Below are 71,811 nucleotides of genomic sequence, written 5' to 3'. Positions count from 1 at the left end.
CGCTGCAGGCTCCGTGCCATGGATCGTCACTACAGGCTCCGTGCCATAGATCGTCACTTGAGGCTTCGTGCCCTGGATCATTACTGGAGGCTCCGGGCCATGGATCATCACTGGAGGCTTCGTGCCATGGATCATCACTGGAGGCTTCGGACCATGGATTATCACTGGAGGCTTCGTGCCATGGATCATCACTACAGGCTCCGGGCCATGGATCATCACTGGCGGCTTCGTGCCATGGATCATCACTGGAGGCTTCGTACGTGGAGCCGGAACCGGTCTCACTGGACTGGGGAGACACACTGGAGGCCGGGTGCGTGGAGCAGGCACAGGGCGTACCAGGCTGGAGAGACACACTGGAGACCAGGTGCGCGGAGCTGGCACAGGATATACTGGGCCGTGGAGGCACACTGGAGGTCTGGAGCGTAGGGCTGGCACAACCCGCCCTGGCTGGATGCTCACTTTAGCCCTGCAAGTGCGGGGCGCTGGCACAGGACGCACTGGGCTGTGAAGGCGCACTGGCGACACAGTGCGTAGAGCTGGCGCAGGATATCCTGGACCAAGGAGGCGTACTGGAGACCAGGAGCGCTGAGCCGGCACAACCCGTCCTGGCTGAATGCTCACTTTAGCCCGGCAAACGCGGGAAGTCGGCAACGAGCGCACCGGGCTGTGAATGCGCACTGGAGATATGGTGCGCATCACCGCATAACACGGTGCCTGACTGGTCACACGCTCCCCACGGTAAGCACGGGGAGTTGGCTCAGGTCTACACCCTGACTCCGCCAATCTCCCCGTGTGCACCCCCCCCAAAAAAAATGTGTAGGTGCCTCTTGGGCTTACGTCGCTGCCGTGCTAGTTCCTCGTATCATCGCCGTTCATCTCTTGCTGCCTCCATCTGCTCCCTTGAACGGCGATACACCCCAATCCGCGTCCAGAGTCCTGCTCCCCTCATGATCTCCTCCCATGTCCAACTATCCTGGCCACGCTGCTTGGTCCGTTTTTGGTGGGATGTTCTGTAACACTCGTCGTTGGTAGTAGAAGTGGACTTAGGCGCAGCGTGGTAAGTGTTCATGATACTTTATTTCTAGAAACACTCAAACAAGAACAACCAAAAGCAACAAAACGAAAGCGAACAGTTCCGTCAGGCACAGACATTAAACAGAAAATAACATCCCACAAACACAGGTGGAAAACAGGCTGCCTAAGTATGATTCCCAGTCAGAGACAACGATAAACAGCTGCCTCTGATTGGGAACCAAGTCCGCCCAAAAACAAAGAAACAGAAAACATAGACTTCCCCACCCGAGTCACACCCTGACCTAACCAAACATAGAGAATAATAAGGATCTCTACGGTCAGGGCGTGACACATAGTAATAAAGCTTAAAATGATCAGTCTTTTCTGGGACTGGGGCATTTCTTAATATGGAATGAACATCACTTCTAAGAAAAGTTGGAACGGAACATCATGTTCTGGGAGCTGTAACGTTATAGCTTTCACATTGACAGGGCCAAATGTATTAACACACACACACACACATACACACCAATAACATGTAAGAATAATGAGCTGATTTAATGATCTAGTAAAAAATAATTACAAATTAAACCTAAAATATGAGTGGCTCTGTGCGGGGGAATGCATGTATGCCTATGTGTGCCAGTGTGTCAGTCAGTCTGTCTGACTCTGTCTCTGTCCACCTCTGTGTCTGCCTCTGTCCATCTCTGTCTGTGTTCATTTGCGCAGTAGTGTGTATGCGTGTGTATGCGTGTGTCCATCTGGGGTGTGTGTGTGTCCGTCTATGTGTGTGTGTCTGTGTAGTGTGTTTGTAAGACTGTGTGTGTGTGTGTGTGTGTGTGTGTGTGTCTGCGCAGAGTGTGTGTGTGTGTGTGTGTAGAGTGTGTGGGGGGGGAACACGATGTTCCTTCTGTTCTGAGTTCCTGGCACAATCTGATGGTGTTCACCAATCTGAAACCTACTCAGTCAGAACACAGCATCTGCTTCAGATGGCAATACCCAAGTAGGCTACCCTCAACACAAATAGAGACTAACGCACATTACATCATTTTTTAATTGGGGAAATGCTGGGACTGACGCAGAAAAAATATATATATAATTCGTTTAAATTATTGCTGAAATGTCCAATCTGACTTTGGAGGGGGGAAAGTAAAAATTCTAAATATTAGAAGTACTCTGTAAAAAAATAAAAATAACACAGGCTATGGTACTCTAATAACTGAATGTATAATGTAACTGTTAGTAATTATGTACCACAGTATTTAATCCAATCACCAGTCATTCAGAATGCTTGTGCATGTGTCTTTAACTTCATCTTTATGATGAAGAAATGTAAGCCATCAGGGGATATAGAATTATCCATATAAGTTACAGCTGTGGTAGAGCCAGCAGCGCGTCTCTTAGTCAGAGGTAGCGTGGAACTCAGAGACCCTGTGGAGAAATGCAGGGACGGAACATAACAAAGCCGAGAACATTCAGTCCTGAGAGCTCCAGCAGCACAGTCACTTCACAGATACACATTGTGCCTCAAAGCACTTTATCACAAGTCAATGCTTCACGCTAATCCACATATAAAGAGCAGCGGTAGACAAACTGGACACACTGTCTGGCTGTCCTGGGTGACAAAGACTGACGTGGTTACAGAGTGGGATACTGTCTGAAAGAACAGGACATTGTCTACAAGAACAGGACATTTTCTGTCATTGTGGATATTGTCTAACATAGGCTAAGTAGACATTTTCGGTCCTGGGGTGAGGAACACTGTCTGCCATGGTTCAAAGAAGGAGTTATGTGAAAAATATTCATAAAATATTGGAGGACAAAGGAAGTTGACAAGAAAAAACATTTACTATTAAATCAAAATGAATTGGAAATATAGCCCTCATCAGGGTGTTCTACGGAAGTGCTTGGGTCTTTAGAAAGCCATTCCTGATGGTTTCAGTTGAATTTCTCTGATTTAATAGGACACAATAAGAAGAGTGTTGGTTTTAATTATACACACTTTTTTTGTGTCAACTTCCATTGTCCTCGAAGACTTGCTGAAATGTACACATTTCCAAGTTGATCTTTTATTAAGCACCTTGGTTGGAAAGAAAGCCAGGTAGCAGCAGAATACCCTTTCATCTAGAAGCAGGGAATGGGGTCTGATATGTAATGACATGGGCATTATATGACCCGAGGTAAGAGGTATCTGTGCTGCTAAGTCAATACTGTCTGGACTCGTTTCATTCAGGGCGATCGCTGGATGCCATTTCTTGGAAATGCTCTCTTTTTCTCTCTCAGACTCTCTCTCTCCAACACTCTCTCTCCGATTTATTTCCACAGGGTCACGTCGTCACATCTATCCGTACCGTACCACTCTTGGCCCCTTAATCATAGAGCGTCTAGGAGTAGAAGTGCTGATAAAGGATTAGTTTACCCTTAATAATGAATACAATTAAATGGACAGGTTGGTGGGACCTAATCCTAGATCAGTACTCATACTCCGAGACTTTATGAATATGGGCCAAGTCCTCCCTCTGACTGCCAGCTTTACCACCTTAAAATACTAAAGACGTGTACCCAATGCCATGTACTCTACCACAGAACCAACCTACCTGCCCCCACAACATTGGCAGATAGATAGGAAGGCTGAAATGCAGTAAACCATTATGTGGCCAAGCAGACCTTGGGAGGAAACCTTGGTCTGATAATACTGAGGGTACTGTATGTCCACGTAAACCCCCACACATAACAAGCCTTGAACATGTGCTGCAATAAATGCCTTGGTTGCCTTCCAACATGCAACCTGTAAATTATATACATGTATTGTGGTGCAAAGAAAATTACAGATACATGTATTTCTAACAGTGTTCTAGGTAATTTCTCTTCTGCTCAGTCTTCCAGTTAATAACTAGACTGAAACAAGAAATGTATAAAATCATGTTTGTTTTTTTCAAAGGAGAGTCACACCTATATGCTATGATTCATTCACTGCATCGCCACTGGTTCTGGAGATACATGTTGAGTAAATGTCACATAAACGTTAATTGCAATTTCTTAATTACCTGTAATAAGAAGACATGGGGCTACATTTTCATTTTAGGTCAATTTGATTTACCTTTAATGAAATTGAAAATATTAATTGAGAGTAAGACATTAGATACATTATTCACAGTGTGTGTGTGTGTGTGTGTGTGTGTGTGTGTGTGCGTGTGTGTGCGTGCGTGCGTGCGCGTGTGTGTGTGTGCGTGCGCTTCTTTGTGTTTCTGACTATGTGTGCATGTGTGTAAGAGAGAGAGCGAAAGAAAGAACCGAAAATTATAATGAGTTATCCTTTATAATAGCATTTGACTAAAACCTTCAATGGATGTAAATTCATTCCACTCTCATTAAAAACATTGACAAGTGATAAGTAGAGGAATAGAAGTGAGCATGATATCCACATGTATCTGGAAAATAAGCCTAGAACACAACTTAATAGAGCTGAACAATGATTCTAGATAAGACAAATAAGCTGAATCATAAGTATATAAAATGAAAACTTTTATGTATTTTATTATCTATTTATTCTGTGGCACCTTAAATGTCTAACCGGGTACAATTGGATACAATTTAACTCGATTCCTACTCGGTCATGCTGGTTAAAATATGCCCAATAAATCAAACCAATTACACTTTTTCGATAAAATAATAAGAAATAGGCTACAGCTGTAACTTACCTATTTATATTTTTTATTTTCTCTTCTTCTATTGCCCGTGTGCTATAACTTCAGCCGGTGTATCACTACACTGACTCTGCAACGCACGTAAGCACGGTGATTTCAAACCCGCCCTCTCATAACCAACCAGGGTACTTAATGTTCTGTCGGCAGTTTTTTACAGTCGAAACCCCCCGGCACTAGTGACGATCAACACGCGAGTTTGAGCCACATGGAGAAGAGAATTGAAATGACACTGTGAAGAAGGTGGAGGGAACTGGGGGTTGGAGGGGGGGGGTGGCATTTAGTGTACAAATTAAGGGCAGGTCTTGGAAAGTGGCCACAAAGTAACACAATGTTCCGGCTGTACTGTAGCTGCGCTCTGGTGAGGACACAGTGTTCTAGTAGACACCCTGACCCTTTAACCAGTTCTGTGCCGAGCGCCGCCGCAACTCGCGCAGCTCAGCGCAACTACCGGGAACAGTCTGTACAGCAGCAGTGTACTCATGGACTGTCCTCGATTACGAACGGAACATTTCACAGATTTCAGAATGGTTCCATGCTTTATTGGAGGACAGATAGGATAGGTGCGCCATCTGGATTGGAATAATTTCTCAAGCGCGCGACATTCTGGCTGCCGAGGTTATTATTGGGATGTGGAAAGAAATGTCGTTCAATTTGTTATGTAGGTTAAATTAAAAGTCAGTGAGTTAGATTTTTCCCTTAGAATAATATTTACATGATCATTTACACATCTCGATCACCATAACAACTAACAGGCTATTAGGAGTGTTGATTGCCAGCAACAATTAATTAGGTTAATCAAGCACATGAGACATTTTATATAAGCTTCAACAGATTGAAGAGTGATTTGGGAGGTTTCTTGCCTACAGTTGTTGTTTAACAAAGCAGAATCCAGTCACTGATTTAGGCCAAATAGAAGTGGCCTCTGTGCAGAACCATCTTTTTGAACTAATACAAATGAAATATACCAACATATAAATCATATGAACAATATTTAACGTTTTTAGTTTACCTTAGTGCTCTAATCATATAGTTATATATTTTTTCATTAACCTAGATAGACAGTTTTACCAAGTGTGGTGTAGCCTAATGCAGTAGTTCTCAAACCTCTTCTCGTGGATCCATAGCGTTCCATGTTTTTGACATATTCAAAGCTAGCACACCTTATTCAACTACTCATCAAGCCCTTTAGGTACATCAATTGAGATAGTTCAGGGCTACAACAAAGTTGTGAAATGTCCGGGGGTACCTGAGGAGAGTTTTGAGAACCACTGGCCAAATGCATAATACGCTACATGACCAAACGTATGTGGAGACCTGCTTGTCGAACATCTCATTCCAAAATCATTGGCATTAAAATGGAGTTAGTCCCCCCTTTGCTGCTATAAAAGCCTCCACTCTTCTGGGAAGGCTTTCCACTAGATATTGAAACATTGCTGCGGGGACTTGCTTCCATTCAGCCACAAGAGCATTAGTGAGGTCGGGCACTGATGTTGGGTAATTAGGCCTGGCTCACATTCCAATTAATTCCAAAGCTGTTTGATTGGGTTGATGCCAGGGCTCTGTGCAGGCCAGTCAAGTTCTTCCACACCGATCTCAACAAACCATTTCTTTATGGACCTTGCTTTGTGCACAGGGGCATTGTCATGCTGAAACGTGAAAGGGCCTTCTCTAAACTGTTGCCACAAAGTTGGAAGCGCGTTATCATCTAAAATGTAATTGTATGATGTAGCATTAAGATTTCCATTCACTAGAACTAAGGGGTCTAGCCCGAACCATGAAAAACAGCCCTGACCATTATTCCACCTTCACCAAACTTTACAGTCGGCACTATGCATTCGGGCAGGTAGCGTTCTCCTGGCAAACTGCCAGATGGTGAAGCGTGATTCATCACTCCAGCGAACGCGTTACCACTGTTAAAGAGTCTAGTGGCGGCGAGCTTTACACCCCTCCAGGTGACGCTTGGCATCGCGTATGGTGATCTTAGGCATGTATGCGGCTGCTCGGCCATGGAAACCCATTTCATGAAGCTCCCAACAAACAGTTCTTGTGCTGACGTTGCAACCGAAGACAGACGATTTTTACGCGCTACGCGCTTGTGTGGCCTACCACTTCGCGACTGAGCCGTTGTTGCTCCTAGACGTTTCCACTTCCCAATAACAGCACTTACAGTTGACCGGGGCAGCTCTAGCAGGGCAGAAATTTGATGAACTGATTTGTTCGAAAGGTGGCATCCTATGACAATGCCACGTTGAAAGTCACTGAGCTCTTCAGCATGGGCCATTCTACAGCCAATTTCTATGGAGATTGCATGGCTGTGTGCTCAATTTTATACACCTGTCAGCAACGGGTGTAGCTGAAATAGCCAAATCCACTAATTTGAAAGCATGTCCACATACTTTTGGCGATGCAATTATAGGCCAGGGATCATCAACTAGATTCAGCAGCGGGACAATTTTTTCGGGGGGCCGGAACAAAATTACAAATCATTTGACTGCAAATTGACTGCAAGAATCCCAACCAGATATAATATTTTACTGAAACATAATCATTTCAAACCTTGCTTACACTTGTATACAATCACGTGTCTCTCTATTATGCGTGGGAATACTTGGGAACAGATATCTCAAATAAAAGTCATTTGGAGTTGATCTACAGGTGTTTTTACAGTATTTTATGTCCAACAATAAAAAGTACAAATAAAAAATATTTTATTCTTTTTTTTTGCTCATAAAATATGTGGGGCCAAATAAAACCCCCTGCGGGCTCCACTACAGCCCCGTTGATGTTAATGGGGGCCTGTTCGGCCCGCCTTTTCCTGTAGTCCACGATCAGCTCCTTTGTCTTACTCACATTGAGGGAGAGGTTGTTGTCCTGGCACCACACTGCCAGCTCTCTGACCTCCCTATAGGCTGTCTCATCGTTGTCGGTGATCAGGCCTACCACTGTTGTGTCGTCAGCAAACTTAATGATGGTGTTGGAGTCATGTTTGGCCACGCAGTCATGGGTGAAGAGGGAGTACAGTTGGGGACTAAGTACACACCCATGAGGGGCCTCAGTGTTGAGGATCAGCTTGGTAGGAGTGTTGTTGCCTACCCTTACCACCTGGGGGCGGCCCGTCAGGAAGTCCAGGATCCAGTTGCAGAGGGAGGTGTTTAGTCCCAGGGTCCTTAGCTTAGTGATGAGCTTCGTGGGCACTATGGTGTTGAACACTGAGCTGTAGTCAATGAACAACATTCTCACATAGGTGTTCCTTTTGTCCAGGTGGGAAAGGGCAGTGTGGAGTGCGATTGAGATTGCGTCATCTGTGGATCTGGGCAGCTCGCGTCTGGGTTTCCCTTTGAAGTCCGCAATAGTTTTCAAGCCCTGCCACATCCGACGAGCATCAGAGCCACTGTAGTAGGATTCAATCTTAATCCTGTATTGACGCTTTGCTTGTTTGATGGTTCATCTGAGGGCATAGCAGGATTTTTTTATAGGCGTCCGGATGTCACGCCCTGACCTGAGAGAGCCTTTTTATGTCTCTATTTAGGTTTGGTCAGGGTGTGATTTGGGTGGGCATTCTATGTCTGTATTTCTATGTTGGGGATTGCTTTGTTTCGGCCGGGTATGACTCCAAATCAGGAACTGCTGTACATCGTTGTTGCTGATTGGGAGTCATACTTAGGCAGCATGTTTTTCCTTTGGGTTTTGTGGGTAGATATTTTCTGTTTAGTGTTTTGCACCTGACAGAACTGTTTGGCTGTCGGTTTCTTGTTTTTTGTGTTTAAGGTGTTCGATCTTTAATAAATTCATGATGAGCACTAACCACGCTGCGCCTTGGTCCACTCTCTCCAAAGACAGCAGTTAGTGACCGGATTAGTGTCCCGTTCCTTGAAAGCGGCAGCTCTAGCCTTTAGTTCGATGCGGATGTTACCTTGTTGGATTCTGGTTGGAATATGTACGTACGGTCACTGTGGGGACTACGTCGTCAATGCACTTATTGATGAAGCTAGTGACTGAGGTGGTATACTCCTCAATGCCATTGGATGAATCCCGGAACATATTCCAGTCTGTGCTAGCAAAACAGTCCTGTAGCGTAGTATCCGCATCATCTGACCACTTCCGTATTGAGCAAGTCACTGGTACATCCTGCTTTAGTTTTTGCTTGTAAGCAGGAATCAGGAGGATAGCATTATGGTCAAATTTGCCAAATGGAGGGCAGGGGAGAGCTTTGTATGCATCTCTGTGTGTGGAGTAAAGGTGGTCTACAGTTTTTTACCTCTTTTACCTCTGGTTGCACATGTGACATGCTGGTAAAAATTTGGTAAAACTAATTTAAGTTTGCCTGCATTAAAGTCCCCGGCCACTAGGAGCGCCGCTTCTGAGTGAGCATTTTCTTGTTTGCTTATGGCCTTATAGAGTTGGTTGAGTGTGGTCTTAGTGCCAGCATCGGTTTGTGGTGGTAAATGGATGGCTACGAATAATATAGATGAGAAGTCTCTTGGTAGATAGTGTGGTCTACAGCTTAGCATAAGGTACTCTACCTCAGGCGAGAAATACCTTGAGACTTCTTTAATATTAGACATCGCGCACCAGCTGTTATTGACAAAAAGACACACCCCCACCCGTCGTCTTACCAGACGTAGCTTCTCTGTTCTGCCGGTGCATTGAAAATCACTCCAGCTCTCTATTATCCATGTTGTCGTTCTGCCACGACTCGGTGAAACGTAAGATATTACAGTTCTTAATGTCTCGTTGGTAGGATAATCGTAACAGTAGGTCATCAATTTTATTTTCCAATGATTGCATGTTAGCAAGTAGAATTGATGGCAGTGGGAGCTTACTCGCTCACCTACGGATTCTCAAAAGGCAGCCTGATCTGCGTCCTCTTTTCCTCTGTCTTTTCTTCATGCAAATGAAAGGGATCTGGGCCTGTTCCCGGGAGAGCAGTATATCTTTATCATCGGACTCGTTAAAGGAAAAAAGACGAGCGACCCAGGGATGTGTGTGCTTTGGGGACCTTTAACAGAATGTGACTGGCAGAACGGGTGTTGTATGTGGAGAATGAGGGCTGCAGTAGATGTCTCGGATAGGGGGGAGTGAGGCCTAAAAGGGTTTTATAAATTAACATCAACCAGTTTGTCTTGCGACGGGTATACAGAGATGACCAGTTTACAGAAGTGTATAGAGTGCAGTGATGTGTCCTATATAGATTTGGTGGCAAATCTGATGGCCGAATGGTAAAGAACATCTAGCCGCTCGATAGCACCCTTACCTGCCGATCTATAAATGATGTCTCCGTAATCTAATATGGGTAGGATGGTCATCTGAATTAGGGTTAGTTTGGCAGCTGGGGTGAAAGAGGAGTGATTACGATAAAGGAAACCAAGTGAAGATTTTACTTTAGTCTGCAGCTTTGATATGTGCTGAGAGAAGGACAGTGTACCGTCTAGCCATACTCCCAAGTACTTGTATGAGGTGACTACCTCAAGCTCTAAACCCTCAGAAGTAGTAATCACACCTGTGGGGAGAGGGGCATTCTTCTTACCAAACCAAATTACCTTTGTTTTGGAGGTGTTCAGAACAAGGTTAAGGGTAAGGAAAGCTTGTTGGACACTAGGAAAGCTTTGTTGTAGAGCGTTTAACACAGAATCCGGGGAGGGGCCAGCTGAGTATAAGACTGTATCATCTACATATAAATCAATGAGAGAGCTTCCTACTGCCTGAGCTATATGGTTGATGTAAATTGAGAAGAGCGTGGGGCCTAGGATCGAGCCTTGAGGTACTCCCTTGGTGACAGGCAGTGGCTGAGACAGCAGATATTCTGACTTTATACACTGCACTCTTTCAGAGAGGTAGTTAGCAAACCAGGACAAAGACGACACCAATACTCCTTAGCCGGCCCACAAGAATAGAATGGTCTACCGTATCAAAAGCTTTGACCAAGTCAATAAAAATAGCAGCACAACATTGCTTAGAAGCAAGTGCAATGGTGATGTCATTGAGGACCTTTAAGGTTGCAGTGACACATCCATAACTTGAGCGGAAACCAGATTGCATACCAGAGAGAAAAATATATACGTAAAGAAAGCCAGTCAGTTGATTATTGACAAGTTTTTCCATCACTTTTGATAAACAGGGCAAAATAGAAATAGGCCTATAACAGTTAAGATCTTAATCTCCCCCTTTAAATAAAGGACGAACCGTGGCTGCCTTCCAAGCAATGGGAACCGCCCCAGAAAGGAGAGACAGCTTAAAAAGGTCGGAGATAGGCTTGGCAATGATAGGGGCAGCAACCTTAAAGAAGAAAGGGTCTAAACCATCTGACCCAGATGTTTTTTGGGGATCAAGTTTCAGAAGATCCTTCAGCACCTCAGACTCGGTGACTGCCTGCAGGGAGAAACTTTGTAGCAGGGCAGGGGAAAAAGAGGGAGACGCGTCGGTGCTAGTCGCATTAGAAGGGGTGTTTGATGAGGAAATGTTGGACGGGCAAGGAGGCATGGCTGAGTCAAATAGGAATCCTGACTTATTGAAGTGGTGATTAAAGAGCTCAGCCATGTACTTCTTGTCAGTAACAACCACATCATCAACATTAAGGGACATGGGCAGCTGTGAGGAGGAGGGTTTATTCTCCAGGTCATTAACCATTTTCCAGGACTTCTTCAGGTTAGACCCACAGAGAGAGAACTACTCCAGTTATTAACATACTGTATATTTAGCCTTTATATTTAACATATATTTAGGCCAAGGTTTACATGTATTAGGCCTAGGCCATAGACTAAACTTATGTGATGGGCTAACCTTGTGTAGCTTTAAAACATTTATCAAATGTTGCCCAAATGACCTCTTAAGGATCAGACCCCTTTTTCAATTTCCGCCTAAAATGACATTCCCAAATCTAACTGCCTGTAGCTCAGGACCTGAAGCAAGGATATGCATATTCTTGATACCATTTGAAAGGAAACACTTTGAAGTTTGTAGAAATGTGAAACTAATGTAGGAGAACATGACATTTTAGATACGGTAAAAGATAATACAAACAAAAAAATATGCATTTTCAAAAAATGTTTTTGTTCCATCATCTTTGAAATGCAAGAGAAAGGCCATACATTGAGATAGGACTTTAGATGTAATTTAGATGTTGTCCACAAGATGGCAGCAGTGTGTGTTCAAAGTTTCAGACTGATCCACCGAAGAATTACATCACTACACAATATTTTCTGTGAAGCCAGAGACAGCAGTGGGTTCAAACTGTAGAATCCAGTTCCTACATTTGAATTTAAAAATGGATTTTATCTATCAAAACTATGCTACATTTTATCTGGGACCCTCAGGATGACAAATCAGAGCAATATTACTGAACGTAAGTACATTATTTACATTCAGAGGTGAATGTATCAAACCAGTTGCTGAGATAAAAGTGTTTTGTTGTTGTGCACTATCCTCAATCAATAGCATGTTATTTTTATGCTGTAATAGCCACTGTAAATTGGACAGTGCAGTTAGATTAACAAGAATTTAAGCTTTCTGCCCGTATAAGACATGTCTATGTCCTAGAAAGTTCTAGTCACATTCCCGCACATTAGCAACAACTATCCCAGTTTAGGGACACCGATCCCGTAGAGGTTCATTTCTATGTAGTATTTTACTCATGTTTAATCTAAGTATTGTTTTAAATATCTGTCTATATATACGTATATATATACATATCTAGTCAAACATTTTGACACACCTACTCATTCAAAGGTTTTTTTTTTGCTTATTTGAGTTGTTCTTGCCATAATTCGGACTTGGTCTTTTACCAAATAGGGCTATCTTCTGTATACCACCCCTACCTTGTCACAACACTACTGATTGGCTCAAACGCATTAAGAAGGAAAGAAATTCCACAAATTAATGTTTAACAAGGCACACCTGTTAATTCATATGCATTCCAGGTGACTAAATCATGAAACTGGTTGAGAGAATGCCAAGAGTATGCAAAGCTGTAATCAAGACAAAGGTTGGCAACTTTGAAGAATCTCAAATATAAAATATATTTTGATTTGTTTTTTTGGTTACTACATGATTCCATATGTGTTATTTCATAGTTTTGATGTCTTCACTATTATTCTACAATGTATAAAATAGTAAAAATAAAGAAAAACCCTTCAATGAGTAGGTGTGTCCAAACTTTTGACTGGTACTGTACACACAGTGCCTTCAGAAAGTATTCACATCCCTTTACTTTTTCCACATTTTATTGTGTTACAGCCTGATGTCACAGGCGTCGAAATGAGTAGACCAAGGTGCAGCGTGGAATATGTTCATCTTGATGTTTAATGAAAGAATGTTCCGTCAGGTACTCACAACTAAACGGAAAACAACTACCCACAAAAAAACAAAGGAAAAACAGGCTGCCTAAGTATGGCTTCCAATCAGAGACAACGATAGACACCTGCCTCTGATTGGAAAGCATACCCAGCCAAATCATAGAAAACAAAACATAGAATTTCAACCCACCTATCACACCCCGGCCTAGCTAAACAGATAAAACACAGCTCTCCTAGGTCAGAGCGTGACACCTGAATTTAAAATTGATTAAATGTATATTTTTTTGTCACTGGCCCACACACAATACCCCATAATGTCAAAGATGTTTACAGATTAATAAAAAAGGAAAAGCTGAAATGTCTTGCATCAATACATTTTCAACCACTTTGTTATGGCCAGCCTAAATAAGTTCAGGAGTAAACATTTGCTTAACAACTCACATAATAAGTTGCATGGACTCACTCTGTGTGCAATGATAGGGTTTAACATATATGCTAATTAGCAGACACTTTTATCCAAAGCAATTTCCAATCATGCATGCATGCATTTTACATATTGGTGATCCCGGGAATCAAACCGACATTCCTGGCATTGCAAGCTCCATGCTCTACCAACTGAGCCATACATGACCACATGATGGTTTAATGACTACCTCCTCTCTCTATCACACACATACAATTATTTGTAAGGTCCCTCAGTCGAGTAGTGAATTTCAAACACAGATTCAACCACAAAGACCAAGGAGGGTTTCCAGTGCCTCGCAAAGAAGGGCACCTATTGGTATATGGGTAAAAAATAAAAAAGCAGAAATTGAATATTCCTTTGAGCATGGTGAAGTTATTAATTACACTTTGGATGGTGTATCAATACACCCAGTCAATAGAAAGATACTCAGTTGCCGAAGAGGAAGGAAACAGCTCAGGGATTTCACCATAAGGCCAATGTTGACTTTAAAATAGTTACAGAGTCTAATGGCTGTGATAGGATAAAATTGAAGATGGATCAACAACATTACAGTTACTTCACAATACTAACCTAATTGACAGAGTGAAAATAAGGAAGCTTGTACAGAAAACAAATATTCCAAAACAGGAACTAAAGTAAAACTGCAAAAAATGTGGCAAAGCAATTTACTTTTTGTCCTGAATACAAAGTGGAATGTTTGGGGAAAATCCAATACAACACATTACTGAGTACCACTCTCCATATTTTCAAGCATAGGGGTGGCTGCATCATGTTATGGGTTTGCTTGAAGACAGTGATTGTTCCTGAATGGCAGAGTTACAGTTTTGACTTAAATCTACTTGAAAATCTATGACAAGACCTGAAAATGGTTGTCAAGCAATGATGAACAACCAATTTGACAGAGGGTGAAGAATTTTAAAAGATTAATGTGCAAATGTTGCACAATCCAGGTGTGGAAAGCTCTTAGAGATTTACCCAGAAAGACTCACGGCTGTAATCACTGCCAAAGGTGCTTCTACAAATGATTGACTCAGGGGTGTGAATACTTATGTAAACAAGATATTTATGTATTTCATTTTCAGTTAATTTGCTACAATTTCTAAAAACATGTTTTCACTTTGTCATTATGGGGTATTGTGTGTAGATGAGTGAGAGAAAAAAAATGACAAAAAGTGCAATAAGTTAAGGGGTATACTGTATATATGTTGTATAGGTGAATCACAGCCCTTTTGAATGTTTACCAATTATGTGTGCCCTGTTAAATCTATTTATTTCTGATCATGACTGGTCTTTGTTTTAATTTGCCTAAATAATGGTAAGCAGGACTCGAGGGATTAACAAAGTATCAGCCTAATATATAAAAAAAAAGAGAATCAATCACTGTGTTGCTCAAGCATTATAACAACATAGTAAGGCCAATGTTTTATAAACTAATGTCTAAATGATATATCCCATCACACCATATTTTAGGAGAAGCCACAAAATAAAGTAGCCCATTACCAGAGAAACCACCAAGGCATTTTTAGAAGTGAAATCTGTAACTGACATAATTTATTTGTAGCTTATTTATACTGTTTGTAATTCATGTGGGTAAGTTGCAGTATATATATCATGTCATGTTTCCCCTAATTTAACATTAGGCTACTCATTTCAGGTGGCATTTAAATGTATATTTCACCTACATTTCATCATTTGTGTCTTTGGGAGTAATGATGATCTATAGGCCACGGTGGACTATAACAATATGGGTCCGTCAGTCCTGCCCGTCTAGCAATATTTAGTGTGCCAAAATCAACTTGGTTTCTCAGCGACATAGGAAGTTGAGGATGTGTATTCCAGTTGCTACAAACCACAGACACAGTTCTTTGTTTGCCTCTGGGCAGTCTGTGAACAGGAATGTTACCAATGTTGCCAATTGACATCAGCAGTTATTGAAAAAGAAAATGGCACCTCCGTATACTATACATTGATATGGCTATAGTTAAAATAACATGCCTCCGTGCTGTCAAGAAACATTTGCGCAACTTCCTCTGGGATTGGTTTGATGTCACTTGAGAGGGAAATTCTTGCATGAGATCATGCTATAAGGCCTCCCCCCTCTGACATAGCCTAAGGTCAATGATCTGCTACTCTGCTGCTCAAAGTCTAGCCTGCATTCACATCGCTTCCCATATCAGATTCAATCAATGTCCTGGGAATTGTAGAACATACTTAACACACAGTAATTGACAAGAGCTTTGTTCTGTTTCACTTTGTAGCCATTGTCCAGTTAATTCCATTATGTTGTCATTTAAATGTAGTTAGTTACTGTGTTAGTAATGTTAATAGTGTTATTTATCCTCAATACACAATTCAGTGGAGGGGGTTTGATTTAATTCTAGACTGAGAAGTAGCGGGGATGGTGACCAAAGATGTCTGTCGGACTAAAAGCCTGGTCTGGCAGAGAGCCACGAGTTATTGGATGGAACATTATGTTCTTGTTAATTATAACAGTGACATAGCACAGGTGGAAATGACTAGGCTGACCAAACCCACAGGGATGTAACCAACACTGTGTACTGTGTTGGGGATGGAGTTTTCTTACAAGAATATATAACGCAATAACCTATTGCGTTAGGTTCAGATTAACTTTCTTATTTGATACTTCACGTGTGGCATTTTTACATCCTCAGTCATAATCTCATTGCTTAACCCATTTGAAGTTGTCATCACTTTTGTGATTACCAAAAGCAGCTAGGACAGAGTGCTACTCAATATAATTGGTTTACATTGTATCACTAAGCTACATGTCATTCTGTAATTAGTGCATTTAGGTTTCTGAAAATGACATGTATGGTATCATGTGATAGCTATGACTATTACTCATAATCCTCTGGCACTATTCCTATTACCCCATCCATCACAGTCAATGTCACTTAATATGTTGGAAAGTAAGTTAAATCAGCATGGTCATATTCTGTTGCTCTCCTAGAAAAATTCATAAGGACTTACATTTCGAATAAGTCATTTGTGTCTATTTCACAATATCGTGACTGGACTAGGTAAGATGCATAGACAATCAGCCTAATTCTATAATTTGTTTGTTTTATATCCCTCGGCTAAAAGCAGTCAAGCCAATGGATAGTCAGTCCAATGAAGTAAGTTCTTTATTGGCCCTGTCCGGGTTCTGTTTCAGCTATGCAATGCCTACTGCTGGTTTGGTTACCCAGTTGGAATGAAACTACGCCTATACACAAATGTTGACATTGCACATTGCTCACCAGAATTCATTCCAAAAAAGAACTGTCATGCTCAGATAGTTTTGGGGGGTTTTGGTTGAATTTTTTTTTTCCCCAACACAGCAGAAATGTATTTTTGAGTATGTGAAATTGTGAATCTAGATGTATTTATACAACAGTTATTACAGTGAGCTCATTTAACTTTAGTTGTCCATTCAATGTACACTACATTACCAAAAGTATTTGGACACCTGCTCATCGAACATCTCATTACAAAATCACGGGCATTAATATGGAGTTGGTCCCCCGTTTAATGCTATAACAGCCTCCACTCTTCTGGGAAGGCTTTACACTACATGTTGAAACATTGCTGAAGGGACTTGCTTCCATTCAGCCACAAGAGCATTAGTGAGGTCGGGCACTGATGTTGGGTGATTAGGCCTGGCTCACATTCCAATTAATTCTAAAGCTGTTCGATTGGGTTGATGCCAGGGCTCTGTGCAGGCCAGTCAAGTTCTTCCACACCAATCTCAACAAGCCATTTCTTTATGGACCTTGCTTTGTGCACAGGGGCATTGTCATGCTGAAACAGGAAAGGGCCTTCTCAAAACTGTTGCCACAAAGTTGGAAGCACTTTATCATCTAAAATGTAAGTGTATGCTGTAGAGTTAAGATTTCTCTTCACTTAACTAAGGGGACTAGCCCGAACCATAAAAACAGCCCCAGACCATTATTCTTCAACCACCAAACTTTACAGTTCACACTATGCATTCGTGCAGGTAGTGTTTTTCTGGCATCCGCCAAACCCAGATTCGTCCGTCGGACTGCCAGATGGCAGATGAATAGTGATTCATCACTCCAGAGAACACGTTTCCACTGCTCCAGAATCCAATGGCGATGAGCTTTACACCATTCCAGCCGACATTTGGCATTGCGCATGGTGATCTTAGGCTTGTGTGTGGCTGCTCAGCCATGGAAACCCATTTTATGATGCTCCTGACGTCTTGTGCTGACATTGCTTCCAAAGGCAGTTTGGAACTCAGTAGTGAGTTTTGCAACTGAGGACAGACGAATTTTACCCGCTACGCGCTTCTGCACTCGGCTGTCCCATTCTGTGAGCTTGTTTGGCCTACCACTTGGCAGCTGAGCCGTTGTTGCTCCTAGACATTTCCACTTCACAACAACAGCACTTACAGTTGAACAGGGCAGCTTTAGCAAGGCGGAAATTTGACAAGCTGATTTGTTGGAAAGGTGGCATCCTATGACGGTGCCATGTTGAAAGTCACTGAGATCTTCAGTAAGGCCATTCTACTGCCAATGTTTGTCTATGAAGATTGTATGGCTGTGTGCTCGATTTTATACACCTGTCAGCAATGGGTGCGTCTGAAATAGCCAAATCCTCTAATTTGAAGGGGTGTCCACATACATTTGTATATATAGTGTATGTTTGTGTTGACGTTTTTAGGAATTCTTGTTATTACGGTATTCTTGCTGAACTATTCCTTTGTTATCGTCAGCAACAACAGATGTTTAGAAAATAATATAGCCTACGTATTCTTCTCCAGAATTCAATGCCAATATTATCAGAAAGTGTGTGTGTGTGTGTGTGTGTGTGTGTGTGTGTGTGAGAGAGAGAGAGAGAGTGTGTGAGAGTACAGTAACTGTAAGCACGAGGACGGGTTCATGCAAGGATACCAAGTCATCAGGAAGTGAAACAGAACAGAATGTGCTGTACTAATCTGATTGAAAAACACTGTGCCCTGAGTGGTCGGAAGAAAAAAATGTGTTTTATTTCAGCAGGCTAAAAGAGAATACTGTGTCACAGGGGAAGAAGAGAAACAACAATAACAAAACAAAAAAGTTTAACCACAGACACAGTGGGTTTGCCCATAGGTGAGAGAAAAGCTGCCTAGTACACTCAAACATGCACACAGAAGGAAAATAAAGCTGAGCAACATCATGCTCTTTATTTGTTGAAGAGCCATCTGTGCTACAGAACCTCATCAGTTTAATTTCCTGTCCTAATCCTTTTTAGCTGTGGACTTTTGTCCTACAGAGGTCAGAGGGGGTGATAGCTGAGGAACATGGAAGTCGTCTGGCTGAACCGTACTGCACTCTAATTCATACATTCCGTTAGCTATTGTGTCAGAGCTTAGAACTGTAGGCCAGAGTCAATGTCTAAGCCCTGTTTTTTGAATGAATAGGTCAAGGCCAAGCACAGTGTGGTATAAATAGGGTAGATGGAAGGAGCTGGCTGTGGGAGGAGGATGAGTCAAAATAAGAAAATAAGGGATATATGTTAATTGCATTTGGAAAGTATTCAGACCCCTTGACTTTTTCCACATTTTGTTACATTACAGAATTACTCTAAAATAGATTTTAAAAAAAAAGATGTATCATCAAGCTACACACAATACCCCATGACAAAGAAACATTTTACCTTATTTAGTACATAAGATTTCAGACCCTTTGCTATGAGACTCGAAATTCAGCTCAGGTGCATCCTGTTTCCATTGATCATCCTTGAGATGTTTCTACAACTTTATTGGAGTCCACCTGTGGTAAATTCAATTGATTGAACATGATTTGGAAAGGCACACACCTGCCTATCTAAGGTCCCACAGTTGGCAGTGCGCTCAGAGCAAAAACCAAACCAAGAGCTCCGAGACAGGATTGTGTCGAGGCCCTTATCTGGGGAAGGGTACCAAAACATTTCTTCAGCATTGAAGGTCCCCAAGAACACAGTGGCCTCCATCATTCTTAAATGGAAGAGGTTTGGAACCACCAAGACTCTCCCTAGAGCTGGCCGCCAGGCCAAACTGAGCAATCGGGGAAGCAGGGCCTTGGTCAGGGAGAACCTTCCAGAAGGACAAACGTCTCTGCTGCACTCCACCAATCAGACCTTTATGGTAGAGTGGCCAGACGGAAGCCACTCCTCAGTAAAAGGCACATGACAGCCCGCTTGGAGTTTTCCAAAAGGCACCTAAAGGACTCTCAGACCATGAAAAACAAGATGCTCTGGTCTGATGGAACCAAGACTGAACTCTTTGGCCTGAATGCCAAGAGTCACATCTGGAGGAAACCTGGCACCATCCCTAAGGTGAAGCATGGTGGTGGCAGCATCATGCTGTGGGTATGTTTTTCAGTGGCAGGGACTGGGAGATTCATTAGGATGGAGCAAAATGTATTTTACATTATTTTAATTTAACCTTTATTTAGGGAAAGTACAGAGAGATCCTTGATGAAAACCTGCTCCAGAGCACTCAGGACCTCAGGCTGGGGGCAAAGGTTAACCTTCCAACAGGACAATGACCCTAAGCACGCAGCCAAGACAACGCAGGAGTGGCTTCCGGACAAGTCTCTGAATGTCCTTGAGTGGCCCAGCCAGAGCCCAGACTTGAACCCGATCCAACATCTCTGGAGAGACCTGAAAATAGCTATGCAGCAACGTTCCCCATCCAACCTGACAGGGCTTGAGAGGATCTGCAGAGAAGAATGTGAGAAAGTCCCCAAATACATGTGTGCCAAGCTGGTAGCGTCATACCCAAGAAGACTTGAGGATGTAATCGCTGGCACAGGTGCTTCAACAAAGTACTGGGTAAAGCGTCTGAATACTTGTGTCAACGTGATATTTAAAAAATATATATTTGGAATACATTTGCAAAAATGTTTAAAAAAAGAAAGTTTTTGCTTTGTCATTATGGGGTATTGAGTGTAGATTGATTAGGATTTTTTTTACATCCATTTTAGAATAAGGCTGTAACGTAACAAAATGTGGAAAAAGTCAAGGGGTCTGAATACTTTCCAAAAGCACTGTAGATATTGATATTGGTACCTACCTATCCACCACTGGTTAGCACTTCATGCTACACTGTAAAAATGAAGTGTTTTCGAACACTAAACTAGTGGCAACTGAGCTGCATACCTTAAAGGAGACGAAACCTTTACTTTGCTGGAGTTTTGAAATACATGGTTGTGAGGGCATTGTGACAGATTTAAACATTCATCCTGAGGTGTTCTGAAACATGTCATGGTGTGTTGTAACATCACATAAGAGTTGTGGAACACCTTGCCAGAAGCTGGGAACCCTGACCCAGAAAAGGTTGAAAACACTGGTGTTTGGATTCCTGTGTAGTGCAGAATTAGATCCCTTCTCTTTTGGTGTTGTTTCCCCGCTCTAAAGCTTGAAAACACTGATGGTGTTTCGAATCCCGTCTAGTGTATAATTAAATCCCTTCTTCTGGAGTTTCCAAATACTGTAAATGAGAGTCTCTCGTCTTATTGTGTATTCGCTGCTCTTATATGGTGTTTATAAACTCCTTATCAGTAATTCCAAAATGTCAAATGGACAGCATTATGCTCAAACAAAGGATCCAATAATTTTGTTGTTGTGAAAATACAAATTACTAAGTTTGTCCAGGATAATAATTAATGAGTACAAAATTACTTTTTCAAATACTTGATCTTTTATTATCAAATTATCAAATGACAAAACATTAAAAGGTCTTAAACATTTTTAGATTGATAAAGACAGTTCAAAGATCTGTAAGGCATTTATCATATTCTTCAAGATCAATAGAAATGTGGCATTATATTTCACATTCATGGGAAAAATGCAGGCAATGACTGCTAATGTTAGAAGTAGCACTCATGCAAAACGTGTAAAAAAACTTCAGCCCAGGGCTCAATACGACCCACCAGTCATCCATTGTGCTAATGACCTGACCTGAGTCTTTATATTCTGATGGTACACAGCATGGAAGATTGCTTAGATCAGTTGAATAACAGACAGTACAGTTGCGCCGTGACCGGGAGACCCATGGGGCGGCGCACAATTTGGCCCATCGTCGTCCGGGTTAGGGCAGGGTTTGGCCTGCAGGGATGTCCTTGTCCCATCGCGCACTAACGACTCCTTTGGCGGGCCGGGCGCAGTGCATGCTAACACGGTCGCCAGGTGTACGGTGTTTCCTCCGACACATTGGTGCGGCTGGCTTTTGGGTTAAGTGGGCATTGTGTCAAGAAGCAGTGCGGCTTGGTTGGGTTGTGTTTCGGAGGACACACGGCTCTCGACCTTCGCCTCTCCCGAGTCCGGACGGGAGTTGCAGCGATGAGACAAGACTGTAATTACTAATTAGATACCACGAAATTGGGGAGAAAAAGGGGTTTAAAAAAATAAACAATAAAACCTACTCATCTCAAGTCTGCATCGGGCCCAATGTGATCAGTGTAACAAGGGTAGTTCTGCACAATGGTTTACTCCTGAAGACTGGGAGTGTTTTGAAAAGCAACAGACCTAGGTTCACATCCACCTTCTCACATGAATACCAGTCACCTTATACATGTTACCTCTGCTATAATTTACATAGCCCTAAACATTTTGATTGTAACATTATTTATAATCTCACAAAGTTGCCTGGCAACAGCAGGTCTATAATTACTGCCAAAGTCTCCCTTAGGAAAAGTATTCATTTCCCAGTGTCTTCTTAAAATGTTAATTAAAATCTTACCAGGAAATTCAATGTATATTTATAATCAATATTTATGCTGTAAACTCTTTGCAATTTAGAAACATTTGATTATATGAGAGACACAGTCTGCAAAAACATTTTGTGTTTGGATGCTACCTTTTACATGCACTGAAACACAAAAAGGTGTGTTTACATCACTCTGTTAAAAACACAACTATTCAGATTGAAGAACCGCTTTGGGTGGCTCAGAATACTTCCATTCTGTTTTGAAATACATTCACTATATAATAGCACTTACGTTGGGTTTACATTCAAACACCCTCCAAACACCAGATCTCAGCTTAGGTGCCCTACTTTTCATGGTTTTTCTACACAGTGATGGTGTTTTGAGTCTTTCTATTTTAACAGTGTAGGTCTACCAGGGTGTTTGAAGTTTGAAGTTTTTATTGTCACGGGCACAAGTACAAGTACAATGCCTTTCTTGCTTGCTCTTTCCCAACAATGCAGTAATCAATATCAGTGGTACTATAAAAAATAAATACAAAAGTCAAGTAGAACAAAAACACACGAGAAAAAAAAACAAGTGCCAATACCATATTTATAATGTGCAGGGATACTGGAGTGGTAGGTTTAGATATGTATAGGGGTAAGCTGACTAAGCATTAGGATACTGTATATGATAAACAGAGTAGCAGCAGAGTATTTGATGATTGTATGTGAGTGTGTGTGCATGTGTGTAGAGCCAGTATGAATGTGTGTGCGTGATGTGTGTGTGTGAGCAAATTAAGTGTGTGTGTGCGAGTGTGAGTGTGTTGGAGTGTCAGTACGAGTGAGTCTAATTGAGTGTGTAGAGTGTGCATAGAGTCAGTGCAAAAAAAAAAATTTTTTTTATAGAAGGATAAGTGCAGATTGTCTGTGTAGCCATTTTGTTGGCTTTTTAAGAGTCTTATGGCTTGGGTATACAAGCTGTTGAAGAACATGTTGGTGTCAGGCTTGGAGCTCCGGTTCCGCTTGCCGTGCAGAAACAGAGAGAACAGTCAATGGCCTGGGTGGCTAAAGTCTTCAACAATTTCCCGGGCCTGATATAGAGGTCCTGGATGGCAGGGAGCTCGGCCCAAGTGATGTACTGGGCTGTCCGCACCACCCTCTGTAGCGCCATGCAATCGAGGGCAATGCAGTTGCCATACCAAGCAGTGATGCAGCCAGTCAAAATGCTCTCAATGGCGCAGCTGTAGAACTCTTTTCAACCTCCAGAGGGGAAGATGTTGTGCCATCTTCACGAATGTTTGCGTGTGTGTGGACCATTTTATGTCCTTAGTGATTTGGACACTGAGGAACATGAAGCTCTTCATACACTCCACTGCAGCTCTGTCGATGGACAGGGCTGCAGTGGTCCACAATCAGCTCCTTGGTCTGAGGGAGACGTTGTTGTCCTGGCACCACACTGCCAGGTCCCTGTAGGCGGTGCCATCGTCACCGGTGATCAGGCCTACCACCGTTGCATCGTCAGCAAACTTGAAGATGGTGTTGGAGTCGTGCGTGGCCACGCAGTCTTGGGGGAACAGGGAGTACAGGATGGGACTAAGCACACACCCCTGTGGGGCACCCGTGTTGAGGGTCAGCATGGCAGAGATGATGCTGCCTACCCTCACCACCTGGGGTCCGCCAGTCAGGAAGTCCAGGATCCAGTTGCAGAGGGAGGTGTTCAGTCCAGGGTCCCAAGCTTGTTGACGTGTTGAACACTGAGCTGTAGTCAATGAACAGCATTCTCACATAGGTATTCCTCTTATCTAGGTGGGTGAGGACAGAGTAGAGTGCAATTGAGATTGTGTCATCTAGGGATCTGTTGGGGTGGTATGCAAATTGTAATGGGTCTAGCGTGTCTGGGATGATGGAGTTGATGTGTGCCATAACCAGCCTTTCAAAGCAAATCAAATCCATTTTTATTGGTCACATACACATATTTAGCAGATGTTACTGTGGGTGTAGCGAAATGCTTGTAAAAGTTGCTTAGGAGTTAGAAGTAGAGCTGCCATATCTGTCGGCTCCATTTTACTTGATGATTACAGATGTGAGTGCTACAGGGCAGTAGTCATTGTGGCAGGTGGCCTTAGGAAGGATGGTGGTCATCTTGAAACATGTGGGGATTACAGACTGGGACAAGGAGAGGATGCAAATGACCGTGAATATGCCTGCCAGCTGTTCTGCACCTGCTCTGAGAACGCGCCCTGGAATTCCGTCCAGCCCGCAGCGTTACGAGTGTTGACCTGATTAAAAACCTTAGTCACGTCGGCCTCAGAGAGCAAGATCACGCAGTCCCCTGGGTCAGCGGGGTCGCTCATGCACAGCTAGGTGTTGTTTTTGTCAAAGTGTACATAAAATGCATTGAGTTCGTCTGGTAGAGAGGCATCGTTGGGCAGATCATGGCTGGGCCTTCCTTAGTAATCGGTAATGGACTGGACTCCACCTTGTTCCTATATTGTCCCTTTACTTGTTTGATGGCTCTGCAGACTTCGTAGCAGGACTTCTTGTTCGTGTCCTCAGCCGTTACTTCAGGGTTGACTACGATAGCACTGTGAGTGGTAGCCCTGTCCTTTTGTTTAGTGCTAATCCTAAATTTTAATCCAGGGCTTTTGATTGGGGAAGCAGCGAATCTTCACTGTGGAGATAATGTCTGCGATGTATTTTGTAATGAAGCCGGTGACACAGAGGTGGTTAGCGAAGTTCTATCTAATACCACACCCCCTCGGGCCTTATTGATTAATTATAGACTTGGTGGTTAGAGTCCTGAATGCTGATTGGCTGGCAACGTTGGTAAACAATTTATTATAGCAATAAGGCACCTCGGGGGTTTGTGATATATGGAAAATATACCATGGCTAAGGGCTGTGTCCAGGCACTCCGCGTTGCGTGGTACATAAGAACAGCCCTTAGCCGTGGTACAGTATATTGGCCATATACCACACCTCCTCTTCCCGTTTTGCTTAATTATACACCCTGCTGGATAAACTATATATTACGTACCCTGCAATGTATGCTTAAGAAGAACCATTGTATAAATAAATACATGTTATTTAGGTATCTGGTCTCGACACAGCTCTTTTTTTTTAAAGAAAAACATACTTGGTCAGGTAGTCGTAATACTCCAGTCCAGTAGATGGCGATAGGCCACCGGTAAAGCACTTTACTGACCCCAAACTGGCTAGATTATTTATTTCATTTCAACGCCATTTTCGAACACGGTGTGAAGACTGCTGCTCGCTGGTAAGATTCGTCTGAGCCGTGTTGGGAGACTTTGGCGCAGAAATAACGGGTACAATTGTGATTAATGGATGTGGGAATGAAAGCCGTTTACGATTTAACAACATCATGCACTGTAAAATTGTTTCGCTTTAGTCGAATAGTTCGATTGAACCGTCAACAAAAGCCAGCATCTTGCTAAGCTAACCGCGATGCTCCTCCACGGCTAATATTAGCTAATGGAAGCTAACAATGAGCAGCACTGCCAGATTAATACAATACATGTTTTTGCTGTCTAATTTATGAATGCATTTATTCATGCACTTGTTACTTAAATATGTTACTAACTAGCGAACGTATTAAGCTCCATTTAAACAATCGCGTTGTTGGTAGCTAACTAAGCACGTTAACTTGCTAGCTAACAATATAGTTAACTAATCAATGCTAATCAAGTCTCCCTCCTTTCTTCCAGATTGATATTTTTTTGTCAACCCTTCAACGGAAACAAGGATCATTCGAGATGGGAGGTAATTACCTAACGTGATATGCACCCAGCGTCTTTTCCGGTCTCATTTCTTATATGTAAAAAAGAAAAAACTATTAGCTTGGTTAGGGCGTTTGGCCACATAACACAGCGTTGTCACAAATTACGTCGATAGGAGTGATGTGATTTGTGTAATTCTAATGAATGTAATTGTGAATGACTGGATGTGATGCTTATGGTATCATATTTTCCTCTTTCCTTTCACTCTTAGAACCTGCTCATCTCAGAGATTGTCCTCTTGATTGTAAGGTATATGTTGGGAACTTGGGCAACAGTGGAAACAAGACTGAGTTGGAGAGGGCGTTTGGGTACTATGGCCCTCTGCGTAGTGTGTGGGTGGCGAGGAACCCCCCAGGCTTTGCCTTTGTTGAGTTTGAGGACCCCAGAGATGCAACTGATGCTGTGAGAGAATTGGATGGGCGGTAAGCCACTACTTAAATACATTGTCCACCAAGAATGGGAAATTCAGTTCATCACTTGAGCAAAACAGTAAGTCATATGCCATATTCCAGTCTAACTAGTATGCTTCTGCAATTACTTTATGTGAACAGGACTCTGTCTGGCTGCAGAGTGAGAGTTGAGTTGTCCAATGGTGAGAAACGCACGAGGAGCCGCGGACCTCCCCCCTCCTGGAGCCGTCGCCCTGGACGTGATGACTACAGCAGCAGGCGCCGTGGGAGCCCGCCTGTCAGACGCCGGTATGATACATCACCTTTCACCTAGATTTATTCTCACTTATCTTTAACATGTAGGCCAACAAGTGTTTATAACCTACCTACCTTGCCAGTCAACCCCACACCCTCCCTTCCATCCCTTCCAACTGTATCATATGTCCTATCATTTCAATTTAGTGGGCTGGATTTGGCAGGTAGACACACACACACACACCTGCACTGTCTGTAGGTTGGTTAGTGCTGTGATACATTATAACATTTTTACTATGGACACAATCAGAGCTGGGAAAGGATCATTTACTCATCTGAGGGATTGGGTCCTTTTTTCAGGTCAAAATTTAGGTGATTTCGAAAGGTTTAATTCAGGCATCATTTCTTGATCTGGGCAATACATTTTTTTAAGGTAAATTCTTTAAGATAATAAACATTTATCACCCATCAAATTTCGGAAAAAGGGGGCACTTGTTTGATCATTTAATTGCTATCTGGATGTCAGTTTTGTTTCATTTTCTCAGTTTCGTTTTTTGCCATCGATCTATATTAATAAAAATGAACCCCGTTGCAGAGTCATCACCATGCCTCTTCTCACCACCCTCTGAGACAGTCAGTCAACTAGTCCTCTTACAGCATCATGTGACCACTGACCAGCGCCAGCACTGTGCCCCACCCAATCAGCTTCGCTGGTGCCGTGTCACATGACCCAGGCATGGCCAGTCGTCATGTTCCGCTCCAGCCTATTGGTTCCTGAGCATGCAGCTCTCAGCTTCCTCCTCCTCCTCCAACCTTAACCCAATCGTCAGCGTCGCAGCCCACCTCACAATTCTGACCTGTCAGCGATTTAACTACTTTCCCCAATTATCAACACAACTACCTACAAGCAGCACAGCAGGCCCCGGCTAACCACACAAAGACAGGGAAAATCTACATCTACTGTACCCCCTCCAGCCAACCAACTCCATAACTCCAACATTTGCAACATGTGGCAAATCCTCTCTGCAAATTCTACCTCCCTCGCCATCAGTCTGGCTTCCTTGCGTCATTTCTATCTTGTGTCCAAACCCCCAAAAATAGTAAGTTGCTTTTCTCCTGCTTTTTGTAGTGTCATGCTTACCACAGGTTTGGTTTAACAGCTGCTTGACAATATGCAATTGGCAGTCATAGAAATTGTGGCCTGAATTTAGTTTCAAACATCAACTTGAGAGTACAATTATTATCATTTAGGATCTCCCTCTCATAGATTACAAATAAAAAGCTTTTGTCCTGAAACTCAAAAGTTGTGGGGTCTTGGAGCTGCCCTGGTTAGCATTTAACTGTGTATTACGATTTTATGAGGTCCAATATTGGTAGTGATTTTAGAAATGTGCCCTTTCTACGTTTGTACAACAAACAGTACAGGTATGTAGCTTTTAAGTCTGCATACTTGTATTTTATAGCTTCTAATTCATTGTCTCACTTTGTTTATATGCTTGTGTTCGTTTAAACTTCCCCGTTCTCCTGAGTTTATAAGAGGTCTCATTTTGACCTTAGTTGGTTGTCCAGGCATCCTGTCCTCTAGCAGGGGTGCAGAGGATCCCCTGATCTGTTCTGTCTGCAGAAAGGAAGGCTGTGTGTGGTATTGTGTACTGATTGGAATGATGCTTCTTCAGGAATAAGGAATGTCATGTTTGACAGGTGTTATTGATGCAATAATACCCTGTATTAAAACGTTTTTTCCTTCTCCGTCCAGCTCTCCTAGGAGGAGGAGCTTCAGCCGCAGTCGCAGCAGGTGAGCCTAAATGCCTCTACTACGTTCTCCATAGTGTGCCTCTTTGCCCAGCCTCCACACCTTAACAGTTCTGTGGTAGCTATCTAACTAGTAGGGATGTAAAGATTCACCAATCTGCATTGGTCCCTGGTTTTTAAAAAGTTTAAAATACAAGTTCATATTACATTCTTTCTACCTTCCGAAAATACCTCATCTTTTGTAACTGACCACTAACGCGCCCTCTCCTTTAGTGGCAAACTGCATGTAACTGTTGCCAGTCATTTATATTTTTTTTATTTTTCACCTTTATTTAGCCAGGTAGGCTAGTTGAGAACAAGTTCTCATTTGCAACTGCGACCTGGCCAAGGTAAACGCATAGCAATTCGACACATACAACAACAGTTACACATGGAATAATCAAAACATAGTCAATAATACAGTAGAACAAAAGAAAACAGTCTATATACAGTGAGTGCAAATGAGGTAAGTTAAGGCAATAAATAGGCCATGGTGGCGAAGTAATTACAATATAACAATTAATCACTGGAATGGTATATGTGCAGAAGATGAATGTGCAAGTAGAGATACTGGGGTAAAACGGAGCAAGATAAATAAATACAGTATGGGGATGAGGTAGATAGATGGGCTGTTTACAGATGGGCTATGTGCAGTGATATGTGAGCTGCTCTAACAGCTGGTGCTTAAAGCTAGTGAGGGAGATATGAGTCTCCAGCTTCAGAGTTTTTGCAGTTCGTTCCAGTCATTGGCAGCAGAGAACTGGAAGGAAAGGCAACCAAATGAGGAATTTTGCATGTCATTTTGCATGCCGAACAACCCCAGGCAATATTAGTAGCCTAGTCAAACTGCACTGTGCCCAGTTTTGCGTGCTGACCAACATGAGTTAATCGGCCTGTTCCTGATCGTGCACATCTGCTCGGCACCTTCAGCATTCAAATGCTAAAATGGCTTGCGTGATATTAGGCTTTATTAGTTGAGTGAGAACCTCTGCAGTTTGCTAGGTTATCTCTGCAAATGTTAAATGGTGGTTTACTGGAATAAACACTTATCTGGCTATACCTGCTGAACAGGGCTTACTATACATTTTGATTGTTCAAGTTCACCAACAGCAATGGTTTTGGTTTAAAAATATTTTTACATCTTAACATTAAGTTCCCTATTTGGGGGACTTTGAGCGCTTCTGGGCTGGGCGTTTTGGTGTTACAAAGCGCTTTATGAATGTTGTCGGGTCCCGTGTCTTATAGTGCAAGAAAGCCCCATCTCTCCCACTCCTGCTCTACCAGCGGGGCTGACCTGAAGTGTCAGGTTTCAGAAGCTACATTTGCTGAGTGACTTGTCACATTTCTGTGCCTATCTAGACAAAGGAATTATTTCCTGTCTAATAGTGTTGCACAGTATACCAGTTATATCACGGTATCAAAACAACATGATACTTATGATACCAACATTTTACAATACCGTAGTACCGTTTCATATGTTACTACAAAAATGTTCGTCCCCACAAATCTAAAGAACCCACTGCCCGCCTGTTTATAAAATGTTTATACATGGTTCAGACGTTGTCGATACTAATTGATGCTCTATAGTTTTAAGTGACCATTGTTCAAATGTAATATTTCTGATAGTCTGAATACACGTGAGTACATTGGAAACGCGCTCTAATTCACTTGTTCTTCTCTAGGTCTCTGTCACGAGACCGAAGAAGAGATAGGTCTATCTCCAGAGACAGGAACCATAAACCTTCAAGATCCTTCTCAAGGTCCCGGAGGTAAGTGTGTGTTCATGATGTTAATAGCATCTGTTTCTTGTCTTTGTGTATGCACAGGCGTCTTCCTATATGGACATGTACAGTGGGGTTATTGACACCCTTGATGAAGATGCACAAAAATGACTGTATAAAATACATAATTTTGAAACGCTATGCGCTAACATTGTTGTAAATTATATTAATACAATTGTGCATAAGTAGATTTTATTTAACAATTAAGAAAAAAAGATATGGGTCAATTATCGACACCCCTGTGAGGATGATGCCACTGAGCCTTTTTCAGAAATGTTTTATGAGTTGGTAAACACATTAGAAGGAATCTTAGACCATTCCTACATACAGAGTCCTTCCAGATCGTTTGTCAGCTCTTATGGATTGCACTCTGCAATTCAAACTACAGGTTTTCAATGGGTTTCAAGTCCGGAGACCGAGATGGCCATTCAAGAACATCATGAACTTTACCCAGTACCAGGACATTTTAGCCAAAAACCCAATGTGTTTGAATAAAATGATCTATATGCACTGAGCTTGTCTGAATGCTTAAAGTGCACTGTTGGATGAAATAATTAAGACTCACAATTACTTGAGGGAGCCCAATGGTCACGCGGTGTAAAAAAAATATTCAAATAACAGTGAGTGTCTGTGACTGGCGAACGTCACAGGCACTCAAACAGGTAGCACAGTGTTGTCCGTGCTGAAGCTGCAACATAGAGTAAGTTCGTTTCTTTCTTGTTTCTGACCGAAAAGTTCTGTTACCCAAATAGCTCATTTGTTTATGAAAAATATTCCATATTCCCTTGCTCGCTTTACATGAAATATGTATGCGTTGCATGCACGTCACCAACAGGGCCTCGCCTATAGCATATCATCACATCAATAAATTAGTTATAACAAAGTCCGAACGCCGTAACATGTAACAGCAAAATGGATGCGGAGGACACGGGAAACTAGAAACGTGAATGTTTACTGGTTGCTCAGGAGGGAAAGAGGAAGTTGGAGGTAGGAAAGACATTTGACTTAGTTGTAGAAACTACTGGAAATCAAGAAAGAATTGGGTATAGGAGCAAGTGCTGCGTGTGTATTGTTTGCCAAACAGGTGCTGTTAGATTAATCTGTTTTTTTTCAGACCGTTTGTAAACGTGGTAACAACATTAAATGAATGATAAATGTACCAGTCTGTTCTAACAAGAAAATAAAATGTAAGAAGTGTATGTGTGTATATATTTATTATTATATATATATTTTTTAAAGCCTTTAGTACAGCAGTGACTAAAAACAGTTGCGTGAATTGCGGTTTATTTATTGTTTAGGCTAATTATCCAAAGCTCCCTTTTTATTTCATTTTAAAGCAAATGCTTGATTGCATTTCAAAGCATGAATGGCTCGTGATGAAATTAAAGAATAAATTATTGCTATATAGGCCTATATATCGAAATATAGGCCTAAGTACGTTATGGTATTAAGACTAAACTGGACGCGCTCTTAGGCCTACAACTCGATGGTGGTTATACAGGGCCACTACTATAAGAAGCCTGCTAACAGTTAGGCTGTTGATTATGGACCTAATTAAGTTGGTGTCTTCTCTCCTCAATTTTCTTAGACAATTAAGGCACGGGTTGTTTCCTTGTCTTTTTACTCCGCTGCTGCCTCCGCCGCATTGTTCAACACCAACGTGCTGGTTAACCTCGCTATTTTGCACATAGCAACAAAAAATCTATTTGACTGCTCGACTACAGAAATCTCAGTCGACCAGCAGTTTTTGACCAAACAATCGCCAAGTCGACTAAATTGGGTCAGCCCTAGTATGCACACTACTGGACATCGCTCTGGATAAGAGAATCTAAATGTCTTTACGCAGTCATTTTTGCTCGTCTTTATCAAGGGTGTCAATAATTTTGCACCCCACTGTATTTGTAGGGCAATGGTCATTGGATTGTAGTGCAAGTTATCATTGTTTCTGACAGATCCTCGTTTTTCCCCCAGCCGCTCTAGGACCGCGGAGAGAAAGTGAGTGACAGTCTGAAGTCTAAGTCCAACCCCGAGGATGTCTCTTGTATTGAATCAGGTTTTGGATGAGTGCGTTTCCTTTTTAAATAATCTTTTAGATTTGTTTTTTCTTTCTTCCTTTTTATGAAGTGAAACGACCGTGTCTGTCAATCTTTGAAACAATTCCGTCTTTGCAAACTGTATCATTCACAAATTACTGTCTTTATTTTACCAAATGTGTCCTGTTTTAATTTGTTTAAATTTAAAGTTAAAGGATTGATTTAGAAAATGTTTTCAGTCCACTTGGCAATTATTTCCCCCATAAATTCTGAAGTAAATACTTCATACAGGAAGTAGCTGTCACACTGCATGTTGAATAGAATGTGGTAACTCAACTACTTTGTATTTGTTTCTGTTAAACTGTTTGAAGTGATTGAATTAAACATTTGGTAACAGGTTTCCCTGGGCATAACTTTTTGGATTGTTTTGAGTTATGTTTCATTTACTTTTGATTGTGACTCACTGAATGCTAGATTCTTGGATGGGAGATGGAAGGATAGATGTGTGAATCAAAGCTTAGTCATTCAATTGTTCTTAGGATGGAAATTTGTGTGACGCAGGTTGAAAATCTGAGTCACAGATTGAATGATTTGGGTAACTCCGTCTGCATTGCAAATGTATACCTTTTCGATTTATTCTAAGTTGGATAACTTGCAATCCCTTAAGTCTTAGTGAAATAGGGCTGGGAAACAATGACCACTGCTAATTCAGAGCTGTATTTGGTTAAACAGAATCTGACTGATATTCCCTTTCACCCATCCAGGATTTACTGTAATCATAACGCCAGTTAAACCATGAAGGGTAATAGGCCCCTGTGTGTGATGTTGTGTAAATACATCACTATTGGTTGGTAACAGTAAGAAATGGTCATGTTTTTTTAACTTTGCCATAATGTATTCACAGTGAAGTTCTCATGACCAGAACTGCCTCAAAGCTATTAGTTTAGCAGTTTCAGGAAGGATCCTTTTTGTACAAGGATGTTTGCGCAGTACAGTTTGTTTCGACATAAGTGCTAGTCTCAATTGCACAGGAAGTCTTTGGTCACAGTTGCTGAAATCGGAAACGGTTTCAACAGAAGAGTTAAACCTGGCATGCTGTACTAGCTAGGACATGACACCATAGTGTTTTTGTAGGTGTTTTTTTATAAAGGATTTCCTGAACATCTCATCTGAAGGTAGTGGATTCTGGAGGTGAGTACATAAAGTATTATGGTTGTCGGAGGAAGGTGTATGTCAGGGGTTAATTTGCATTGGAATTTTTCAAAGATTAGGTTTTACACTAATGACTACAATTCTTTAAACACATTTGTGATGACATGGTTTCAGCAATGAAAACACCAGCATCTACATTTACTGATGTCTGCAAAACTCCTTTTAAAAAGGACATTTGAATTTGAGAATTATGAGTAGGCAGTTTGATCTGCGTTTTTTAAAAATGTTTTCCTCAAACCAGATCCTGGGCAATAAGCCGGAGCAGTTGAGAGGCAATGCGGATGTCTTGAGAGACTTCTGTGTGAGACTGTTGTGTTGTTGACACTGGAAACAGGAAACTATTCATCATACAGTATTTAAAATGGGGGGTAGTTGCAAACCTATTGTTTGCATAACTTACATGTAATTGATAACCCCGCTGTGATTATTAGTTGGTGCATTTAATGTAAATGTGTATTTGCCTTAGCTTTTGTGACTATCGTGTCTAATCTTGGCCTTGAGTTAAATTAATTTTCAGCCAACCATTTGTGCGTTAGTTATGCATTAGTTACATAACTGGGAGTGTCGGCTTAAACATCTTAGTGCCTAAACTTTTTTGTGGTACCTTCACAATAAGTAATTGTATTGTGTAAAAGATGCAAAGGGCATGTAACTGGAAGCCTTTTTAATTCCAGCAAGGTTTAAGGATTAACAACCTACTGTCTGTGTGGTGGTATAGGAAGAACCATGTCTGACAAGAAATCAAGAAAAGTGAAAATGGGGTCATCACGAAGACGCCCTCGGAACCAAGATGAAAATGAGACTAAGAACGATGAGTCCGAAATGTCCTCAGGGCAAAGGAAAGGAGTTGGGGCTGATTCAGTTTCATTAACCATACAAACAGACCTTTACTCATCGAAGGGCTTATATTCAATAACACCACAATTCGTGGAAGATGTTGATCCATCACTAAATGACCTTGCAGAGTCACAGCTGTCTCAACCTGAAAACCCAGATCTACTACAATCACCTGACACCGCAGGGAAGAGGAAGAAAATGGGGTCTACTCGTAGGAATAAAGGCAAACGAGAAGAGACAGACTTTGGGGAGAAACAACATGACGAAACTGGAGACACAGAAGCGTCCTTAGAACTTCAGGCATCCGTTGTGGAATATGAGTCCCACAGCAACACTGAAGGGCTCCTGGGACCAAACAAAATTGACATGGACACTAAGAGCAGAAGTCAAAGTGAGTTTCTTTTGTTTGCTTCCAACACACCCGACCAATCAGATGACAGATGTAAAGAGGAAGTTGGTGAGGATACTGAACCTAGTAGTGAAGCTGTGGCTAGTTATAGCAGTGAATTGCTTCAAGATACTCCTGGAACTGACTCACTCCCCCATCTGTCTCTTGACCTTGCATTGCAAGCTGTTCAAGGATTCACTGCTGAACCCATAGCAGAGGATTGGAAGAAACAGGAAGAGGGGAGGCAGGAAAGTGAGCATGCGGAGTCCTCCACATTAAACAGCTCTATGCATTCATCAGATCAATTCCTTGAGTCAGATGCTTCAACCATCACAGAAGATTTTGAGTCATTCAATAACACAACAGTCCTCCAAAGTGGAGAAGGCGAAGAGAAACTTCAACCTGATCTAAATGAGTCAGAAGTCCAAGATGATATTAACTCTATTGGACCAGGCAATCAGGAAGCATTGCACCAAAGAGATGAAGCAGAGGATTTTGTTGATCTGATAGTTGAAGAAAATATAGTACTGGCATATAGACCTCATTTAAGACAACTAGACAATGTAGAAAGCTGTCAACCTGAGCGAAGTGAAGATATCGCCTCCTTTTTAAAATCAACCCCCTTAGACAGCTCTTTGGGTCATGACGAACATGCTCACACAGGATCCAACTTTCCAGGGAGAAGAAGAAAGATGGGTTCCACTCGCAGGGTGGAAGAACATGGAGAGAGTAAGATACGTAAATATCGCTATCTTTATGGTGAGGGTGAAGAGGTCATCATGGGAAAAGAACAAGTGTGTGGCATCGAAGAGACTGAGCGTGAAATGTCTATGGAGCCTAAAGGCAGCGCCAGTGGAGACGAGAAGGAAGGCGAGCAGATGGAAAAGGAGAATTTCCAAACAGAGGAAGACACAGAAAACATAGGAGAGCAGTTAGAGTGGGACATGGGAACAGTGGAAGGATTCGGTGTTAAAACATTGGAAAAGTCCCTGATGTTATTGGAACCGGAGCATAGAGCAGATGGTGAGAAAGGAGAGGATGTTCTGATTGAACCAACCCCTTTTGACCATGCCATCTATTCATTTGGTATTGAGGATCAATTGTATAACAAAGACAACAGAGCCACTGTATTTATAGAAACTGGCAATATAGAAACTGAGAGCAACAGTGAAACAAGCATGGCCCACATAGTTGATCCATTGGAGGTCTTCAGTGTTGGACTGGAACAATCAGGAGACCCTTTTCCCAGCGAGGAGGAAGTTGGTGATTATACGTTGCTTGTGAATGATTCTGAAGTGAGTGACAGCAGCCAAATAATATATAATCATGCTCTTACAATAGAGTCAGATGACACCCCGAGCACTGATCCCAATATCTCTCCCAGTCAACTCATCCATACTCCATGTGTGGAAATCACTAACCCCTTTCTCATTCTCAACCCACTATTACTGCAGAGTATTCAAGGGAATGAGGAGGATGCAAACACTGACTCCAATACCATAGGCGGACTGGACACATCAGTCATTTTACTCAGCGAGGGGGAAGTTAGTGATCACGTGTTGCTTGTAAATGAAGTGAGTGTTGGCAGCCAAATGACGTATGATGGCGCAACTCTCACAACAGAGCCCTGCCAAACAGATGAGCCTTTGAGCACTGATCCTAATATCTCTGCTAGTCAACTCGTCCAAGCTTCATACTCGGATGAAAGCACCAACACCTTTCTCAAACCACCCTTACTGCAGAGTGTTCAGGACCAAGGTGATAATGCCGCAAACACAGACTCCAATCAGAGTTCCTCTCCAAGCAGGAGGAGAAAGATGGGGTCGACTCGCAGGCATCCTGCACAAAGAGAAGAGGGCACAGAGGAAAAACAAGAAATAAAAAAAACGGAGGTGACAGAAGACAAGGGAGAGGACGTGGAGTTTGAAATGTTGATGGAATCAAAAGATGGCGCTGGTAAAGAGAAGAACGAAGGAGAAAAAAGAGATGAGAATGTCCTGACTGACCTCAGCTGTTCTGTCAGTACTTTAAATCAAAAGGGAAGAATGGATGGTAACAAAATAGATAGTAAGAGACAGTCAATCATAAATGATGAATCCATGCCAACACAACTCATTCTTCAAAGTGAATCCGAGTTGACTGATAGTAGCCAAACTCTTCGCAACCCTGATTTTCCCACTGTAGAGTCCTACCTGACCAATGACACACTGAACTCAAATCCTTACGTCTCTGGTTTGCAACACGAAGAAACATCATTGGAGGTAACACTCTGTGAATCAAGAGAAAACACTGACACCCCTCCAGATCCCCCCTCACTGCAGAGTTCTCTTAGTCCGAAAGAAACGGCTGGCCCTCCACAGAGGAAAAGGAAGATGGGTTCCACTCGCAGGACTCTTCGAGATAGACAAGGAGAGGAGAGAAAGGAGGATGAGAAAGAAAAAAAGACAGAGGTTATAGAAGATGTAGGAGCGGTCGTGATGGCAGTAGAAATTGAGTCTAGCATAGAAAAGACTGAGCTTGAGGAACTTCTAGAAACGGTGACAGTGGAGCAGGTGACAGAGACAAAGACCTTAGTAGTAGAAGGAGAATCTGCCTTAAAGTCTGAGCTTGTAGAAACTAACGAAGTTAGAGAGGCGGAGGAGGTAGAAGTGAAAATAGCCACTGAGAGCGAAAGCAACCGAACGCCCTGTGGTTTAGCAGCCCAAGAGTCAGGTGATATGGTTTGTATAGATTCTCATAGACTCGCCCAAACTGCTTACATGGAACAACACCTTTCAACACCAAGCCCCAGTCTTCCTTCGGAATTCTCTCTCTCTCTGAGTTCCCAATCTCACAAGGATGTTGGTCAATCCAAAGCTACAGGGAAGAGAAGAAAGATGGGCTCTACCCGTCGGACACCAGGTGGACTCCACTCAGAGGAAGAAAAGCAGGAGACAGGGGAAGAGGTTCGAGGGGAAGTCATTGGAGATCCGGACGTCAATGTTATTTCGGAAAGATTTCAAGAGGAGCGCAGGGCTAAAGCTGTCAGTCTGGAGGACCAACAGGAGAGGAAGAGCACAGAGAAGGAGACAATATTCATAGAGGTACTGTGGCATTCCTTACAAATGATTCTCATAGCCTTCTTGACGTATGTAAAAATTTTATAATAAAGAAAAGACAATTGTCACAACTAGGAATTTGATGTGTTTATCGGTAGGCTCATTGGATTTATTTATTTTTTAACCTGGCAAGTCAGTTAAGAACAAATTCTTATTTACAATGATGGCCTACAGTGGGTTAACTGCCTGGTTCAGGGGTAGAACGACAGATTTTTACCTTGTCAGCTCGGGGATTCGATCCAGCAGCGTTTCGGTTACTGGCTCAATGCTCTAACCACTGGGCTACCTGCCTACCTGCCGCCCCAGAAAGAGGAACTTGTTTGAACTTCTACCTTTTGTCTAATCTGTTTTTTATATATATATACTAGGAAATTGTTCATAGGCTGTAAGTCTGACCTCGGCCCTAACCTTTCAAAATACAGTGCCTTCAGAAAGAATTCATACCCCTTGACTTTTTCCACGTTACAGCCTGAATTAAAAATTGATAAAATAGGTATTTTTTTCCTCACCCATCTACATTCAAGACCCCATAATGACAAAGTGAAAACATGTTTTAAGATTTTTAGATTTTGTTTTTACATTTGAAATACAGAAATATCTAATTTACATAAGTATTCACATCCCTGAGTCAATACATTTTAGAATCACCTTTGGTAATGATTACAGCTGTGATTCCTTCTGGTTGCTTACCAGACCGCTCGCAGGACTTGCATCACGTCAAGCGTCACAAATAGAACCAAGTTCTATATTAGCGCCTGGCTACGGTGATTGAATAACATATGTGTACATTTATATTGCAGCGCACGCGTTGCAAAATAAATGTACACATACATGTTATTCAATCACCGCACGCGTCTGCTTTGCCAGGCGCTAATATAGAACTTGGTTCTATTTGTGAGTCTTGATGCACTGCAAGTCCTGCCTCTCCCATCTCCTCATTGGTTTTGAGGAGCATTTACTCACCTGGGTGATTGAAATATGAACTGAGGTCCACAGTCCAGTTGGTGGTGGTAATGCACCTTAAAGTTGGTCGCCAACCATCATATAAAGTCCACTGAAATGTGTCCAACCCATCCGAAAGAAGCCTAAAGGAGGAGAGATTACTAGAAACAAACTCGGCTTACCATTTTATCAGGTAAAATAACAACCCAATGTTTATCCCAGGACAAATTAGCTGGAAACGGCAGGCTAGCTAGCTAAATTGCAATAAATGTTTAATGCTTTTCGACCTGTCCCCAAATGAATATAGTTGGTTCAGAGTTCATTTTGATATTTCAACCTGTGTGTCCTGATCGCGTTTGGTGTGGGTGGACAAATCAACATGTGCGTGATGGCACACGCAGACGTTCTGGTCAGCATGAACTTTGCACACCTGGATTGTACAATATTTGCACATTATTCTTTTTAAAATTCTTCATGCTCTGCCAAGTTGGTTGTTGATCATTGCAAGACAGCCATTTTCAAGTCTTGCCATTAGATTTTCAAGCCAATTTAAGTCAACTTTAACTTCGCCACTCAGTAACATTTCAATGTCGTCTTGGTAAGCAACTCCAGTGTATGTTTGGCCTTGTGTTTTAGGTTATTGTCCGGCTGAAAAGTGAATTTGTCTCCCAGTGTCTGTTGGAAAGCAGACTGAACCAGGTTTTCCTCTAGGATTTGCTTGTGCTTAGCTCAATTCCATTTCTTTTTATCCTACAAAAAAAACTCCTTAGTCTTTGCCGCTGACAAGTATACCCATAACATGATGCAACCACCACCATGCTTGAAAATATGAAGAGTAGTAGTCAGTGATGTTGTGATGGATTTGTCCCAAACATAACGCTTTGTATTCAGGACATAAAATCATTTCTTTATCACAGTTTTACTTTAGTGCCTTATTGGAATATTTTTTATTCTGTACAGGCTTCCATATTTTCACTCTGTCATTTAGGTTAGTATTGTGCAGTAACTACAATGTCGACCTTCGCCTCTCCTGAGTCCGTACGGGAGTTGCAGCGGTGGGACAAAAAAAAAACGGCTTGCCATAACAAAGGTGTTGAATAGTTAATGATTCAAGACACTTCAGCTTTTCATTTTTTATTAATGAGTGAACATTTCTAAAAACATAATTCCACTTTCACATTAGGGGGGTATTGTGTGTAAGCCAGTGACATAATAGCACAGGAGTGGAAGAAACAGGAAGAGTGGAGGCGGGAAAGTGAGCATGCTGAGGCGGAGTCCTTCACATTTCCCAGCTCTAGGCATTTGTCATATCAATTCTTTGAGTCAGATGCTTCAACCATCCCAGAGGATTTTGAGTCATTCAATAACACAATAGTCCTCCAAAGTGAAGGTGAAGAGAAACTTCAACCTGCTCTATTTTAAATTCAGGGTGTAACACAACAAAATCTGGAAAAAGTCAAGGGGTGTGAATACTTTCTGAAGGCACGTATGTTAAACATCTAATTTGTTACATTTAAATGTTTTACGAACTGTGTGTACCAGATAGTATGTAGGATATTGAACACACAACAGTAGCACACATTTCATGTTGAAGAGATTAGCATATCCTTTTAGTTTTGAGAGATAACGTTTTCTATTTGTCTAAGGTTGTTCCCTCAAGCACTGCTTTGAGTGGAGGGTCTGAACAAGTGGCTGCAGCTCCACAGCTAGGCCATGGGAATAAAAGAGGTCAAGAAAAGGCAGAGCGTGTGGAGAAGAGCCCGGTCACCAGAGAGAAGAAGAAACAGCCATCTGGTAAGAATTGAATGGCAGCAGTGAGGCAGTACACAGGGTATAAGGTTAGTCTTGAGTAAGTCAACCTGGAATTCATTTGCTGGAGATGCATTGTTGAGACCCTTTGTTCCACTTGACTTTGAGTGAGATCAGAGAAGTGATAGTGACTGTAATAGACCAATCTCTCTGATCCCCCCCCCCCCCCTCCAGGTACCTTAGGAAGCAATGGCTCTAGATCAAACCCCTACAACGTGGTGATGGTTGGGAACAGCAGTGTGGGCAAAACCTCCTTCATGAAGCGCTTCCAAAGTGGCGAGTTCTGTATGGACCACTATGCTACCATTGGTGAGTATCATTATCCTATTTGTATGTTTGGCACCATGCCCTTCCATGTCGTGTGAAGAAACAAACACCATGGTACAATGTTACTGTGCTGCTCATTCATGTCTGGTCTCATGCTTGTTTGTTTCTGTTCTGAGCAGGTATTGATACCTGTATACAGCCTGTGACAGTGGATGGCAGCCCAGTGACTTTACAGTTATGGGATACTGCAGGTCAAGAAAGGTGACACTCTAGCCCTAAGTTCATCACAGTTGGTCATTGTACATCATGCATCCATATAGAATCTGTTCCTCTGTTCTGGTTTGAACCCATCATGTGTGTGTTTTCTATTTGTCCGTATATAATTACATTCATGTTAGACTATTGTAACATTTTATTATTTACTGTCTTCCCCAGGTATCACAGTATCACCAGGCAGGTGTTCCACAGAGCCCAGGGTCTAGTGCTGATGTATGACATCACTTCCTCTCAGAGCTTCTGTGACATCCGCTACTGGGTCAACTGCGTTCAGGTAGGGGGCATTTAAATCATGCTTTTCATTTCAGAACCAAAATGTAACAACACAAACAATTGTTTGCAGGATTCACTGTTTTTCCATTGGTATCTATTGTACCGTCATTAACTTTTGTATTTTGTAGGAGGGGGCCCCAGATGACGTCATCGTTATACTCCTTGGGAACAAGGCCGATTGTGCTAATCTAGAACGAGAGGTTCAGACTCATGAAGGGGAAAACCTGGCAACGGTATGTTAATGTTACTGTAACTTGAACAGCCAGAATTTGGGCAACTGGGCTGTAGGATTAACATGTGGTAAGGGATGTGTTCTGAATGGGTATTTTACAGTTTTGTAGCTGGTGCTGAAATCGAGGTGTGTACCAAAGCAGGATTTAAATAATTCATCATAAATACAATACTATTATCGATGTCACTCTTACAGGGGTACGGCATGCTCTTTATGGAGTGTAGTGCTGCCACAGGTGACAATGTGACTCTGTCTATGGAAACGCTGGCAAGGTAAGACATGCCGACTTTAATGTAGAAGCTGTTTGTGTTGTGTGGATTTGGCTGTTGTCTGTCTTGCGCATTGTCATCTTCTGCGTGTGGAAAATGACTCTCTGTGAATAGTCAAGCATTGATTTGGTGTGTGTTGCTTCAAGGACGATAAAGCAGTTGGGAGAGGAGACACGTCAAGAAGAGGGAAGCTTGGTGTTGCAGAAAGAACCCCCAAAGAAGAAATCAGGCTGCTGCTGATCAAGGTGGAGAAGATTGTGAGATGTACCAATCTGCAGCACAGTCGCACGCACACGCACGCACACACACAATTGTGCCTCATACGCCCTTATGATTGTATTTTATTTCTAAATGTAATATATCAAATGCATTGAACAAGTCATGTAGTAATAGTGATGTGACACTTGAAATGATCCTCCCTTTGATACTTCAATTACTGTTTATGGGGGGGTAGAAATATAAAATCATTGAGGTATATGTTCATACCAACACTATTCATTTATAGTAGATAGTTATATATTATAGTTGTAGGGTTTCTATTTGCATGAAAAACATCAAGCTATGCAGCTTATAAATGCCTAATAAATTCCTAATACGTTCAACTGCCTCCATAATTAGTCATATTGACAGAAAATATTACTATTTATTTAACTATTACTGGGAGTTCCAGGAGTTGCCACTTCCGATCTTATTGACACAGTGCTTGATAGCTGCTGTTACATCACATTATCACATTGTATCTCATCACTATATAGACTAGAAGACAGAGACGTTCAGAGTGTGATTTCATCGATTGTCATTTGTTACCTCGTCCGTCCTGTGGGTTCCAGAGCCACAGTAGGACCAGTACCATCAGGCTGAGGAACACAGCGAACACAATGAAGAAGACCTCTGCTGCCCACTGGCTGCGCTGCACACCTGTCACCACCAGGGGGAGCTCTGAGGGGATCAGGTTGGTCAGGTTCAACATGTAGCCCAGCGTCCAGCCAATGTCTGTGTCTGCCACCTGATAGACACCGATGATGCATATATAAATATATACTGTATCACAAGAGGTTGGTGCCACCTTCATTCGGGAGGACGGGCTCGTGGTAATGGCTGGGGTGGAATAAGTGGAATGGTACTGATGCCATTCCATTCACTCCGTTCCAGCCATTATTATGAGCCGTCCTCCCCTCAGCAGCCTCCACTGTCCCGTGTGTATGTATATGACAGACACACAGCTTCGTTAGGGCAGCACGTCTATTAATATTGACTGCCGCACAACAATATTGAGTTTATTCTGTGGTATAATTTCATTCATTTTGTGTCCTGAAATCTTTCAATAGGACGTTGACGGTTTTTACATATGATGTAGAGTTAAACACACCTGTCTCTGGAAGTATATGTTTCCCCAGGTCTGGTTGAACTTGTAGCCGTCTAGTAGTACTGTCATTATGTAGTTGGCTGAGGCACAGTAATCACGAAGGTACTTGTCTTTTACAGCATACTCTTTCTTGAGCTGCCAAAAGAGTTATTAAGCATGTTGTAGGCGACATTGGGAATTAGATCATTACGAGGTAAAGTTTGTAGACTACTGTGGATTGATATCTGTGCTAAAAAGAATGACATGTTATGGATGCTCATACTCAACGTTCATTCTCGATCACCTGTTTAGCATGTGATTTGAGTATGATTCGATGAAACTATGTACCGGTATACAGATTCAAGGAAGTGTACCGGCAATGTGAAAGGTCAGCAGAGGCCTCTGTATCTCACCGAGTTCCAGGTCCTTTTGCAGAAAGTGTCTATAGTGGTGGTAGCCTGAGACAGAGAGGACTGAGGAGCCAGACCAAGGAAGTCAAAGGTGTAATAGTATGCTGAGAAAGCCTGGGGAAAGGGAACAGAATGATGGTGACGATATACACTGAGTGTACAAAACATTAGGAACACCTTCCTAATAATGACTTGCACGCCCTTTTGCCCTCAGAACAGCCTCAATTCGTCAGGGCATGGACTCGACAAGGTGTCGAAAGCATTCCACAGCGCTCCATTGGTTCCCACAGTTGTCAAGTTGGCTGGATGTCCTTTGGGTGATAGACTATTCTTGATACACACGGTAAACAACCCAGTAGGGTAGCAGTTCTTGACAGTCAAACCGGTGCGCCTGGTACGTACTAGCATACCCCTTTTTAAAGGCACTTCAATATTTTGTGTTGCCTATTCACCCTCTGAATGGCACACATACACAATTGTCTTAAATCCTTTAAGCTGTCTCTTCCCCTTCATCTGCACTGATTTGATGTGGATTTAACAAGTGACATCAATAAGGGATCATAGCTTTCACCTAGATTCACCTAGTCTGTCATGGAAAGAGCAGCTATTCCTAATATTTTGTACACTGTATATACTGTTAGACATATTTCAAATACTTGGAGTGTTCGATTGAGCCTTCCTGGAGTGCCAGTTGAGCGGGGTTTGCATAGATATGGGATGAATACTCACAAAGAAGTTTCCAATGACAGGGGGCTGGTAGACCCCGTTGAAGCCACAGTCGGGGGCCAGGGAGCAGGCAGCCAGGTTCGTGATGTTCTTTATCTGGTTGAGACACTGAAGTGGCTCACTGGTCCCTGTGAAGGTGACCACTGAGGCTGGGTCAAAGGTCACGGGTCTGACCACGCAGGGGGAGTCATAGAGGTCACCCAGAGTCAGGGTTAGGTTGTCACCCAGGTGGTAGCAGGGGTGGTTGACTGGGCGGGTAGACCCACTCATCTGGTAGAGGAGGAAGTTTGCTTGAATCGTACAAGAACTTACCTAAGGCAGCCATGAAATGCTTCTGACTCAACTGAGACACATTCAGTCAAACTGCTTTAGGGCAATTCCACACTGAATTGGCCGAAATAAATGTATAATGTGTCTTAAAGAAGGCCTGGGTAAGGCCGAAATGTCACATACTGTATATCCCAACTTTAATGAATTATTAAATTATTTTGGATCCATATTTCAAAGGTATGCCAAACATCATTTTCCCAAATTACCTTTCTTTGGATTTCATTTCAGGAAGATCATATCTTTGTTTGTTCAGTATCTTTCTTTAGAACACTACCGTCTGTTTGCTTTTTCTTCCTGAAAACTGGTTTTATACAATATCTACATGTATGGGGAGTTTACCTGGTATTATTACCAGCATTTCGCTACACCTGCAATAACATCTGCTAAACGTGTATGTGAACAATAAAATGTGATTTGATTTACCTGAAACCTTTCTGCAATTTATTCAAGTTTCATCGAACTGGCGACCAGACGGCTACTTACCTTGAGAAGATGAACCTGTAGCTGCCTCATGGTCTGCTCCTTGCCATAGCACAGGTAGCTGTGTGTGTACACCTCATACTGGTAACCATAGAGCTTGGGTCCCAGGGCAGAGGCAGGGTCCCGTACAGGCTGGCCGGGAGTAAAGGCTATCTGGGTGGAAGAGCCTCCCATATCCAGGGCACCCCAGATCTTCCTTCCTTTAGGACGCACCCATCCTCCCTCAAAGCCGTGCTGCTTAGGAGAAGTACAAATACTGTGTGTTAGCAATAGTTTTAAACTGCAGACCTGCAATTAACCAATATAACAGGTTATTACAGTGGTAACAAATGGTGCTCCTACTGTATATCCACAAACATCTGTTAGTTTTTCCCAAACAAGCTTGATACCATTGTCTGAGGAGACAGAGCCTCTGTAGTTGGAATACCTCAGTCAAGGTTAACACTTTGACTCAACCTCGTAGATGGAGAAGCCGCTGCCCAAGGAATGGTTTGGGGGTCAACTGTGGGCGGCGCCGTCCCGGGCTGCCCCCTTCCTCCCACATTTTTTTCATTTGCAGAGGCATTCCAGACAGACAAGTAATGAGCAGGGTTCGTATATAGCTGTGGGTTTTCCTGGGCATGTTCAGTCCAAAAATGTTTTGGAACGCCATGAATAGAAATGACATGATTCCTTAGAATCAGAGGCATGTTTTTGTTCTACGTAATTTCTTTCTGTACGTTGGCCAATGTTGTCTGTCCTTCTGCTGAACGCTAACCACAATAACAATTTGCCACAATAATGGAATTTGCGGTTCGCCTTTAAAATAAGTCCTTCGTTGAAAGTGTAGACTAGAATAACGCTAAACAAAGTTGGAATGTTACATCATTTTTAATTAAATACAATAATGAATTAGTTTGACAAACTGTTGAAACCACACTGTGGATGTATTGGGGTGGGGGTTTGTACTGTGTATTTAAATACTGTATTCTCAACATCTCATTCTAATATTTCTACTACTATTGCATTTTAGTTGCACTGTTTATACACACTGCATATTTATTTATGCACTGGATTCTTGACATAGCTCACTCTATATCTATAATATGAATGAGTGCAATGACCTCATATCCAATGTTTCAGTACCCCTCCCTCCCTCAGAATCATATAAACTCAGCAAAAAAAGAAATGTCCTCTCACTGTCAACAGTGTTTATTTTCAGCAAACTTAACATGTGTAAATATTTGTATGAACATGACAAGATTCAACAACTGAACAAGTTCCACAGACATGTGACTAACAGAAATGGAATCATGTGTCCCTGAACAAAGGGGGGGTAAAAATCAAAAGTAACAGTATCTGGTGTGGCCACCAGCTGCATTAAGTACTGCAGTGCATCTCCTCCTCTTGGACTGCACCAGATTTGCCAGTTCTTGCTGTGAGATGTTACCCCACTCTTCCACCAAGGCACCTGCAAGTTCCTGGACATTTCTGGGGGGAATGGCCCTAGCCCTCACCCTCCGATCCAACAGGTCCCAGACGTGCTCAATGGGATTGAGATCCGGGCTCTTCGCTGGCCATGGCAGAACACTGACATACCTGTCTTGCAGGAAATCATGCACAGAACAGGCAGTATGGCTGGTGGCATTGTCATGCAGGAGGGTCATGTCAGGATGAGCCTGCAGGAAGGGTACCACATGAGGGAGGAGGATGTCTTCCCTGTAACGCACAGCGTTGCCTGCAATGACAACAAGCTCTGTCCGATGATGCTGTAACACACCGCCCCAGACCATGACGGACCCTCCACCTCCAAATCGATCCCACTCCAGAGTACAGGCCTCAGTGTAACGCTCATTCCTTTGACGATAAACGCAAATCTATCACTCCTGGTGAGACAAAACCGCAACTCATCTGTGATGAGCACTTTTTGTCAGTCCTGTCTGGTCCAGCGATGGTGGATTTGTGCCCATAGGCGACGTTGTTGCCAGTGATGTCTGGTGAGGACCTGCCTTACAACAGGCCTACAAGCCCTCAGTCCAGCCTCTCTCAGCCTATTGAGGACAGTCTGAGCACTGATGGAGGGATTGTGCATTCCTGGTGTAACTCGGGCAGTTGGTGTAACTCAGGCAGTTGTTGTTGCCATCCTGTACCTGTCCCGCAGGTGTGATGTTCGGATGTACCGATCCTGTGCAGGTGTTGTTACACGTGGTCTGCCACAGCGAGGATGATCAGCTGTCCGTCCTGTTTCCCTGTAGCTCTGTCTTAGGCGTCTCACAGTACGGACATTGCAATTTATTGCCCTGGCCACATCTGCAGTCCTCATGCATCCGTGCAGCATGCCTAAGGCACGTTCACGCAGATGAGCAGGGACCCTGGGTATTTTTCTTTTGGTGTTTTTCAGATTCAGTAGAAAGGCCTCTTTAGTGTCCTTAGTTTTCATAACTGTGACCTTAATTGCTTACCTTCTGTAAGCTGTTAGTGTCTTAACGACTGTTCCACAGGTGCATGTTCATTAATTGTTTATGGTTAATTGAACAAGCATGGGAAACAGTGTTTAAACCCTTTACAATGAATCTCTGTGAAGTGATTTGGATTTTTACAAATTATCTTTGAAAGACAGTGTCCTGAAAAAGGAACGTTTCTTTTTTTGCTGAGATTAGGTTGTCAGTTCAGTCGTCCTTTCTTCTGACTGAAGGATACCTAATGATTGGCACTCCCCATCATCACACAGTGCTACAATGATGGGTTGTTTTACAGTGTCTTGTTTAAATTCATCTGGTGTAGAGGTACAGATTGCATTTTGATTGCTGTTAGTGCTATTTGGGTTAATTGGATTAATTCCGCCATTTCTTAATTCAAAAAGTAAAAAGAAAGAAATTGTGTTTTTTACCCAATTTTACCCAATTGTCATACCTTTTAATAGAAAATGACTCAAGTGAAAGTCACCTAGTAAAATACTACTTGAGTAAAAGTCTAGAAGTATTTGGTTTTAAATATACTTAAGTATCAAAAGTCAATTTAATTGAAAAAATATACTTAAAAGCTTTTAAGGATCCGCCCCTTTTTTTCAATTTTCGCCTAAAATGACATACCCAAATCTAACTGCCTGAATCAAGCATATGCATATTCTTGGTGCCATTTGAAAGGAAACACTTTTAAGTTTGGAAATGTGAAGGGAATGTAGGAGAATGTAACACGAGATCTGGTAAAAGATGATACAAAGAAAAAACAACCATTATTTGGTCATTTTTTTGTACCTTTGAAATGCAAGAGAAAGGCCATAATGTATTATTCCAGGCCAGGTGCAATTTAGATTTTGGCCACTAGATGGCAGCAGTGTATGTGCAAAGTTTGTGCCTAATTTGTTTATTAATAACTTCATGTTCAAAATTGTGCGCTCTCAAGTAATAGCATAGTATTATTTAACTGTAATAGCTACTGTAAATTGGACAGTGCAGTTATATTAACAAGAATGTAAGCTTTCTGCCAATATTATATATGTCTATGTCCTGGGAAATGTTCTTGTTACTTGCAACCTCATGCTAATCGCATTAGCCTACGTTAGCTCAACCGTCCCATGGAAGGGACACCAATCCCGAAGAAGTTTTAAGTATCAAAAGTAAATGTACAAGTATAAATAATTTCAAATTGCTTATATTAAGCAAACCAGACATCACAATTTTCTTTTTTTAATTTGCGGATAGCCAGGGGTGCACAACATTATTTACAAAAGAAGCATTTATGTTTAGTGAGTCCTCCAGATCTGAGGCAGTAGGGATGACCAGGGATGTTCTCTTGATAAGCGCATGAATTGGGCCATTTTCCTGTCCTGCTAAGCATTCAAAATGTAACGAGTACTTTTGGGTGTCAGGGAAAATGTATGGAGTTAAAAGTGTATTATTTTCATTAGGAATGTAGTAAAGTGAAAGTCTTCAAAAATATAAATAGTAAAGTACAGATACCCCCAAAAATAACTTAAGTAGTACTTTAAAGTATTTTTATTTCAGTACTTTACACCACTGCCTATTCTATAGGCCCTATACACACCTTGATGAAGCCCTCTTGTAGATAGTTGGTGGTGATCCATCCGTAAGCCCCTTCCTCCATCCCAGAGAGAATTCGTGCCCCCCGAAAGTCAAAGGGATACCCCTGGATCACCTTGTTTACCTGCTCCAAAACCTGATCAGACTGGGTTTGATTCTGTAGCCTGGGGAGAGGACAATATTCAGTCACTCTTGCAGGACAATGGAAGTCAATTTCAGAAATGCTTATTTATTATAAAAAAAACTAGTTTTGCAGCCTGAAAGAGCACACACTACCCAGTCATAATGTACAGGAGGTTAAATAGTCACCACATAGATAAGTGGGATGTTTTCCTCAACCTGGTCTCAGAGCATTTCATATTATTCTGTACCTAAATCCAAGACACTCTATTTAGTACCATATGTTAAGCTTCGGGGTGGTTGGTCGGAATGGTGGATGGGTGGGTGTATAACTTGAACATCTACCAACCCTGGATAGCAATCTAAAGGTTGCGAATTCAAATCTCATCAGACAACTTTAGCATTTTAGCAACATTTGAACTACTTAATACTTTTTAGCTACTTTGCAACTACTTAGCATGTTAGCTAACACTTCTCCTAACCCTAACCTTAACCCTTTTAGCTAACCCTTCACCTAACCCTAACCATTTTAGCTAACCCTTCACCTAACCCTAACCTTTGCCATTTTAGCTAAGCCTTCCCCCAACTCTAAACTTAAACCATTAACCTAACTCCTAAACGTAACCTTAACCCTAACCCCTAGCCTTGCAAACGTTAAACACCTAGCTAAAATTCGTAACATATTGATAAAAAAATTATCTAATAAAGGTAAATGAATCAATAAACCATGATGAATTATTAGTCATACAGCATGGTTAATGAATAATCAATGTAATGATCAATGTAGTGATCGATTGGTCTGATTAGTTCCAGAAAGTCCAGGAACCACTGGAGAGGGAAAGAAATGTGTGTGTATGCAATTAGTATGGAGAGCTACAGAAACAGATGGTAAAGGGAGTAAAACTTCAAAGAGTTCCTAACCTTGAAGGAAAGAAGGAACAGGCTGAGCTAGAATGTGATAAAAAGCGTGAGAAGTCAATGGGGGTTGCAGGTCACCAACAGTTTGTGTGTAAATGCATGTGCGTAAGTAAGCAAGAACTATAAAATGACTGTTTTGTTATCCTGACCTCAGAACGTTCTCATGAATAAAGCTACAGAAACCTTTTGCAGAAAGCTGAGTCCTTGCCTAATTATTTTAACCCATTGTCTTACAAACCTTGGGCATTAGTCAAGGCGAATTGATTATTGATTATTATCATCAAGATATAAAATTCCTTTAACAATTGGTCCTTCGAGCTGGATCTCAAAAACTGCCGCTGTCGTTCCAAGGAGACACCGAAACCGTGCACGGGCGGATGAAATATCCGTAAATCAAAGACCTGGCCCTTTACTGTGGGTTCTTTACAGGCCGGTGGCAAACTGGTACGCGACAGAGGTGGTGACGAGATTCAACGAACATTGAAAAACTCAGCTGCAAATAACAAGGTTGGTAAGCTTTATTCATTGTTTTGGGGAATAGCACCTGTATGATTACATTAAATAAGGAATGAGTGGTAGCACCTGAATGTCTGCGTTGCATGATGAAATGAGTGATACACCTGTAGGTCTGCATTACATGATGAAATTAGTAATGCACCTGTGTGTCTGCATTGCATGATGGAATGAAGGATACAACTCTGTGTTGGCATTAAATGAGGAAACGATTGATGTGAGAGTGAAAGGCAAAAGCGATTGATGTGAGAGTGAAAGGCGGGAGCAAGTAGAGGTTTTAATGTACTCTGGGTGTTAGACGCTGGAACTATCCGGAAGGGAGTTTGTATCTGGTGACCTGTCTTTATAAGTTTGTGTGGAGAAAAATGATTTAAAGGGAATCAAGTATTCTGTGCAAATGGAAGATAGGAATCGGGTATAAGTTCAAACAGGAGGAGGAGGGGTCCGAAATGACTCCATGGTATCTGTGGCCACTACCAATATAAACTAGCTAAATGTTGAGTACCTAAAACGTAAAATTGGTGGAAAGACATTGGCCGGAAACGTAAATTGGAAGGCGAAATATAGTAATATAATTATGAGGGAGGAGGACAGAGACATGATTGCATTAATATAGGTCGCCTGTCTTAAATACGTCTAGGAGGGGATGGTCAGATCTTCCGGAGGCGCAACCTAGGTCTGATTATCCATTGAAGAAGGGAAACCTAATATGGTGGAGTGAGATACAGATATTATTGTCAAAAGTTACATGAAGCAACAGATAAATAGGCTGTTAACTAGGGCTTTACGACCCCTGGAAAATAGTTTATAGTTGCATACGTATGCGACCTAATGTCCGATCAAAAGTCACCACTATAGATAAAGTTTCAAGAAAGAGATACACAGATTGTACAACACATAGACACATTGGGAAGTTTCCACAGGGGTAAGAGGATAATTGCGTGTGAGATGGATAATGGATCTATCAAAACTCATGAAAGAAATTATTCTGGGACCCTAGAGGAAATTACCAGTAGGACATGGACAAAGGAAAATACAGCACACACATAGAGATCAATAGCAAGTACACACAGATTGTAATTGAATCAGAGTTTTATACATTAAAGCACAGGATTTTCAGGATTTAGTTATAAACAACGATTGTGAAGTTTTTGTATTGGCTACAATTGATTTGGCATTACAACAAGAAGAGAGAATCACATTTCTGTGTGATACTGGGGCGTGTCGCACAGCAATCTGTGCAGACGAGGCTCCCAAAGGGATAAAAAGTAATGGGGAACAGATAATAGTACGGTCAGCATCAGGACATCAATTCATGGAACGGTTATCTGCTCCTATAACACTGAAACATGAGTCATCTGGGGGAGAAGCCACTGTCCCTGTTCTAATATCTAAACTATGCCCAGTCAACTTGTTAGGCCGAGATGTAATGACTAAACTGAATGTGGCCGTCACTCCCACTGAGAGGGGAATGAAGGCATACATTGTCAAAGACAATATGGTCATCTGTGGGACGGGGAACCATGTTATTGGTACAGTCAGGATTTGTTGAGGGGGGGGATAACAGATATTCCTAAAACCTTGATGGAACTCTCCGACCAACTGGCACCAGGACTCATTAAAATGTCACCCGATGACTTACACTGTACTCTCTGGTATAACAAACGCCCAGGTCCAGATCTTGTCTATGAGGAAGCATTACTTAGAACCCCAGGGAGAACTATAGGGTTAAAGTGGTTACACTATGACAGCACTCATGTTGCTGTGGAAGTGGAGCTACTTCCACAAGACCAGACATTGTTCAGAGAAAGGTGGAGCCCCCATGTATCTCTCGCCAGGGAGCCCCCAGAAAGGTGGGAGGAAATGGGCCAGTGGGTGTCACAGGGGAGGAAAATCACAGACTGGGTAGACATGATTAGTGGAGATCAACACAGTCCCTCAACCGATAGGTATCGCAAGAAGCTATATTGGAGAGCTAATAGTGTTCCTTCTGTACACCTAGAAGCCAGGATATCTTAAAGGGGTATACACACATGGCATTTTGGAAGTTTTTTGTTTTCTGAGTTTTAATTAAACACGTGAAATTATTTTGATAGGGAATGTTCTGGGAACCTGGGATACAAAATATGGATAAAGTTCTTAGCCTTCATTTGTCTAATGTAGTAAGAAACACGGTTCTGAAAGGGTGGTATGACTTTTGACCCCTCTAGTGGCTTCCCTGTGTGGTCTGATCAGCCACATTGAAAAGCCATTTGGATGGTGAATTTAAGGTCATTGGTGATATTGATTTTAAGGGAATTTGTAACTGATAATTATTATGGAGTTAAAGTTCTTAGACACAATTGATAATTTGAACCAATGAGAAGACTAAAAGGGCAAAGCCTTAGACTAAGGGTAGGCTTCCTTAAAAACCTCTTACATCTAGATGTTCCGCTAGCGGAACGTCTGCTCCAATATCCAATGATGGGCGTGGCGCGAAATACAAACTCCTCTAAAATCCGAAAACTTCAATTTTTCAAACATATTACTATTTTACAGCTATTTAAAGACAAGACTCTCGTTAATCTAACCACACTGTCCGATTTCAAAAAGGCTTTACAGCGAAAGCAAAACATTAGATTATGTCAGCAGAGTACCCAGCCAGAAATAATCAGACACCCATTTTTCAAGCTAGCATATAATGTCACAAAAAACAAAACCACAGCTAAATGCAGCACTAACCTTTGATGATCTTCATCAGATGACACACCTAGGACATTATGTTATACAATACATGCATGTCTGTTCAATCAAGTTCATATTTATATCAAAAACCAGCTTTTCACATTAGCATGTGACGTTCAGAACTAGCATACCCCCCGCAAACTTCCGGGGAATTGACTAACAATTTACTAAATTACTCACGATAAACGTTCACAAAAAGCATAACAATTATTTTAAGAATTATAGATACAGAACTCCTCTATGCACTCGATATGTCCGATTTTAAAATAGCTTTTCGGATGAAGCACATTTTGCAATATTCTAAGTACATAGCCCAGCCATCACGGGCTAGCTATTTAGACACCCACCCAGTTTAGCCTTCACCAAAATCACATTTCCTATAAGAAAAGTGGTCTTACCTTTCCTGTTCTTCGTCAGAATGCACTCCCAGGACTTCTACTTCAATAACAAATGTTGGTTTGGTCCCAAATAATCCATCGTTATGTTCCATCAGCGACGTTTTGTTCGTGCGTTCTAGACACTATCCGAATGGTAAATCACGGTCGCTCATGGCGCAGAACGTGACAAAAAATGTCTAAATATTCCATTACCGTACTTCGAAGCATGTCAACCGCTGTTTAAAATCAATTTTTATGCAATTTATCTCGTAGAAAAGCGATAATATTCCGACCGGGAATCTGCGTGTCTGTAAACTGAGGGAAAAACCGAAAGACGGGGGCGGGGCAGGTCACGCGCCTAAGCCTTTGTCCTCTGATAGACCACTTAGCTTTTGCTCTCGTGTGTTTCAGCCAGGGCTTTGAATCACGTCATTCCTGTTTTTCCCGGGCTCTGAGAGCCCATTGGAGACGTGGGAAGTGTCACGTAACAGCAGAGATCCCTTGTAATAGATAGAGAGAATCAACAAGGGCAAGAAATGTTCAGACAGGGTACTTCCTGAACAGAACCTTCTCAGGTTTTTGCCTGCCATAGGAGTTCTGTTATACTCACAGACACCATTCAAACAGTTTTAGAAACTTTGGAGTGTTTTCTATCCAAAGCTAATAATTATATGCATATTCTAGTTTCTGGGCAGGACTAATAATCAGATTAAATCGGGTACGTTTTTTATCCAGCCGTGAAAATACTGCCCCTTAGCCATAAGAGGTTAAGTCTATTTTCCTAGAACAATAAGGGTAAAATAATTTTTCTTGGTGGAGTAAATTAGATTAGTCATTTTGATCTGATTATGTTATTTGAAAATATTTTGACCAGTAGCAGGGGTATTTTTTACATGATCTAGATACGTTTATTTTCCCTTAGGAAGTCAGCTGTTGTTGAATTCAGTGTAAGAGATTTAACACAACAAGGCTGTGGAATTGATATAATAGTATTACCATATTTTGTTGTGAATAAGTTTAATAATGGTAGACTTAGGTCAACAGGACAGGGATATATGACATCTGTAGGTGATCTAGGATCATTGAGGGTATTGTGATAAATTTAAGTAGATATGCAATATCTAGACAGGTTGATTTTTCTAAAACTCAGGAGTGCAACCAAGGAGACAATGAGACATTTAGTCAATATTTGGAAACAACCCATATTATGAGAAAAAGCAGGAGACAGATAGAAGGGGAGATGGAGAAATCCTCCCCTGCACTGCTGAAACCTTGAGGGCTGGGGAGTAGCAGGAAGAAAGGAGGGGGGCCAGCAGGAATAGATAGGAAGAGAATTTGGTTCACTTAGTCTCTCCATGAATTAATATCCTAGAGCTATCGGCTCCGTTGGCAGGCATGTATTTTAGTTTTGATTTTAAGTTTATGTTTGGTAAATTCGCTAGGAGGAGATATGATCATTTTGTTGAAAGTAATTGTTACCCTAACTAAAAGGACAATGAAAGCTTAGTTGGTTTCAGGTGTTAGACACTGAACCATTGCCCAGACACTATTCTGCACAGTAGGCCGAAATAGTAGCATTGACTAGAACCGGTGAAATAAGAAAGGAGAGAAAAGTTACTATTTACACAGACAAGCACATAGACATTTAAAACCATACAAAACAGCACAGATACATCTTAAAGAAGATAAAACACTTGACAGAGAATTGTTACAGAATAGCCGAGGATGAAGGCCCCAGGGAGAATCGGACATGTGGAAAATGAAAGGGGGCATCCTACAAGAGAAGGTCTGACATAAGGATAATTTACAAATCTTACCAAAGACATTGTATGGATACGCAGCAATATTGATACATAGGCTAAGCAATGTATCAAGGGGAGGGAAGTATAGTAGAGTAGTTAGGAAAGAGTGATGGCCTAGAGGATAATTACTTAAACAATTTTTTTGTAAGATATCCATTCCAACAGTTAGAAATTGACCTTATTGAGATATTCCGAAATGAGGGGAAGAAGGGGTGTTTAACAAGAATACATATGTATAGCAAATGGGTAGAAGCGTTCCCAACTTACTTGATGGACATGATTATGGTAGCTAAAATATTAAGTCAAGATATTATCCCTAGAGTTGGTTTACTAGAAGCCATCTCTTTAAATGATGTATGACAGTTTAGCTAATCAGGTAGAGCCTATAGAATGCCAGAGTTAGAGATACCAGAACAGGTAGACATAGAAGTTGAAGAAATACTAGAAGAGCACATGAGAAGACTGTTTGTTAACCAAACCCGTATGTCCAAGATTTTGTGTCCAACAGGTGAATTACAGGAGAAGGTGATTCACTCAATCCAACCAGGAGACTGGGTGTGGATCCAGTCCCTGAGGAGAAAAAACTGGAAGCAACACCGTTGGGAAGGCCCATACCAGGTTCTGTTAAACCACTGCCTTTGCCATTAGAAAAACTGAAAGAGTCATTTGGGTCCACGTTACCCACTGCAAGAAGGTATGTACACATATGAGCACTGCTGATCACACACAGAGTTAGGAGAAGAACCGAGTACCAACAGGGTCCGGGGGTTACCTCCTTAACGAAGATTCCCTATCCCGACCGTTCATCACTGTGTGTGCTCCTAGAGGTGTGAGTATGGGGTGGTACCTAGCAGAGAGACAGGGCAGGAGAGGGTTGGCGGTTTTTGGGAAGAGTAGAGACTCTGAGCTGCATCATAGTTTTGGTAACCTTTCTGATACATTCAGATCCACCACCTTCCGGTACTAATCATACGATACCGTTGTCATTTATAAGAAGGAAAAGATAAACTTTATAATACACTGATGAGTGACATACAGAATAAGGAATCAAAGAAGATCAAGATGTAGAATTTAAGGTAAACATTAAACAATTTCCTGGGGAAGCAGACAACTGTACAGGAATTGGGGTTGGCCAGATTGAAGTACTCAGCCAACACACCTTGGTTCACCTTAACTCCTGATGAGCACCAGTGTTATAGATACAAGAATGGCACCGAGAACTGAGATGATTTTAATGGCTGAAAGTAATCGTGAATGTGACTGACTTAGGTTTGAAAGATGAATAGAAAATGTTTAACCTCACAGCACCTATAACTGATGAAGGGTGGGCTAGTACCAGCAAAGGACGCATACGACAGAATTGACCACAAAGGGTGGTTAGGAACTTGCGCCCTGGGGTTATTGGTCCAACCAGTTCGAGTTAGTCATCAGAGGCCAGTTATAGGAGGCTAAAGTGGGCACAGGAGAAGTTTTGACCAGGATGGGAGTAGCTTTGTCTAGATGCTTGCTATTGGCATCCTCAGAGAAGTTCCAGATGAATACAAAGCTAAGAATCAAATATGTGAAGGCTTTAACACTACATTATTTTGGTGGTTGACAATGAATAAAAATGTGGATGGGATTAATGACATCTTTTATAATCAACAGAGATTCATGAATGAAAACGGGGAAGCAGTAAAGAGGTTCTCTGACCAATTATCCGCCACCTCCCTCATGACCTGGTAAAATAGATATGTTATTGGCAGAAGAGGGTGGTGTAGGTAGAATGATTGGGTTCATCGCTGCACGTACATTCCTGATAACACATCTCATGTTTGGGAAAATGGAAAGGTGTTGTAAGAACTGTATTATGGGCTGCTTTCACCTGTATGAGTGTGGTTGTGTTGTGTGGATGTTGTCTCGTCCCATGTGTGAGATGTTTAATCACCAGGACTCTCGAGAGATCGATGACGCAGCAGTTGGTGAGATATGGACCGATTCCGAGCTCCGATCAGTGGGATGGCGAATGCGGGCCTCCAGGCCAGGAAGATGGCTCCGTTTCTTTTGATCATGAGATGCCAATGTTTGATAAAACAATTTTCAACGTTTAGATTGAATTTTCAACATTTAGATGGACTGTTCCTTTAATGAAAATTATGATGAAAATCCTGAATCGAAGTGTCATAATTGGAAATAGGCCCAGGACAGTCATTGATGAGTATAGAAGGAATATACATGTATTGGTCTTGTTAAATTCTTGTATCACAATTGTGTTTACTTATAGTGTGTGATTATTTGTGTTTCCATATAGCGTGTGATTATGTGTGATTATATATAATGTGTGATTATTTGTGTTTCCATATAGCGTGTGATTATTTGTGTTTACATAAAGCATGTGATTAGTAGGGTTCTCATATAGCATTTGATCATCATGGTGAATTACTGAATCATTTAAGGGTGGAATTGATAAGAAAATTATCTAATAAAGGTAAATGAATCAATAAACCATGATGAATTATTAGTCATACAGCATGGTTAATGAATAATCAATGTAATGATCAATGTAGTGATCGATTGGTCTGATTAGTTCCAGAAAGTCCAGGAACCACTGGAGAGGGAAAGAAATGTGTGTGTATGCAATTAGTATAGAGAGCTACAGAAACAGATGGTAAAGGGAGTAAAACTTCAAAGAGTTCCTAACCTTGAAGGAAAGAAGGAACAGGCTGAGCTAGAATGTGATAAAAAGCGTGAGAAGTCAATGGGGGTTGCAGGTCACCAACAGTTTGTGTGTAAATGCATGTGCGTAAGTAAGCAAGAACTATAAAATGACTGTTTTGTTATCCTGACCTCAGAACGTTCTCATGAATAAAGCTACAGAAACCTTTTGCAGAAAGCTGAGTCCTTGCCTAATTATTTTAACCCATTGTCTTACAAACCTTGGGCATTAGTCAAGGTGAATTGATTATTATCATCAAGATATAAAATTCCTTTAACACATATATTACGTTTTGCAAATTCATAACGTATTGTAGGTTCTGCAAATTTGTAACATATAGTACAAATTGTAATTCGTAACATATCATACAAATGGATGATGGACATCCACAAATTAATACATACCTTACGAAACGTAACATATCATACTCAATGGAATGTTCTGGAATCACGCACAGAATAATACGAAATGCTCTGAGACCAGGTTGTTTTCCTAGCGTATTCATTCATAAAGTATGATTATTGGGATGTGGAAATGGAAATGATTACATCTATCAAGATAAAACAGTGCAGTCTTGACTTACTGCAAGAGTCGCATGCCAGCGGTAGCACCAAGGTACACAGGCGTTTCCCTCAGCTGGTTGGCAGGGACGACTGCCAGTGCACTGTCCAGGCACTTCCTCAAACTGAGCCCTGCAGCAGGGGGGTCCCGGGCATAGCTAGAGATGCCATTTCCTATGGAAGAGCAGGGGGCGGGTGTGAGACACTAAAGGCATATACTGTATGTTTTGATATGACAACCATTACTGAGTGATAAATTATGAATTGTCTTGGCCTTTAGATCAAGCTGCCATCAAAATAGGTCTAAGATGGCTGAGGGGCGTATTCTAACTTCTAAAGTACTGTTCCCCAGGCGCCGAAGACGTGGATGTCGATTATGGCAGACCCCCGCACCTCTCTGATTCACATTTCAGTTGAATGCATTCAACTGACTAGGTATTCCCTTTTCCTTTCCCTTTCTAGGGGCGAATCCTAACTATTCTTCCATTGACATCAACTATTGTTGCCAAATTCTCTATAAATCCCAGATGAGTAACTCCAGGTTGGGGGATCACTGGAATTGTGCAACACTAACGTCAATACATGACAAAGGGAAAATTTGAGTTATGTGGAAGTTAGGATTTACCCCTAAGAATGAGTAAAATAATAGAGCAGTAGTATGGTTGACAGATGGTTCTTGGCACTGACCATCAACATCACAGACCAGCATCTGTGACACCACCCCAGTGTTGTTTTCTTTGTTGCCAGGCCAACGGTACATGTAGAGAGAAGTGTGTGTGGATCCAGCGTCAAACACCATCCCATACTGAAGGACACACAGACAAAGAAGTCAAATACCATTCCATATTGGGGAATCCTGGTGTGTATGGGAGAGCCTGTGTGTTTGATACAGAGAGGGATACAGAGGGAGAGAGCTAAACTAAGATTAACATTGTACTTACTGGGAGAATGTTTTTTTTCCTAACATTTTTGAGACCCTTAGTGATGATAGGAATTGTATTTGTACACTCCCCTTTTGATGTTGAATACCGTCCCATATTGGAAGCTTTACAGGGGCCCTGTCGTATCCCATGAGGTACACTACCGTTCAAAACTTTGGGGTCACTTAGAAATGTCCTTGTTTTTGAAAGAAAAGCATATTTTTAATGGAATATCTACATAGGTGTACAGAGGCCCATTATCAGCAACCATCACTCCTGTGTTCCAATGGCACGTTGTGTTAGCTAATCCAAGTTTATCATTTTAAAATGCTAATCGATCATTAGAAAACCCTTTTGCAATTATGTTAGCACAGCTGAAAACTGTTGTTCTGATTAAAGAAGCGATAAAACTGGCCTTCTTTAGACTAGTTGCGTATCTGGAGCATCAACATTTGTGTGTTAGATAACAGGCTCAAAATGACCAGAAACAAATAACTTTCTTCTGAAACTCGTCAGTCTATTCTTGTTCTGAGAAATTAAGGCTATTCCATGCGAGCAATTGCCAAGAAACTGAAGATCTGGTACAGCGCCATTTACTACTCCCTTCACAGAACAGCGCAAACTGGCTCTAACCAGAATAGAAAGAGGGGGATGCCCTGGTGCACAAAATGATAAACTTGTATTAGCTAACACAACGTGCCGTTGGAACACAGGAGTGATGGTTGCTGATAATGTGCCTATGTAGATATTCCATTAAAAATCTGCCGTTTCCAGCTACAATAGTCATTTACACCATTAACAATGTCTACACTGTATTTCTGATCAATTTGATGTTATTTTAATGGACAAAAAAAAATCAGTTTTCTTTCAAAAACAAAGACATTTCTAAGTGACCCCAAACTTTTGAACGGTAGTGTATGTACTTTATAAAATAACATTGAAATCTGAGATATGATGAAAGCAATGTGATATCCAGAAGGGACAAGGGTGGAATTGGGAGGGAAAATGTTGGAACGGAGTTCCCAAAGTTAAAGGATTTCGACATGTAAAACCTTTTTTTAAAAGCTTTTTATGGTGAATTCCGGAATTTTACATGGGTGATTTCCCAAAGTGAATTTCCCTCAATTCTGCCCCTGATAAGGGTTGTCAAGTGAAGTAAATTACAGTAGTCACATCACAGAAAACAGTTGTAATTTCTCATCACCTGCATGCGATGGGGGAGATCCACTGAGTGGTGCTGAACTAATGTGAGGATTAGAGCGATGACGGCCATGCATCCCATCGCTACCACCACCACAGCCATTGCTGCCTGTTTCACCATTGACATCTTCATTCCAAATACACCTGTAAACCAACTCTTCCTGACGCACGCACACACAACAAAGCAAATTACACGTTGGTGTTCTTTTTATTGCCACCAATGCAGAAGATAACATCCATTTCACCATTGACATCTTCAAACACACCTGTAAGCCCACTCTCCCTTACACACATACACAGAGAGAGAGAGCCAATGTCACCCTAGTAGGCAATTTGTTTAGAACCAATCAACCTTCGATTATCAAAAACAAATTACACCGGAGTTGTTTCATGCCATCAATGTGAACATTGTAGAGTTCATGTATTTCTTCATTAATAGACAAGATGGATACATAGTGAATCCTAAAAGCATTCCTATCTAATCTTACGTATCTGCTTTGTCTTATCTGATTCTCATCAGAGGGTCACGGACATTTATGTTACCACAGGAATTGTGAGTTTATTTTCTTTATGCTACTTGTCTCCTCTGCCACTGTATCCTCTTCTTCAAGGGGTAAAGAAATGACAAAGCCTGCCCCACAATATCTCATCTTAAAATGCTGTCTGCACATGCAAACCTCATATCACATAACAGTACAGTATTTGTCTTGGTTTACTGCATATTGCTTTTATAGATAATGTTAAAATGATGCCTGAAATACAAATAGGGGCAATGACTGACTAGTAGTCAACCATTAACAGAGAAAATACTTGAACTCTATGAAAACAAGGGATGACGATAGATGTTTACCACTTAATCCTCCACGGTTCAACATGGTCAAAACAACTGGACTTACCGACAAGGAACTTTCTTCTCTGTGATCTCTTCTCCCTGACCCCAAGGTCAAACTAGAACCATATGCGTTATCTTTGAAATGTTCTAAATTGACTGCAGTCTGGTAAGATCTTACACTGACCAGAGGATAGGCGTTCCACCTTTCTCTTGTGCTCTCACTCACATACTCTATCTCTCCCATTCACTTGCTCTCTCTCTCTCTCTCTCTCTCTCTCTCTCTCCCTCTCTCGGTCTCTGTTTCTGTCTCTCTCACCTCTCCTTAATAAACTCACATTCTCCCTCCTCCTTCCATGCTCTGATGTAAAGTTTAATTTGTCATCTTTATTCCTCACGTGATTGGCTGAACTGTAACGTTAAAGCTCTCACAACTACTCACAAATGATATTACATTGATCATGTGGACCTTTGAAGTGTGTGATGTCTCATGTTTGGCCATTCAACACGTATTGAAATTACATTTGAGTGCAAAGTTGGTTGGCCCTCTTTGATGTCGCGTAAGTTAATACATTGCTATGTTTTCATTTATAAAGCCCATTTACAAAAGTCCCACTGTACCTAGCATCATTACTAAACTTTAGACATACTGTATGAGTTACCACAACGGTCACAGGAATAGCTAACTCTGGAAATTCCTTTGGTCTCTACTGAGTTAGGTACAGTAAATCAACTTTCAGTTTCTTGCACCTTATTTGTGGAACAATCTTCAACACTTTCTTAAAGTGTATATTTTGGTGCCTCTAAGGGCAATTCAGAAAGCTGACTGAGGACTTTTTGTTTTCTATGACTGTGTTTTTCTTTCTGCTTGCATTTTGATTTCTGTATTTTATGTCATTTATGTAATTCAAGGCTCATCTGTATGACTCCCTGATGAAATAAAGGTTCAATAAAATAAAATATATACAGGGAAGGAAAGTGGTTCCAAAAATTGTATCTTATCCTCACTATCCCACTGAAACCAGGCCCTACTCTCAGGATCACTACATTCCTAAATAACTCAATAACTAAATTCAATTTGTAAGTTTATAAATACACACACAATATTTGTATGTAACTTTAAATAGACTCAATTAATTTACTATAGTTTCATAGTTTGTGCAGTTACTCAATAGGGTGGGGTTCCATGGGAAAGTTAGGATATTTCCAAATATTTCATGACATAATATTATTTGTTGATCGTGTGCTTTCCAGAGCATTGCATGTTTTATTTCAGAAGTGAGTGTAACGAATGAAACGTGTTTCTGAGCCAAGGACATTGACAGCCTTCGTGGATCACACAACAAACTGTGATAGAAGAGGCACAGACAGCACACTGTTGTGTGCAATGACAGAATGAGTTATTTGTAGCCACTAGCTCCTGTACACTGATAATACGTTAATAAGTATTATTAAAGGATGTACTCTAAGACATATATACTTGTACTGAGAATGCCGTGGTGATACATTTTTTAAACCTGAGACCAAATTTGATGTGTCACAGACAGGGCCCTTCAGTCCCCATACCAATGTTAAAATGTGTCATTCAATTTACACTGATAAGCACTCCTATACTGTAAGTGGTATAGAGATATACGCTATCTAAACAAAAGTATGTGGACAACACTTCAAATTAGTGGATTTGGCTATTTCACCAACACCCGTTGCCGAGAAGTGTATAAAATCGAGCACACCGCCATGCATTCTCCATAGACAAACATTGACAGTAGAATGGCCTTATTGAAGAGCTCAGTGACTTTCAACATGGCACAGTCATAGGATGCCACATTTCCAACAAGTCAGTTCGTCAGATTTCTGCCCTGCTAGAGCTTCCCCGGTCAACTGTAAGTGCTGTTATTGTGAAGTGGAAACATTTAGGAGCAACAACAGCTCAGCCGCAAAGTGGTAGGCCACACAAGCTCACAGAACAGGACCGCCGAGTCCTGAAGCGTGTAGTGCATAAAAATAGTTTGTCTTTGGTTGCACAGACAGCCTTGGTTGCACTTAACGCTACAGCATACAATTTGTCCTTGGTTGCACTTAACACTACAGCATACAGTGACATTCTAGACGATTCTGTGCGATTCTGTGGCAACAGTTTGGGGAAGCCCTTTTCCGGTTTCAGCACGACAATGTCCCCGTGCACAAAGTGAGGTCCATACAGAAATGGTTTGTCGAGATCGGTGTGGAAGAACTTGACCTGCATGCATAGAGCCCTGACATCAACCCCCATCGAACACCTTTGGAATGAATTGGAATGCCGAATTCGAGCCAGGCCTAATCGCCCAACATCAGTGCTCGACCTCACTAATGCTCTTGTGGCTGAATGGAAGCAAGTCCCCGCAACAATGTTCCAGCATCTAGTGGAAAGCCTTCCCAGAAGAGTGGAGACTGTTATAGTAGCAAAGGGGGGACCAACTCTATATTAGTGCCCATGATTTTGGAATAAAATGTTCAACGAGCAGATGTCCACATACTTTTGGTTATGTAGTGTATCAATGTTAGATAACTTCCTCTAGCAGTTGCTGCATTTTTCCACATCTCCATGGCAATGACCCGCTGGACTCCGAGCACCTGTGTGAGCAACCTCTCATATGTCTTTTCTCCACACTCACTATGGCACCATGACTAGTCCCCTACAAAGGCTTACCTCTGTCCTGTGCCTCCCACACAAAGACTGCAGCCCGTCACAGTCAATTATGAATTTACGTTCTGCATTGATAACGGTTAGGTGTGAATAAAAACTACCAATAATTACAGATCAGTCTCTGTTTACAGAATACCGGTGCTTCATTCAATTGTTCAGAATCACAAAAACATGGTAATTGCACAAGCATACACACAGGCATTCATGCACATGTACACACACACACACACAAACACACACACAGTCAAACACGCCAAGTTGCTTTATAGATGGAGCGATCGGTTTCACATGTTTTTGTTGTTGTGATTTCTTTTTTCATTAGATAACCATTTAAATACTTAACTATTTGCACTTAATCTTTATCAATCACCAAATCTCAGGACATTACCTGAAGCTGCATGGAACATTACCACTAAAGTTCCACAGAACTAGGGTTGCAAAAGTTATCAGATTTTTGCAACCTTACATGACAGAACATTACTAATTAATTCCATTCTACCACTGAAGTTCCACAGAATATTACCAGATTCATGATGACAGACCAATACAACTGAAGTAGGCTAGAGCAATTGTTTTCCTCTCTTTTTGAGGAAAGCATTGAGCAACGGTTCCAGTCTTTGGTTCCACGGAAGCTCAGTGGGACACGGTTTTGCTGAAACTAAGAAAAAAGAGAAATTGCCACGTCCACCTGCATCACATGTTCATCAAGTTGACCAAACATTCTGTTTAACATGAATAAAGACACAAGCCTACTGTTTGATATATATGTCACATATAGCACTGGATTCAGGGTAGGCTTATGTCTCTGTATCATCTTAATAGTTTTGCACTAACTATTAATTCATTGATTCTTGTGTTTCATTCTTGATAGCTCTAATAGAAAATTGCTTTACTTGGGTTTAGGTTGCATTAAATACTCCAGCACGTTCAGGTGGTGGTTCCGTAGCAAGCTATCTGATTTAGCTTTTGAGATGATGGATCTCTGTCAAGAGAGGAACTGGTTTTTACATGTTGTGTATATTTGTTTCTTCGGAGTACATTTCTGTCTGTTGGCAATGTCAATTCTTGCCATTCATTTTTCAAAATACTTACTTTTATGTTTGCTAGCTGGACATGCAAAACCTGCCAAGTACTGAACTGTAAAGCAATCAAAACTTGTGTACTATCCATGGTACTATCTCTGCTGATCACCTCTGCCAATCACTCCTGTGTTCCAATGGAACGTTATGTTATCTAATCTAGGTTTATCATTTTAAAAGGCTAATTGATCATTAGAAAACCCTTTTGCAATTATGTTAGCATAGCTGAAAACTGTTTTTCTGATTAAGGAAGCAATAAACTGGCCTTCTTTAGACTAGTTGAGTATCTGGAGCATCAGCATTTGTGGGTTCGATTACAGGCTCAAAATGACCAGAAACAAAGAGCTTTCTTCTGAAACTCGTCAGTCTATTCTTGTTCTGAGAAATGAAGGCTATTCCATGCGAGCAATTGCTAAGAAACTGAAGATCTCGTACAACGCTGTGTACTACAAAACAGAAGAGAACAGTACAGAACAGCGCAAATTGTCTCTAGCAAGAATAGAAAGAGGAGTGGGAGGCCCAGGTGCACAACTGAGCAAGAGGACAAGTACATTAGAGTGTCTAGTTTGAGAAAAAGACACCTCACAAGTCCTCAACTGGCAGCTTCATTAAATAGTACCAGCAAAACACCAGTCTCAATGTCAACAGTGAAGAGGTGACTCCGGGATGCTGGCCCTCTAGGCAGAGTTCCTCTGCCCAGTGTCTGTGTTCTTTTGCCCTTCTTAATCTTTTCTTTTTATTGGCCAGTCTGAGATATGGCTTTTTCTTTGCAACTCTGCCTAGAAGGCCAGCATCTCGGAGTTGCCTTTTCACTGTTAACGGTGAGACTGGTGTTTTGCGGGTACTATTTTTTCCAACCTACACTGTGAATGTTTAAATGATGTATTCGATATAGAAAAGAAAAATACAATCATTTGTGTGTTATTAATTTAAGCACACTGTGTTTGTCTATTGTTGTGACTAAGATGAATATCAGATCAAAGTGTATGTCTAATTTATGCAGAAATCCAGGTAATTCCAAGGGGTTCACATACTTTTTCTTGCCACTGTACATAAATTGCACTTAAGGTGTTTTCAAAGTATATTTATTTTGCTCTTTATCTAATATACTAAGAATATACTTAAGTACAAAAAAGTGTCCCCATTTATATAATTTAAAAAGTATTTAATATACTTAAATGCTAATAAAATATAAATACAATTTACATTAAATGCATTAAGTATATTTAAACAATTTATTTCATTTTAAATTTACTTAAGTATGTTTATCACAGACTTACTTAAATATATTAATGAAGTATGATTTAAGCATATTTAAATATATGTATTTTTCACCTGGGATGTCTCACACTCAGTCATAATAGAATAATAAATGGATTGGCAAGATTTTGGCACCATCAACTTTTAGAAGGAAAGTTGAGAATTTAAACCACCTAAATATACTCACTCACTGAACATTTAGTATTTGAAACTGAAACATTTATTTCCCAACTGCTTTTTCTATGATATTACAGGCTCTTTATCATTCTCCATACTTTATATTCCAACACATCCAAGATTATGCATGCCCTCCATGGTATTGGGCAGCTGCTTTCTGAGAAAGTATCTGGTTTAGAAATCAAACTCTGGTTATCTTATTGCAGAGCACATTGTACAACTGTTTTTGGAGAATATTGCATTGCGAGGTATGCTATATGTGTAGGTTATGCCATATGTATTGGCTAATATGCATACGCAGTGGTCATTTTTAAAGGTCCCGCACAGTCATCATATTTCCTAAGTAAAAATAGCCTTTGAATGACCAAAACATCACCCATAATATTTGTACGCTATACTATGGGTGATGTTTACCATTTCATCGTTAATTATCAGGAAGCCTGAAAGAACAGGCTGAGTGGGTGGGGAGCTTATATTCATGAGCTCGCCTTGACTGACAGCTCTTTGAAACGCCCTTGTGGTCGTTGCCAGGTAACAAGGTAACCAATGGGCCACATGTCATTGACGATAAGGTAAACAATGGGTCTCATGTCATTCCAACCTGGATTCAGGGGTAACATAGTAAATGTAAATCCGGGACACTCCATTTAGCATGATATGTTACATTTCGTATGGTATGTATTCATTTGTGGATGTCCATCATCCATGTCGAATGATATGCCATGAATTGCAATTCGTACAAAATGTTATGAATTGCAATTCGTACAGTATGTTAAGAATTTGTAAAACGTACAGTCGGAAGTTTACCTACACCTTAGCCAAATACATTTAAACTCAGTTTTTCACAATTCCTGACATTTAATCCTAGTAAAAATTCACTGTTTTAGGTCCGTTAGGATCACCACTTTATTTTAAGAATGTGAAATGTCAGAATAATAGTAGAGAGAATTATTTATTTCAGCTTTTACTTTCATCACATTCCCAGTGGGTCAGAAGTTTACATACACTCAATTACTATTTTGTAGCATGCCTTTAAATTGTTTAACTTGGGTCAAACATTTTGGGTAGCCTTCCACAAGCTTCCCACAATAAGTTGGGTGAATTTTGGCCCATTCCTCCTGACAGAGCTGGTGTAACCGAGTCAGGTTTATAGGCCTCCTTGCTCACACACGCTTTTTCAGTTCTGCACACACACTTTCTATAGGATTGAGGTCAGGGCTTTGTGATGGCCACTCCAATACCTTGACTTTGTTGTCCTTATGCCATTTTGCTACCACTTTGGAAGTATGCTTGGGGTCATTGTCCATTTGGAAGACCCATTTGCAACCAAGCTTTACCTTCCTGAATGATGTCTTGAGATGTTGCTTCAATATATCCACATAATTTTCCTACCTCATCATGCCATCTTTTTTGTGAAGTGCACCAGTCCCTCCTGCAGCAAAGCACCCCCACAACATGATGTTGCCACCCCCGTGCTTCACAATTGGGATGGTGTTCTTCGGCTTGCAAGCCTCCCCCTTTTTCCTCCAAACATAACAATGGTCATTATGGCCAAACAGTTCTATTTTTGTTTCATCAGACCAGAGGTCATTTCTCCAAAAAGTGCGATCTTTGTCCCCATGTGTAGTTGCAAACCGTAGTCTGGCTTTTTTTATGACGGTTTTGGAGCGGTGGCTTCTTCCTTGCTGAGCGGCCTTTTAGGTTATGTTGATATAAGACTCGTTTTACTGTGGATATAGATACTTTTGTACCTGTTTACTCCAGCATCTTCACAGGGTCCTTTGCTGTTGTTCTAGGATTGATTTGCACTTTTTGCACCAAAGTACGTTAATCTCCAGGAGACAGAACGCGTCTCCTTCCTGAGCGGTATGACGGCAGCGTGGTCCCATGGTGTTTATACTTGCGTACTATTGTTTGTACAGATGAACGTGGTACCTTCAGGTGTTTGGAAATTGCTCCCAAGGATGAACCAGACTTGTGGAGGTCTAAAAAAAAAATCTGAGGTCTTGGCTGATTTCTTTAGATTTTCCCATGATGTCAATCAAAGAGGCACTGAGTTTGAAGGTAGACCTTGAAATATACTGCTCAAAAAAATAAAGGGAACACTTAAACAACACATCCTAGATCTGAATGAAAGAAATAATCTTATTAAATACTTTTTTCTTTACATAGTTGAATGTGCTGACAACAAAATCACACAAAAATAATCAATGGAAATCTAATTTATCAACCCATGGAGGTCTGGATTTGGAGTCACACTCAAAATTAAAGTGGAAAACCACACTACAGGCTGATCCAACTTTGATGTAATGTCCTTAAAACAAGTCAAAATGAGGCTCAGTAGTGTGTGTGGCCTCCACCTGCCTGTATGACCTCCATACAACGCCTGGGCATGCTCCTGATGAGGTGGCAGATGGTCTCCTGAGGGATCTCCTCCCAGACCTGGACTAAAGCATCCGCCAACTCCTGGACAGTCTGTAGTGCAACGTGGCGTTGGTGGATGGAGCGAGACATGATGTCCCATATGTGCTCAATTGGATTCAGGTCTGGGGAACGGGCGGGCCAGTCCATAGCATCAATGCCTTCCTCTTGCAGGAACTGCTGACACACTCCAGCCACATGAGGTCTAGCATTGTCTTGCATTAGGAGGAACCCAGGGCCAACCGCACCAGCATATGGTCTCACAAGGGGTCTGAGGATCTCATCTCGGTACCTAATGGCAGTCAGGCTACCTCTGGCGAGCACATGGAGGGCTGTGCAGCCCCCCAAAGAAATGCCACCCCACACCATGACTGACCCACCGCCAAACCGGTCATGCTGGAGGATGTTGCAGGCAGCAGAACGTTCTCCACGGCGTCTCCAGACTCTGTCACGTCTGTCACGTGCTCAGTGTGAACCTGCTTTCACCTGTGAAGAGCACAGTGTGCCAGTGGCGAATTTGCCAATCTTGGTGTTCTCTGGCAAATGCCAAACGTCCTGCACGGTGTTGGGCTGTAAGCACAACCCCCACCTGTGGACGTCGGGCCCTCATACCACCCTCATAGAGTCTGTTTCTGACCGTTTGAGCAGACACATGCACATTTGTGGCCTGCTGGAGGTCATTTTGCAGGGCTCTGGCAGTGCTTCTCCTGCTCCTCCTTGCACAAAGGCGGAGGTAGCGGTCCCGCTGCTGGGTTGTTGCCCTCCTACGGCCTCCTCCACGTCTCCTGATGTACTGGCCTGTCTCCTGGTAGCGCCTCCATGCTCTGGACACTATGCTGACAGACACAGCAAACCTTCTTGCCACAGCTTGCATTGATGTGCCATCCTGGATGAGCTGCACTACCTGAGCCACTTGTGTGGGTTGTAGACTCCGTCTCATGCTACCACTAGAATGAAAGCACCGCCAGCATTCAAAAGTGACCAAAACATCAGCCAGGAAGCATAGGAACTGAGAAGTGGTCTGTGGTCCCCACCTGCAGAACCACTCCTTTATTGGGGGTGTCTTGCTAATTGCCTATATTTTCCACCTGTTGTCTATTCCATTTGCACAACAGCATGTGAAATCTATTGTCAATCAGTGTTGCTTCCTAAGTGGACAGTTTGATTTCACAGAAGTGTGATTGACTTGGAGTTACATTGTGTTGTTTAAGTGTTCCCTTTATTTTTTTGAGCAGTGTACATCCACAGGTACACCTCCAATTGACTCAAATGATGTCAATAAGCCTATCAGAAGCTTCTAAATCCATTACATCATTTTCTGGAATTTTCCAAGCTGTTTAAAGGCACAGTCAACTGTATGTAAACTTCTGACCCACTTGAATTGTGATACAGTGAATTATAAGTGAAATAATCTGTCTGTAAACAATTGTTGGAAAAATTACTTGTGTCATGCACAAAGTAGATGTCTTAACCGACTTGCCAAAACTATAGTTTGTTAACAAGAAATGTGTGGAGTGGTTGAAAAACGAGTTTTAACGACTCAAACATGAGTGTATGTAAACTTCCAACTTCAACTGTTACAAAACAATAGAAATGCAATTGTGTCTTGCTGCTGTTTTTCTTATATCCAACAGAATTTTGCTGAGAAAATGGGTTCAGGCATACTATTTAGGCTTGGAATGACCAGCCTGGTGTCATCGTAAACATAGTAAATCCGGGACATAGTAAATGTAAATCCAGGACATCCAAATTAGTATATGTTAAGTTTGATATGGTTACATAAAAGATAAGGTTACTTAATAAAGTCAACAAAAGTATAATGATTGGTTGGGTTCAATGGGTAGGTGTATAATGCAAATGTCTAGCAACCCAGAGGTTGTGTGTTCAAATCTCATCATGAAAAATGTTGGCATTATAGCTAATTTGCAACTACGTACTACTTTTTAGCTACTTTCTGACTACTTAGCATGTTAGCTAACCCTTCCATTAAACCTAACCCTTTAACCTAACTCCTATCCTTAACCCTAAGCTTAATCCCTAAGCCTAACCCCTAGCCTAGCTAATGTTAGCATTAGCCACCTAGCCACTTATTTAACATTAGCCACAACAATTAGGAAATCATAACATATACTATGTTATTTTTATTGTATATGTTTTATTTTTTCCTCGGTAGAGCTTTGAGATAGCTCTGTAATGAAAAGCTATACAAATTAAATGTATTTCTATTACTTAAGGGAATGTAAATGAAAACAATTTATTGGTGCCTCTTCATTAGCATTATAAATGACCATATGTTCAGAATTGTACTGTATGTATTGATCAGACATTTATTTTATCATTTACAATACACCAGCAAAGCCAAAATATTGATCAACATGAACACTCATGAGAAATAATGGTGAGACACACAGGAGGCT

At 41.5% G+C, this 71,811-nt stretch overlaps 4 protein-coding genes across 8 annotated transcripts in view; 2 read left to right on the top strand and 2 right to left on the bottom strand.

Moving 5' to 3' along the window:
* LOC115208077 (peptidyl-prolyl cis-trans isomerase FKBP5) overlaps positions 1 to 4,960 on the bottom strand; it is a 23,431-nt gene extending 18,471 nt beyond the window's left edge. The window contains exon 1 of the mRNA XM_029775848.1: positions 4,716 to 4,960. The gene's annotated coding sequence lies outside the window, so the exon portion shown is untranslated. The remainder of the gene's footprint in view (positions 1 to 4,715) is intronic.
* A 20,396-nt stretch (positions 4,961 to 25,356) lies between these two features.
* On the top strand, positions 25,357 to 32,607 carry LOC115208078 (serine/arginine-rich splicing factor 3). 2 transcript variants are annotated; one of them, XM_029775849.1, is made up of 7 exons: positions 25,357 to 25,428; positions 25,877 to 25,931; positions 26,160 to 26,370; positions 26,500 to 26,646; positions 28,349 to 28,387; positions 30,066 to 30,152; positions 32,136 to 32,607. In XM_029775849.1, the coding sequence occupies exons 2-7, from the start codon at positions 25,925 to 25,927 to the stop codon at positions 32,161 to 32,163; spliced, it is 519 nt and encodes a 172-aa protein (XP_029631709.1). In that variant the 5' UTR covers positions 25,357 to 25,428; positions 25,877 to 25,924; the 3' UTR covers positions 32,164 to 32,607. The 2 variants fall into 2 exon arrangements, with proteins under 2 accessions (XP_029631709.1, XP_029631710.1); XM_029775850.1 differs by having other exon boundaries at positions 25,390 to 25,477.
* Positions 32,608 to 33,126: 519 nt separating this feature from the next.
* On the top strand, positions 33,127 to 43,678 carry LOC115208076 (uncharacterized). Of its 4 annotated transcripts, none has more exons than XM_029775844.1 (10): positions 33,128 to 33,388; positions 34,128 to 37,717; positions 40,321 to 40,468; positions 40,658 to 40,792; positions 40,930 to 41,011; positions 41,186 to 41,300; positions 41,428 to 41,532; positions 41,727 to 41,803; positions 41,947 to 42,045; positions 42,631 to 43,678. In XM_029775844.1, the coding sequence occupies exons 2-9, from the start codon at positions 34,136 to 34,138 to the stop codon at positions 42,038 to 42,040; spliced, it is 4,338 nt and encodes a 1,445-aa protein (XP_029631704.1). In that variant the 5' UTR covers positions 33,128 to 33,388; positions 34,128 to 34,135; the 3' UTR covers positions 42,041 to 42,045; positions 42,631 to 43,678. The 4 variants fall into 4 exon arrangements, with proteins under 4 accessions (XP_029631706.1, XP_029631704.1, XP_029631707.1 ...); XM_029775847.1 differs by having other exon boundaries at positions 41,947 to 42,057; XM_029775846.1 differs by lacking the exon at positions 42,631 to 43,678 and having other exon boundaries at positions 33,127 to 33,388; positions 34,084 to 37,717; positions 41,947 to 42,402.
* On the bottom strand, positions 42,126 to 62,022 carry LOC115208079 (ectonucleoside triphosphate diphosphohydrolase 8). The gene is made up of 10 exons (XM_029775851.1): positions 61,839 to 62,022; positions 60,947 to 61,103; positions 59,510 to 59,627; positions 58,846 to 58,996; positions 49,118 to 49,277; positions 45,095 to 45,325; positions 44,285 to 44,551; positions 43,559 to 43,669; positions 43,170 to 43,301; positions 42,126 to 42,806 (listed from the first exon to the last, which is right to left on the bottom strand). The coding sequence occupies exons 2-10, from the start codon at positions 61,073 to 61,075 to the stop codon at positions 42,597 to 42,599; spliced, it is 1,509 nt and encodes a 502-aa protein (XP_029631711.1). The 5' UTR covers positions 61,076 to 61,103; positions 61,839 to 62,022; the 3' UTR covers positions 42,126 to 42,596.
* Positions 62,023 to 71,811: the final 9,789 nt, after the last annotated feature.

Source organism: Salmo trutta, chromosome 14 (assembly GCF_901001165.1).
Source record: "Salmo trutta chromosome 14, fSalTru1.1, whole genome shotgun sequence".
Taxonomy (NCBI): Eukaryota; Metazoa; Chordata; class Actinopteri; order Salmoniformes; family Salmonidae; genus Salmo; species Salmo trutta.
Note: the sequence above shows the minus strand (reverse complement) of the source record. Positions and strands in the feature narration are given on the sequence as shown.

What these genes read in the sequence shown, in the direction of transcription:
- LOC115208079 (XM_029775851.1), bottom strand. Translation starts at nt 61,075, where the DNA reads ATGAAGATGTCAATGGTGAAACAGGCAGCAATGGCTGTGGTGGTGGTA. An exon ending in GCTGGTCTGTGATGTTGATG is followed by an intron (nt 58,997 to 59,509) that starts GTCAGTGCCAAG and finishes GCTCTTCCATAG; the next exon opens with GAAATGGCATCTCTAGCTAT. An exon ending in GCAAAAGGACCTGGAACTCG is followed by an intron (nt 43,302 to 43,558) that starts GTGAGATACAGA and finishes CTCTTTTGGCAG; the next exon opens with CTCAAGAAAGAGTATGCTGT.
- LOC115208078 (XM_029775849.1), top strand. An exon ending in AGCCCGCCTGTCAGACGCCG is followed by an intron (nt 26,647 to 28,348) that starts GTATGATACATC and finishes TTCTCCGTCCAG; the next exon opens with CTCTCCTAGGAGGAGGAGCT. An exon ending in TTCAGCCGCAGTCGCAGCAG is followed by an intron (nt 28,388 to 30,065) that starts GTGAGCCTAAAT and finishes GTTCTTCTCTAG; the next exon opens with GTCTCTGTCACGAGACCGAA.
- LOC115208076 (XM_029775844.1), top strand. Translation starts at nt 34,136, where the DNA reads ATGTCTGACAAGAAATCAAGAAAAGTGAAAATGGGGTCATCACGAAGA. An exon ending in GAAGAAGAAACAGCCATCTG is followed by an intron (nt 40,469 to 40,657) that starts GTAAGAATTGAA and finishes CCCCCCCTCCAG; the next exon opens with GTACCTTAGGAAGCAATGGC. An exon ending in ACTGGGTCAACTGCGTTCAG is followed by an intron (nt 41,301 to 41,427) that starts GTAGGGGGCATT and finishes TGTATTTTGTAG; the next exon opens with GAGGGGGCCCCAGATGACGT.